At 34.3% G+C, this 72,089-nt stretch overlaps 2 protein-coding genes and 2 long non-coding RNA genes across 25 annotated transcripts in view; 2 read left to right on the top strand and 2 right to left on the bottom strand.

The window, feature by feature from the left end:
* LOC131182239 (uncharacterized) overlaps window positions 1-2,114 on the bottom strand; it is a 6,546-nt gene extending 4,432 nt beyond the window's left edge. For 5 of the 6 annotated variants that reach the window (XR_009150534.1, XR_009150535.1, XR_009150537.1 and 2 more), the window contains exons 1-3: window positions 1,823-2,114; window positions 1,345-1,548; window positions 1-531 (exon numbers count right to left, since the gene is read on the bottom strand). The exon at window positions 1-531 is cut by the window's left edge and continues 39 nt beyond it. This is a non-coding gene — a long non-coding RNA (uncharacterized LOC131182239). Of the gene's footprint in view, window positions 551-1,344; window positions 1,549-1,822 lie in introns of all 6 variants that reach the window. The other variant, XR_009150539.1, reaches the window with a different exon arrangement.
* A 417-nt stretch (window positions 2,115-2,531) lies between these two features.
* Window positions 2,532-4,848, top strand: LOC131182235 (protein ELF4-LIKE 4-like). 2 transcript variants are annotated; one of them, XM_058151106.1, is made up of 3 exons: window positions 2,532-3,571; window positions 3,688-3,832; window positions 4,235-4,848. In XM_058151106.1, exon 3 carries the CDS (start codon window positions 4,293-4,295, stop codon window positions 4,635-4,637), a length of 345 nt encoding a protein of 114 aa, XP_058007089.1. In that variant the 5' UTR covers window positions 2,532-3,571; window positions 3,688-3,832; window positions 4,235-4,292; the 3' UTR covers window positions 4,638-4,848. The 2 variants fall into 2 exon arrangements, with proteins under 2 accessions (XP_058007089.1, XP_058007083.1); XM_058151100.1 differs by having other exon boundaries at window positions 2,533-3,571; window positions 4,255-4,848.
* Window positions 4,849-24,802: 19,954 nt separating this feature from the next.
* LOC110669463 (uncharacterized) lies at window positions 24,803-33,151 on the bottom strand. 15 transcript variants are annotated; one of them, XR_009150525.1, is made up of 13 exons: window positions 32,637-33,151; window positions 31,988-32,549; window positions 31,817-31,879; window positions 31,510-31,713; window positions 30,102-30,672; window positions 29,580-29,982; window positions 29,271-29,478; window positions 28,639-29,123; window positions 28,114-28,508; window positions 26,526-26,879; window positions 26,281-26,417; window positions 25,835-26,040; window positions 24,803-25,363 (listed from the first exon to the last, which is right to left on the bottom strand). It is a non-coding gene; the product is annotated as an uncharacterized LOC110669463 (long non-coding RNA). The 15 variants fall into 15 exon arrangements; XR_009150530.1 differs by having other exon boundaries at window positions 28,161-28,508; XR_009150524.1 differs by having other exon boundaries at window positions 25,835-25,909; window positions 25,989-26,040; window positions 26,526-28,508; window positions 32,637-33,149.
* A 38-nt stretch (window positions 33,152-33,189) lies between these two features.
* LOC110669462 (protein ELF4-LIKE 4) lies at window positions 33,190-34,986 on the top strand. 2 transcript variants are annotated; one of them, XM_058151067.1, is made up of 3 exons: window positions 33,190-33,707; window positions 33,824-33,968; window positions 34,393-34,986. In XM_058151067.1, exon 3 carries the CDS (start codon window positions 34,431-34,433, stop codon window positions 34,773-34,775), a length of 345 nt encoding a protein of 114 aa, XP_058007050.1. In that variant the 5' UTR covers window positions 33,190-33,707; window positions 33,824-33,968; window positions 34,393-34,430; the 3' UTR covers window positions 34,776-34,986. The 2 variants fall into 2 exon arrangements, with proteins under 2 accessions (XP_058007050.1, XP_021686834.2); XM_021831142.2 differs by having other exon boundaries at window positions 34,373-34,986.
* Window positions 34,987-72,089: the final 37,103 nt, after the last annotated feature.

The following is a 72,089-nucleotide window of genomic DNA, read 5'->3' as shown; positions in this document are numbered from 1 at the left end:
ATCAGTAGTTAAGGCAGATATGAATCAGGTAGCTTCAACAAAGCTGTTTATGATGAAGCAGAATTGATCTCCATTTTTGTATTCACTAAATTAAGTTTTGCATTAGAAGCAATATCCATTGGCTCATAGAGAAACTCTGGCACCTTGTCATGACAGAAGAGCTCATGGTCAGAAGGACCATCCTCAGGGAAGCCTTGACATAGTTCAGCATTTATCTCCCCGCTATTTGTTTTCCGGTGGTAGCAAAATCAACTTCAGAAGTTGAAGGACTGCACTCTAGAAAGGCCTCAGTTGATCTGTCTGGAACATCAAGATTGCCCACATTCAAAGTAGAAATGTTTATTCCACCAAGATCATTTTTCGAATTATCTAGAAATGCATTTGACTCCTTGGGATTAGAATCAGAAATCCAAACTCAAAAAGCTACAGTTTTGTATGGTTTTCTGCCTACACATGCATCCGAAACCTAGAGAACAAATTGTACAGCCGAGAAATTTTTCTTTACCTATCAATTCCAAGCCTCCCACATACCTGTTCATATCAACATAATCTGTAACAAAAATTTAACAGCCAGAAAAGATATTTGCATAGTTACCGTTAAACAAAAGTATAACAGATCCCTATACCATACCATACAACTAAAGCATAAAAACGGCACTCAAAACTCGCAGTAGCAACAAGTACCAGATAAAATGATAAAAATAATAGGATAAATTTTACCCGCAGTCACTCAACTGTGCTAATTGTTTCATTCCAGTCATTGTACTTTAATTTGTTTCAATAAAATCACTCATCTTTTATTTTTTATTTACTAGAAGTCACTCGGACTAGAATTTGATAGAATTTCCGGTAAAACTCCTATATGATGTGTCTGGGGTTCTAAAAATAAGAATTAGTGAATGTAACAAGCAACATGAAAATAAAAATTTATTTGTTTCTTTGGTTTTTAAATTGATCTAGCAAGGAAAAATTTTGTACAATTTAAAGCCTTGTAAGACATGCCATATAAGAGTTTCACCAGAAAATTTACTAGATTATGGTCTGAGTAACACTGAAATGAAACAATTAACAAAGTTGAGTGACTGCTGGGGAAATTTATTCAAAAATAATGTTGTCAGTGCATAGGAAGACACAGCCATGACTTCATACATGCAAACTAAGTATAGCACTTCAAAGCTAAGGGCTAAATTCAATGTGGTGAAAAGGAAAATGAAAATATTTTCAGTAACAAGGACGAGAAAAACCATTCATTTAAAGTAATGTAGATATTTTTTGAGAAAAATGTATTTTATATGAAACAACAAGAAGATAATTGACAATGCAGTGACAAGAAACAGTGCCCACCTCAATAACGGTAGCCCCGTCTGTTCTTTTGGCTTCAATCATATCATAAATTTGATGGTCAACAGGAAGATCTACAAACTGCTCAGTTTGTTGAAACCTTCTTCCAAACTTCGCTATTTTTCTCTCTCAAAACATGTCCACCCAAAAGGTTTGTTCTCAAAATTCTTTGGAGTAAACTTCTTCAATAAGCGTAAGCAGTTGAACCTGTGAAAAGCAGATGCTTAAGAATTGATGAAGCAAACTAATAGACTCCCTGTACAGGACCATGTAGAAGCATTCTTTTCAGAGAGGAATTTTTCTAAACCACCTTCTCATTCACTTTAGCATGAAACTCCTCAACAATGTCAGCATCTATCAAACTAGTACATATCTAAAAATACAAAGTGCAATTAACATTACAATGAAAACAATAAGAGATAACCGACAGATACAACAAAGTTCAAACATGCTTTATGGTCAAACGCTATTACAAACTTACACTTTTCCAAGCTCTGTGCCGTGAAGTTCCGGTACAGCAAAGAACCTATTTGATATCCGGGACAAAAAAGGACCTTCGGTAATCAAATAATCAGCATAATCCCAAAAGTTAACCTGTCATTGGCTTTTTCAAGTTTATCAGAAACAACCTTCATCTCGGGTTAAGAATCCTTAATAAGTACATCACCTTTAAAAGGCTCTAACTCAAAAAAATCATCTCCACTTACAACAGTTTCCTCTACATTCCCAGGATAAGCCACAACAACCCCGCGACCACCCCCCCACCCCCCCCCCCCCCACCAAAAAAAAAAAATATATTGCGTTCTTCTTTGTTAATCTCAAATCTTTGTTGAACACCTAAATGCTTCTTATAACGGGGTAGATATATCAAATTGGTATTTACAATCAAACTGTTCTTAGTCTTCCTTTCACAGTCAGCTTCTTTCGTCTTCGCAATGACCGGTCGTCTAACAATCAATTTTTGACATTCAAGGTTCCCCACTCTATAAAAGAAGTTGTTCCCTTCAATGCCGAATTCCACGGCAAGTTGATTTGTGTTATTCCATTTGTTCTGCAGCCATTAATAAACATCATGCTTCCCTCCTCTATTCTTCAACGATAAACCTTATATAGAAACATAGGAACAAGGAAAGCTCACCTCACAATGGCCAGGCGCTCAAGAGTGCGATGCTGAAGAGGACCAATGCCGGAGGAAGGAGTGTCACATATGCCAACACAGGAATCCCTAAGATGATCTTCAAATTGAGCTTCTCAACTTCTTCAAAACACTCCATTTTTGGGTCTGTGAGTCTAAATGGGGTTGGACCAGAGAGAGGCTTAGCGGGAGACAGAAGGCGTGGTAGTTAGGGTAGACTAGAGGGATGAAAGTGAGGGGCCAATTGTGCCGCGGGAACAGATTTCCTCGATAGCTGAGGAGATGAGGTTTCATGGGGGCAGGTGGAGCAGCGGGAGTGTTTGGCCGGCAGGAAAATCCACTCTCTCGAGAGCTTTCTGGGGAATATTTTTTTAATGGCTGCAGACAACAGTAATTGTGATACACGTGTGCAAAGAAGAGTTTAATGTGACGTCGTTTGGAGAAGATTAAAATTAATGCACGCTTTAATTGACATGACAATCCACACGAAAGAAAGGCCGCGGTGCGTCACATACTAAACAAAATGGCAGCCGAAGTAAACTATGAGAGGTCTTAGGCAGAGAGAGAGATAGAGAGAAACAATGCACAACTGCACAAACGTTGTATCTTGTGTTGTCTACTGAGTCTCCTCTCCCTATCAGTCAAATCTTATATAACTCTCTCTATTACCCTTTACTGATTTCAGGGCCTCTCTTCAAATTCACACGAAGGCTCCATTCCACCTGTTCCCTCCACCTCTCCAACTCCTTTACTGGACAAAATTTTCCTGTTTTCTCCAGAAATTTTGATTTTTTTTCTCTCTTGTCTGTCCTTTTCCTGCGAAAAATATTGGTTTGTTTTTTTTTTTCCAAGTTAAGGCAATGAGAACTGCTATAAAGGTGACTGGATGAGAGATTTTCCTCTTTTTTTTTGACTTTTATCGCTTGTTCCGTCTTGTTTGACTTCATGTTCAAGACTTAGTTTTGCCCTTCTCTCTGTCTCTCCTTTTTTTGGCCAAGTTTCTTGCCTTTCTCGAGTATGGAGTGTTTTGAGTTCGTGGGTTGTGTTCTAATTTCCATAGTGGAATTATAATTTCGTGCTTCTCTCAAACATGAGGTAATGTGAAAGATAAGGAAATTTGTTGATTTTTTTTTTGTCATATTTTTTTGCCAATTTGATTCATTTTCTTCTGTCTTCAGAATTTATTTTAACCCTTAGTGATGTTTTTGTAGTGTTCTGGTGGGAAGACTTTTCTTCTCGGTTCTGTGATTGACCGACTGGTTTTTGGGATATTTCAGACTGGGTGCTATTCTCCACTAAAATCTTTAACTTGGATTGAATTTTTTTGGAAAAAGGTTCCTTCCTATGTGAAAAGGGGTATGCTTTTCTCTTTCTTTCTTTATTTTTTTTTAAATGTCATAAAGCAATCTGGATGCTTTCGTTCTGTCTCTGATTAATAAATTGTCTTCGACCCTCTGTTTGTTTGTTAAGAAAATGGATGGAAAACACCCACCCAACCAAGTCTGGCTGTTGGATTAGACTCTCTAAACAGATGGTTTTGAATACTATCTTCATGTTTTATGTTTGAAATGTTAATTTTTCTTTCTCTACTTTCTTTCTTGCCAAACATTGGCTAAGTGATTCCTTAGCTTTTTTGAGCCACATTTTTCTAATGTAAATCACAGAGAGATAAGATAAAATAATGGGACGCATGAAAGTTCAAATTAAGTAAAGCTTCTACTGTTTTTATTCTCCATTTTCTTTTTATTTGGTCTATAGACCAATTGTTTTTGGTGCAGGAAAAGGATTGGGTTTAATTGATTGAAGTGAAGCTGAAATGGAAGGTGATTTATTTTCTGGCATAAGCAATGGAACCCAAGTAGATAGCAAGGTTTTGCAAACAGTTCAAAAGAGTTTTATGCAAGTCCAGGACATTCTAGATCAAAACAGGTTGCTGATCAATGAAATAAACCAAAATCATGAATCCCAGATTCCTGATAACTTGACTCGAAATGTGGGGTTGATTAGAGAATTAAACAATAACATCAGACGGGTTGTTGATCTTTATGCCGATCTTTCCAGCAATTTCACCAGGTCAATAGAAGCTTCATCAGAAGGGGAATCGAGTGAGATTTTGAGGTCCAGTGGAAAGGGAAATCAAAAGAGGATTAGATCCGGGTAATTGATCCAACCAAGTTTTCATACAAATTCTGTAATTTCTTCATGGTACAATAAGAAGAGTATTAAATATTGAAGAAAAAGAACTTGATGAGCGATGTGGTTTGAAGCTTTAAGCTTCATTATAATTTTCACCATATCCACTGGGATGACAATTTAACAAATTTGTATAACTCTGTTGTCTTTTTGAATCAAATATTACCCTTTTTTTTCTATATTGAGGTCTGATTGCATTGATTTTTTCTTCCATTTCTTTTTCTGGTATTGGATTTTATTTATTAATTTTTACGTCTGATATTTCTTTCCTGATATGCTTTACTTGTTAATGGATGTGTTGTAGTTAGGTTTTTTAATCTTTATTTTGTGTGATCTTTATAAATTGTTCAGACTCGCTGAAGCTTTATCAGTTACCATCATTATAGAGAAAATCTGAAACATTTAAAGACCACTCATCTTTTAGGTTGTTAGGAATGGCCAGATATTATTTGTCCTTTAATTGATGATTATCACCATTTTCTGATGATTTCTCATGATCTGCTTTTGATGGGGACTTTCAACAACCCACTTTATTCTTTTCCTATGTTTGTCAAAAGATTCCTCAAGATGTCTGCATCCTAGATGAAGATTACTGTGAAGGTTCGATTTTTTCAAACCCCTGGATATCCAGACTTAAGTGTTTTTGAAGCTTTTGTGTAGTTAATTCTCTCTGGCTTTTTTCGACTGTGTGAGTAAGTGGGAACATGCACTTCTATTATAACTTTGAGAATTATTGACCCTTTGAGTTGAAGATGCTTTAGGGCAATTGTTGAAAGCAGCTTTGTTGTATATATGTATTCGGAAATCTCTGGATTGTTTTAATTGTCATCAGGAATTCAAGATTAATTAAAGATAAAGAAAGATGCTATCTAGGTAGTAGTTTAATGTCTTAAACTTTAAGTGAAAGATAGTCATGGAACGGAACAAGGGCCTAATGACTCTTTTAGGGGTAGAGCCAATAGAACTTTTGTATAGGTCCTTTCTTTACTCTCACTGATATTCTTATTTCTAATTTTGAATTTTAAATTCTGCAAATAGCCTTTCAAATTTTATTTTAATGTTGTCATTATAGTTCACTTTCCACGAATAATGATAGAGGCAGACAATTAAATTGAAAAATATTTTCTTGTGGAGCCAGTAACTTTTGCATTTTCTTGAGTTATTCATTAGCCACTCATTACTTTACTTGATCTGGGAGAGCATGTGGGTGATTGCTGTAAATAGTTGGTCATGGTGTTGATTTTTGGCATTAATGATATATTTCATTTCTCCTATTATTGATTGTTCCGTGTGGAAGAATATTATAATGCTTAAAATGGAAAAGTGAAAGCATTACATTAGGATTGTTGTTTTGAGTTACATCTTGCTGCCTACTTAAGCTTTTCTGTATATTAAGCTTTTTGTGGAGTAATAAAAACCTATAATTATCCTAATAATGAGCATATTGATTTCTTGCACACATGAACTGTCGCTCGTAAATATGAGCCCTTCAGGAAAGGGAATAATGCAGACCCAATGATTGATAATTCATGGGGAGAATAAGTTTGAAATATGTATGTGTGAGGTATATTTTTCTGTTTTAATTGGATTCGAATTAGTAATTTCATAGCCTTAAAAGACGATTTTATTATTAATTAATTAAACTTCTTTGGTGAGAGATGCAACTTTCATGATGCCATCACTTCATCACCAATTTATTGGCCAAAAGATAAAAAGGGGAAAGATTAAGAAGAGAATAATCTCTGTTTTCTCCTTTTGAATTTTGAAAAGAAAGAAGCAGTGACCCAAATGTGGGGGAATCTCAAGAGGGGGTGTTTTGAAAAGGATGGAGCAGAAGATTTTGGTTTTTAAAAATAAAAAAACATGCGATGCTCCTGCACATTAAGTGAGTGGGAGAATCAGACAATGAAGATTATCAGATTTGAGTGTCCCTACTCTAATGTCTGTTTTCTATGTTTCTGTCCTGAGATGATGATGATGATATGATATCTTTTGATCATTGTTGTTTAAAAAGATGATGATGATGATGATATGATACAATACCTCTTGGGTATTGTATCACACACCAAAAGAAAAAAAATCCTCTCTGCAGAACACAGCAAATTTCTGGGGACAATATCTGACCCACATTGTGCCTGAATCATGCAGGGCATTTTCTCTATTCTTCATAACTGCTCATTATTCAACTCTCAACAATTGGTCCTCATTTTTTTTTTCTCTGTTTTCCGCCTATTTCTTTATTTTTTTTTTAATTCACACAAAAATTTATTTGATGCTTGAGAAATTATAGTTTATGAAAAGAAAATCAAGGTCTGGGATTTATGTTCACTGGGAAAAGAAAGAAAAAAAAAATTAATTGCTGGAATTTGTCAACAACAATAAGAAGCCATTTTACTTTATTTTACTTTATTGTAATATATGCAATTTCTATCTAAAAACAAATAAATATTTGTATAATTTATTTCATTAGCATAACCAATCACTGAAAGAATCATTGATTTCAACGAAAAAACGGTACGCATTGCGTGCCTTTCCGAGGAAGCATCTTGGATGGTGGAAACAACTGCTCTGCTTTCTCCATCAACTTAGCTAAACACTCTTTTCCAACTTGAAATCTTCTCTTCTCCATTGACAACCTATGAAAAAAAGTAGGCAATACCGGTTACTAGCTGCAAAAAAAAAAAAAATAATAACTATATAAAAGAAAACAGAGGACAATGAGGTATTATTCTGTATTTTTCATTGACATTAAACCATTCCATTGTCTTCTGAATTTCTTTGTCCATTTCATGTTCTATTATTTTCCCCATTTACACATCATATTAATAATCATGACTTCTTCACAATGCCTTTTAGCTTTATTTTGTTCATAAATAATATACTCGTGCCCCAAATACAATTGAAAACCAAATGGCTATATTATTCTATCATTGACCCTACCTAAGAATATCCATTGAGTTGTCAGTGGACATTTCACAAATATGAGTAGTTGTTTCTTTCTATGCCAAAACCACCAACTCCACTCCTTTCAACTTACATGAAACAAGAACAAAGCTAAAAAGGCATAACAGGCATGAGTAATTCTAAAAATAGAGGGGTTTTGTTATTATTATGATGATGATTGTGATGTTTCACCAACCTCATAGATGAATCCTGATTTTGAGACAATATCAAGAGCTTCCACACAAATGAAGGCAGCATCCTCTTTGCTAAGACTTCCCTTTGCTGTGCAACCTTGCCATGAGCATTGAATTGTTAGTACCATAGTCCAAATCGACTACAAAGAGAGATTTATTTATATAAACTTGATGTGCTCATCAATCCATCAATAAACTTAGGCTAAAAATTAGAAGAACTTAAGAACCAAGCCTCTATGGTTTAAGTCTGAAGTCATATAGAAGGCTATTTAGATAACATGAAACAACAAATTACCTCTATGGTGGTTGAAGCCTGAAAATTTAATCACCACAAAAGTAGGGTTTAGGTTAATTAAAATACACCTTGAGTACTTTGAGAGACAACTTAAGATAACTTAAGATTAATTTCAATCAGAGTAACAATCCTCGATCCAATGAATGAACAAGATTAAAATCCACAATAAGATTACAGTGTGAAATCTTAACTCTGGAACTATTTTTAGTAGATAGCTTTATTCAAGATTTATTTTCAGCGTCTAAAATAGGTTTAATATACTCTCATTTTATTCGACAGCCTAAACAGTCAAAATTACTGTATAGTTTGATATTTACTAATTAAATTCCTCGTGGGACGATACTCTACTCACTACTTTATTACTTGTTAGCGATCCGTGCACTTGCAGGGTTGTAAAACCAACAAACAATAACTCCTAAACTGTCACCACGTCCCATGATGGTGTGGGCAGCGAATCGATGCATGTAACTTAGGGCGAGGTTCGCCAACCCATTAGATTTAGATTTACTAGAGTTATAAATTTATGTGTGGCGCGATGGATCGCCAGAACTCAATACTATTGTAGAACAGTCTGTTTTGTGAAATTTCTTGGTGTTCAGAACTATCAAAGCCAAAAATGGCATTAAACTTGTCCATGTTTAGAACACGATCAATCCCCAAGAGGCGAAATGTGATCCTCCCCCTATCACCTCTCTCAGTGGCCCAAAGGGTGGCCAGAAAACTTCCTAAAAACTCCAAAATGGTGTCATTATAGGCGAGGTAGCATAGTTGGGCAAAACGGGTCCACCCAATGCTGTCAAGAAGGATGTCCACCTTCGCTTTCAACCCTAATTTCTCTAGTAGAGCAGTGTCCATGTATTTAGTGGATGAAATCTTGCGGTGATCAAGCCTGCACATAAATCTTGGTGGTCAGTATTGCGAAAGGGCAGGCGATGGAGAATTCAGGTTCTGGTAGTTGTTGGGGTTGCTGGTGTCATGGAGGTTGTGGTTGTGGTTCTTGTGGTAGGGCTTGGCAAGTTCTTGGGCATTGGGGTGGAGGTTGAGAGAGTGGGGATGGTGAATTGCAGCCTCCTCGAGATGATGAGCCAACTCTACCTGTAGCTCTCTTTGTTGGTGCCATGGAAGAGGAAAGCATGAAGAATTTTTTTAGGATTTGGAGAGGGGAATCAAGATGAAGAAGAAAACTTGTGAGGAAATCTTTGGAAATAGGGGGATTTATAGGAGTTTAAAGGGTGGGTAATGGTTAAAGGGCATTTAAAGGGGTGAAGATGGCATTTGGAACTGTCTTCCTGCCTCTTCTATGCGCTCTCTACAATGTTTTACACAAGCCCGAGTATCTCTACACGGCCCAACCCGTGTAACTTTCTGTTTCTCTTGTTCTGTTCTCAGGCAGGAACACAGGTCATGCACTATTACACGGGGTACCCCGTGTAACTTTCTGCCTATGTATTCCTATGTTTTCCACTTTACATGGGGACATGTGATAAGGAAAAGAGGTCCTTGTAAGTTTCTATCCCAGGTTGTCCCAACCCTATTTTTCGAGTTTTTTTATTACACGGGCTGTGTGTCTTCACACGGGGTGACCCATGTAACTTTCTAGAGTGCCTATATCAATGGGCTTTCAAAGTCTAGAATGTTACATGGAGTGTGTACCATTACACGGCCTGACCAATATAGCTTTTTAGGCAAAATTTTCTGTGCTTTCAAAAGGTATTTTCTTATTCTAACTCTCTAGAAGTTTTTTGCTAAATTGTTTTTATGTGAAAGAACTAAATGCAAGTAGGAGTTAGTAACAAAATACTCCCCTATTTTGCGGTTTCCTCTCTTGCATGGATTAGGCTTAGTGATCTCCTCTCCCTTTTTTCGTTCCTCTTATCCGATGTGCAATGTGAAGAGTGGGATGCCCACAAAATGAGCAAAAAAAAAAAAAAAGGAAATTAAATCATAATGAAAATGTAAAAATCTTAGGTTGCCTCCCAAGTAGCGCTTGTTTATAGTCATTAGCTCGATTGTCTTTTAGCTTTATGACCAGATTGGAGGATTGCTGAAAGATTGTGTGAATCCTTTCTCAATTGTGTCTCCTGAGAAGTATGGCTTCAATCTCTGCCCATTAACCTTGAAGGTACTGGAGGTTTCACTCCATACTTCTACTGCTCCATGCAAAAAGATTTGAGTGACCTTGAAGGGTCTGAACCATCTTGACTGCAGCTTTCCTAGGAAGAGCTTTAGCCTTGAGTTGAACAACAAGACTGTAACACCCATAATTTTTAAATTTATTATTTTTGGGGAAATATTGATGTTTCATTTTATTTGAATTTTAGGAAATTATTTGAAATTTTTTCGGATTTTAGAAATGGGGTTCGATTTTCGAAAATAAAAAATTTGATGATTTTTAAAAATTAATTTAAAGACCACGTGGCAAAACAAAAAATATATTTGGAATATACGAATTTTTCTGAGTTTTCTAGAAATTTTTCGAAATTTTTGGGCCTCGTTTTTTGTTCCAAGACAGAGTAAAAATTCAAAATTTTGTATCTTGAATCGAACTAGTCGAATCGAACTGGACCGGATTGGACCGGCCGAATCGGGCCGGCTCCTTCTCCTTCTTCTTTTTCTTCCCGCATCGCATTGCCTCTCTCTCTTTCTCTCCCGTTTTCTCTCTCCTCTCACCTCCCCTCGCAGGCCAGCTGCCACCCAGCCATCCCCACCTCGCTAGCGAGCCACCCCAGCCTCCCCATCGCCGTGGCTGCACGGAATGCCGGAAACCGCTGTGAAGTCGCAGCAAGCGCTGTGCCAATAATCTTCTTCAGTCTCCAATCCGCCAATCCGGCCACCGATTGGGTCGAGTCTTGTGTCTAACCCATCTACACCTCGAGAGCTTTCCATAGATACCAAGAATACTAAAATCCATCGAGCGGTTTGTCCAATTTTTGTCAGGGAAGTTTTAGCCCATTTTGACTTTTGGGCTAGATTTCTCGCAAACCGTGAACCCCACGAGAAAACCGAGAGTACTAGAGCGCTCCACTAGTCGAGAGCTTCACGGCAACATAAATTTCAAAATTTTTCGACACCGTTTTTTGGTGGGTCCCACGGAACTTCGTATTATTTTTTCGAGCATTAAATGAGCTTAGAAAATTTCGTAAAAATTTTATACTAACCCCCGTGTTGTGGGCTTCGTGTAGATATCTTCAATTCGAGGAAATTCGACAGTTGTCCGCGTCAATGAATTTCCAGCCAGACAGACCGACTGCCGAAAAAGTCTCCGAATTGGATCGAGATTTTGGCTACCCCACCATTGTCAGACATCCCGAGCGCGTCCCCAGAGTCGGAATTGGCATAGGTAAACCCGAACTTTACTTTTTCGTAATTTTCTTGTGCTTAAATGAGATTAAAAATCCATAAAATATTCGTGGTAGCTCAAAAAATTATGATTTTTTTTGTAATAGCCTAGTAATATTGCTAAAGATCGCGAGGCAAAGTTTTAGAATTTTTAGAGCTTATTTGGGCAGTTTTTGCAAAAATGATCAATTATAAGGACTAGACTGTAAATTTACATATTGTGATTGAGGACTGTTTGGATGGGCCCAGGAGGGGCTATGTGATGTGATTGAGTTTTGAGTGTATGATTTGTGAATATAGAAGTGCGTTTTGAGCCCTTTTGCAGGTTGGGTAGGTCGTAGGTATAGGGGAGACTCTGCCGGATTTTCGGCACGACTTAGGATGTATTTGGTCTTTTCTTGGTTTGTATTGAGTCAATTGTATTAAATAATTGTAATGTAATTGTCAGGTGAGCCGGATGACCTTCTTCCTCCGCCACCGCCACAAAGGATCTTGCCAAGTCTGTGAGTAAAATATTAATTTTAATTGTAATTTCGATATTATTATATGTTCAAGCATGCTCATGCATCACTTATATGCATATATATATGTAGTTAAACTCTAGGCACGTTTTATGTTGCATTCACAACTGTTAAAGTGCCATGTATGTTGTTGTGGTAATTTAGAGCAGTGTGCGTGCGTTGGCGTGCGTGTGATGTGGTGTTGGCTATGGATAGGACGGGTAGACACGGCTTGAGATCTTCGCTGGAAACCGGTCCTTTGGGGTAGTCACGGCTTGAGTTCTTCCCTAGGACCCCGATTTGATTTATTAAGCGAAAGTCCGGCTTGAGTTCTTCGCTGGCACAGGTTGGATTTAAGAGAGCTGTATAGGGGATCAGCTCCCATATATTTATGATTTGGCATTACTGGATGTGTGAGTGCTCTAAATTACCTTTTTGCTGTTATGATGTGAAAATATTGATGATGTTGCATTTCACTCTACAGGGTGCATTAGTTTTAGATAGTTATAGAGATTATGGTTAAAATTGATATTTTACTCTCTGAGTCAAACGCTCACTCCTATTCAATATTTTTCCAGGCCACAGGAGGATATTTTTGAGGTTAACCTGCTTTTCTCCCTCGCAGGTCGTTTATTAATGTTTGTATAAACTTGTTAACTCTTAGAATTTCTGCATGTGTTAGAAATATTATTTGATTTAGGTCTGTAATATAATTATCATGTTGGACCTGTAAAATTATTATTATATGCATGTTTGATGGACTGGATGAGAGAACTGAGCTCCCATTTATTTTTATGTTGATATGAGTATGTGGAGGGTGAGCTGAGCTCCCCAATTGATTATATATTGTGTTTACAGGTCGGGTGAGTCAAAAACTCCCCATTGAAAGGTCCACTTTATGGCCGAACTCTGTTCGGTTGAATTCTTGAAATTGGGCCCAATGGGCCTTAGAGTTGGGTTAAGGAATAGTTAGGCTTACTACGGGCCTCGGGGGCTTTAGACTGGCCCAGGTCCTAGTGCCAGTTCGGCCCATAGGTTGGGTCGTGACAAATGTGGTATCAGAGCTTAGGCTCCAGATTCTTAGGGAATGTTTGTCTAAAGTGTTGGGAAGAGTCTACTAGGAGTCACATGCAAAAAATAGGGTCCACATTCATCTTGCATTGTCATCTTTGCTTCTAGTTTCTGCTTCATATAATTGTGTATAATATGAGTCTATAGAGCTGTGTAACATGCTGTTTTGAATATTGTGGGCTAATGCTGCTGAATTTCAGGAAAATGCGTAGAAGCAGGAGAGCTGCCGCTGCACCAGAACCAGATGTGCCTGACAAGGTGCCGGCACAGGATGAGGCGCCTGCCCTGAGGAGGCGGGGTAGGAGGCCTAAAGCTGCTCAAGTAGAAGAGCAGCTACCACCAGTTCAGGATCAGTCTTTTATGGCACAGGGTCCTATGGACCCAATGGCAGCTACTCTAGCTAGTTTGCAGAGAACCATTTTCAAACACGCCGGACGCGTTTCAAGTGTCAGAATTGGCATAGGTAAACCCGAACTCCAAGTTTTCAATTTTATAGTGTTGGGTTTATAACAAATTTTCATAAAAATATTCGTGGGTAGCTGTAAAATTATGATTACTTTTGCAATAGCCTTATAATATTGTTAAGGATCGTGGAGCAAGTTCATAGAACTTTTAAAGTTAGTTTGGATAGTTTTTTAAAAATATTAGTTTTAAAGTCTTGTAATTGAGTTGTCTGATATTATGATTATTGTTTGGTTTGGAGGGGCCATATAATGATGATAAGATATGGATTGAGTTTATAAGTGTTATTTGAATCATTTTACAGATTGAGTAAGTCTTAGGTATGAGGGAAATTCTGTCAGATTTTCCGGCATGAATTAGGCTGTTTGTTATCTCTTTAGAGTTTTATTTTGAATTAGTACTAATAAATTTATAATATAATTATTTAGGTAATCGAGGTTAACTATTTTTCTCCACTCAGCGACCACAATAGTCCTCAGTATATAGTGAGTATATATTTATTTTATTTATAATTTTAATATTATTATATTTCTGGCATGCTTATGCATCACTTATACTTATATTTATGTAGTTAAATATTAGACATATCCAGTTTTGCATTTAATCTTGATGATATTACTTTAGTTGCTGTGTTTTGATAATTTGGAGTTGTGTGTCTGAGTTGGTATGTATGTGGAGTATATGAATATGGGTAGGACGGGTAGACGCGGTTGGAGCTTGACTTGCTGGAATCCGATCCTTATTATGGATAAGTAGGGGTAGGCACGGCTCGAGTTGATCTCGCTGGCCCCGCATATGGATTGTTAAGCGAAAGTCCAGCTCGAGTGGATCTTACTGGCAGGCCTTTGATTAAGAGAGTTAGGTAGGGGGATCAGCTTCCCATATATGTATGTGTGAGTATGAATGTGACACATGAGTATGTGAGTGCTCTATATTATCTTTGATGTAACTTAATATGATTTGTTTGATTTGTATGAAAATGATACATTTTCATTTTCAATGATGCATTAAAATTAGATAGTTATAGAAATTGTATGTAAAATAAATATTTATTTCCTAAGTCAAACACTCACTTCTGTTCACTATTTTTCCAGGATATAAGAGAATTTTTTTTTCTTGCATTTAATCTGCTTTCATTCTTCGCAGGCCTACTTGCTATTGATTTTATGTTTTGTACTATTAAATATAAATTCTAGTCCTCCGCATGTGTAGAAACATGTCATTTAGTTTGGGATTGTAATATTTATTAATATTTAAGATTGTAACTTATTGAACTTTATGTATGTGAAATTTAATGGTTGGATGCCTATGATAGATGAGGGAATTGAGCTCCCATTGATTTTATTTTGGGATTATGAATTATTGAAGGGAAGGCTAAGCTTCCCAAATATATTTTCATTGAGATTATAGGTTGGGTGAGTTAATAACTCCCCATTAGATAGTCTATTTTATGGTCAGACTCTGTCCAGGTGATTTCTTGAAATTGGAGTCAAAATGGGCTTAATAATGGGTTAGAGTTTAGTTAGTCTTACTATGAGTTTTGGGGGCCTTATGCTAACCCAAGTCATAGTATCGGTCTGGCCCATGGAATTAAATCGTGACATTAGTATATAAAAAGTATAATGATAAAATGATATATATTAATAGTGTCCTTGTTTACTTAAATGTAATAAACAATTGAATTTTTAAACAAATAAAGAACTTAAAAGACGAAAAGAAAAAGAGTTACACTTAAACACTATGACAATAGAAGTATGCTCAAATTAATTGTTAACAAATTGTAAGTATATCCATATTCATATATATTACAAGCAATGATGTTACCCAAAAAAAAAAAAAATACTAATATTTGTTTTTATCCATTAAGGAGATCTTGCATGGTGAGGGAATGGGCAGTCTCTACAACTATGACTATTCAAAAACATATTTATTATTATTTTTTATTTTATTTTCTTAAATTTCTATATTTTATAAATAATATTATTCTTACATGCGCCAAATTGCAAAAAAATAAATTTTATTTGAAGTTACCATCTTTCATCTTCTACATTGTCATACTCATTGTATACAACATTTATTGATAAGCTTTATTTATTTATATATATGCAACAACAAAAAAAATATTATAAAAAATTTATATTTGTTGATTTATAAAAATATTTGCAAGGATGGATTTATAGATTATATATATTATTAAAATATGAAGTGATTGTATTTGTATACATTTGTGGTCTCAATTTAAGATTGATAGTACATAAATAGCCCATTTATAGATTTATTAGTTAATTAGTATGAAAATTTTTTTAAAATTGCATATAAAAAAAATTAAATCACAAATATGAAAAATGAGTATAATGTGCAACGCATAAAAAAAACAAATACATATAAAACAAGAATGTATTATAATATCGCCACGTGGCTAATGTGTTATATTTTTTTAATAATATTATCAGATTCTTATTATATGTAAGTTATAAATTATTTAATAATTTTTTAAAAAATTTAAAAGTTAAAGTAATAAAAATAAAATTTAAAATAATTAATAAAAAAATATAAAACATTACATATTTTTAAATTAAAATTAATAATTGTGCATTAACATGAGTAATTCTCTAATAAATTTATATAATGAGTGAAAATAGTAAATTGCATTTACCATTCAAAAAGCACAATATAGTGGTAGAAAATTATTTTTAACTGCTTATATTTTACCTTTTTATTTCCTTTGTTTTTTTTGGCAAAATGTTAAATTTATCTCTTATACTCAATAAAAAAGTTTAATTTATCTCATTTTTAATTTTTTTCTAAATTAACTGAAAATTTTTAATTTAAACTCAATTTAATTCAAAAATTAAATTTATGGGCTAAATTTCTTGATTTAAATTAAAAACCAATAAATTTAATTTCTTAATTTTGAGACTAAATTTATTGATTTTTTGATTTCAACTCAAAAACTAAAAAACTTAATTTCTTAATTTCATTGATTTTTTAACTAAATTAAGATTAAATTAAAATTTTTAGATTAAATTAAATAAAAAGTTGAAAATAGTTAAATTAAACTTTCCTAATAAATATAGAGTGTAGTTGAGTTTTAAGACAAAAATTTTCAAATATAATTTTACTGTTATTTATATTTTATTTTAATAATAAGTTATTAACTATCGTGTAAGTTATTCTATTTAAATTTAAAATATTGAAACAACATAAATTTTTTTTAATACTATTTGATATAGATTTCTTTAAATTGATTGATTGTGATTAGGTTGACTACAATATTTTTTCCCCTCTTTTTGGTTAATTGACAATTCATATTGGTAATGAAATTTACGGCAATGGGATATTGTTCTGTCTCTCCCAAGTAAGTAAAATCTAGAATTTTAAAGTTAGATATTATCACATGACATTGATAATGCAGTAATTGGTACATGTTTTTGTAATAGTGGCGTAAATATTCATGCTGCATAGTTTTATTTCTTTTTCTTTTAATAAAAACCCACATACACAACAACGGTTTTTCACTCTATTAATTTAAAATAGAAAATTTTTACTTGAACCTTCTTTATCATGGCCTATTGGAGAGTTTAAGGTCTTCCAAGAAGTTCAAGAATTGCACTTCTAGGAGACCCCGAGTCTCCACCTACTCGGTGATGGTTGTAAAGAATCTTCTCTCCCTCAATTGCAGCTCTTTGTTCGTCTCTCCTCGTCCTCCAATATTCATCTAGCTCTTCTCAGAACAAGAGCTCTTTCCCTAGTCACAACACATCCATTTACCAGTCCCAAACAACCAAATTATACCAGCAAGCAAAGAGACCCCCTCTTTTAAATCTTTGTTACTCCATCCATCCATCATCATCATCATCATCCCTTACCAATAAGCCAAAAATGCAATAAAATAAATAAATAAATAGAGAATGGTTAAAAATCAAGCAAAGGCTTACAGGAAAGTGCAGGAGATGCATTATGTCCTTTTCATTGCAAACTAGCTAGAAACACTCACAATCCCAACTGCTAAATGCAATTTAAATAGCAAAAATCATTATAAAAGAGTCAAGTAGCTGCAATAACAAACTCTCAAAAGCAAGAGGATTGGGAGGATTTGGAGATGTGCTAAGAAAGCGCACCTGAAGCATCTTATTGGATGATTTAAGGAGGTTGTAGTTGATATTTTAGAAACAAAATGTAATTCAATTTCTTTCTCCCTAATGAGACAAGTTCCTGTTCTGCATTTGCCTGGTGAGGATGGCTGCTTTGAAAGAGCGTATCCCCTCCTTCTTGTGGTTTCTTGTGGTTGCTGCAAGCCTTTGAAGCGAGGTTCAATCTTACTTTCCTTTCTGCAAAGTTTTTGGTTATGATCTGTGTTATGGGTGAAATTGTGTTCCTAGAACCTATGTTGGTTTCAAAAGCTTGTGCATTATCATGGAATTATGAAAGGTTTATAGTGTATGATTATATGCTTAAACATAGCCTGATCACTCATTTACGTGACCAACTCGCATCAGATTGTATGCTGGATTGCACTCGGAGAATGACCATAGCTATTGGATCAGCCGAAGAACAGGCGTACTTGCACCACAAGGCCAATCCTCATTTAATATACAGAGACATAAGGGGCAGAGATGTACTCTTAGATGAAGAACTTCAAGCATGCACTGTCACTTCTGGGTTGATAGCTGCCTTCCATAGGGGCTTTTGGCTTCCTGAGATTCTCTGCTTATCTGGACAGCATGGAACTTTCAAAACATGTTCTCAATGGTGTTTTGTCTTGTTGAAGGAATTCAATATGGCGGCAGACTTTCGATTAAATGGGATCTAAAACCTGTTGCATGCTTCTAGCTTTGTTCACTGATTCTGTGTCCAGACTGTAATTTCTATTTGACTGATTGTTTTTGTTCCGGGTGTCGGGTTTCGGGTTTAGCCAGTTGGGCATGGGCTTTGGTTTCTAGCTTTCTTCCTCTTTCTGATTTTATCAATTGTTTTTTCTTAGAAAAAAAAAGGAAAAAAAAACTCCCAAAAGCAGCAGAAGCAGCCAAAACATTGAGAAATCCCACAAGAACTACAAGAAGAAATTTCAAAGCATTCCTTCAACGTTATTAAAAATTAGTACTCTGAAAAAGATAATAATAAAAATCACAAACAAATGGAAAAAAAAAAAACATTCCGATCAAATTTAGGGATTAGAAAGATTCTGGGTTTCTTTAGAAGAAAGAGGTTAAATCATACGTTAAATTTTATCTGCGGTAGCATGTCAAGTTAACAACAGCACTATCTTGAGTTCTTAACTTCCTGTAGATTGACAACCACAGAAAAGAAGAAAAACACTTCAATAGATTGGAGAAATGGGTAACATTAGATATTAATATTCTCATGAAAATATTTTCTCTCATGCTCATAAATGGTTTGTCAATGTCTCTTCAGTATGCCGTTCATGGCATCTCGGCTGTTGGGATGTCTTGTTCTGGAGAAAAAACGATCTTTTTGTTCAGATTTTAAAAGGAATTCTAAGAACTGCTCTAAACCGAAAAACTTTGTAATGCTCAACAGCTCTCCTTTTTTGACGTCAGAGCTTAACAATTGATACAGAGCTTAACAATTCACTGTTTGCTACATACCATACCATAATGAAACAAACAAAATAAAATAAAATAAAACAAGAAGAAATTCATACATGAAAAGTCAGGCAAACTACAAAAATCAATACTATCAATGGAAAGCTGCAATACGTACTTACAAAAAGAACAATCAACAGTCCTCCCATAGTCTGTTAATTAATTCCTTCGGCTCTGATGCCTAACAAAAATGGCCAATACATTAATATTTATCAAAAATATTACTTACAAAATAAGAATACTAAAAACATTTGATTTAAGAACGCTAAATTACTAATAACACTCACAACAAAATTATATGCAATACAATATTTAATTATTACTTATTCTGAACAATATTCAAGTCTGCATTTTTAAATGGTTTTCTGCAATAAGATATTTACGTAGAGCAACTACAATGCTTTATAATCCCAGGACAATAGAAGAAAGTCTATAAGTTGCCAAAAGCACTCTATGGCTTAAAACAAGCACCAAGATCCTGGTACGGCAGAATAGATATTATCTCTTGCAGCAAGATTGTGGAAAAATGTCTAAGTGAAGCTACATTATATGTCAAGGAAGCTGGAAAGGAAGTTTTAATAATCTCACTTTATTTTGATGATTTACTTGTGACAGGTAGCAATTCAGATATGATCGAAAAGTTTAAACTCCAAATGAAGGAGTTTAAGATGATAGACCTAGGATTGATCTCATATTTCCTAGGAAAGGAGATAAGGCAAGAGAAAAATGGAATCATCATTTGTCAAAAGAAATTTGCATAAGAAATTCTCAAGAAATTGTCAAAGGATGATAGGACTGCTCAAGTAGAAGACAAAATCTGCAGAAGCCTTGTTGGGAGTTTATTATACTTGACTGCCATACAAACAGATTTATCGTGCTAATCCTTTTCAAGATAAGATTTGCACTCTGTATGATTGAACAGTGTGTCATCAGTACTGAGTATTACTTGAAATAGAAAAGTAGAATTAGAAAAAAAAAATTGAGGTGCAAAATACAATTAAAATGACAAAAAATTATATTGTGATTTCATATAATCTGTGTTAGCAATAAGAAATAAACAATTAATTTAGATCATAATTTCTAATCAATAGAAAGCGATTGTTCAACTATGTGTATGTGATTTGGATTTTCTAATCATTATGGCATAATTTAAAATCTACAAACTACCTTTTCATTTTTCTTATTAATAGCATAATTAACCCCCGTTTTGCACCAATTAGCGTGTAGATCATCACTATTGAGATCCAGCCGATGAGCAAGACTAACTATTAGAGGCAGCCCGGGCAAAGGATCGAACTCAAAACCCCAAAGAGGGGTTGCAATAAAATTATGAGAGAAAAACTAACAAATTCACAAAAGACTTTAAATTGTGAGATAACACTAATAAATCCATAAAAAGACTAGTGAATTACATCGCTTTCTTCATACTAGCGATTGTAGTTGGCTAACAATTTCACATGGTCCTCGTTTTACAGGTCATAAAATAAACTCTGTGATTCGTAATCCTTAGGGTTATTGTTTTTCTCCTTTTGATACTCATCGCTGGAAGCCATGTTGCAGCCGGTATCGTCTTTGTTGTACTTATCTTCTAAATGTTCAGCAACAGAGCTAACCACAATCTTTGTTTTGCTACCCGGTCCTTCGCCAACGGTGATTCATGAGCCGGACGATCATCAGTAGACGCCATGTTGCAGAGAATGGGTGTAAAAGGGCGGTGATATATATATATATATATATATATATATATATATATATATATATAGTGCGCGAACGTTAAATGAAACCGGCATTCTTATCGGATGGCGTTTTCTATCATATTATTATTTTTTATTTAATAATAATTATTATTTTTATTTTTATGATTTAAATAATTATTCTTTTAAAATTTTTTAATTAAATTATTATTCACAAATTATTATATTATTTTTTAATAAAGATAAAAAATAATTTTTTTATTTAATATTTATATAATATTTTTTATTTATAATATATAATTTATTTGGTTTTATTAATTTTTTCTATTTATTATTAATTTACCGATTATATATAGAAATAATAAATTATTAAATAAATACTAATTTAAATTATAGTAAGTATCTATTATTATAAGTACGTTGTCATATATATATATATATATATATATCTTTATTTTTTTTAATATATTAAAAAAAATAAAATATTTTTAATATTTAAAATAATAAAAATAATCATATGATTATGCTAATTTCAAATAATTTTATATTTTAATTAATATTTTTATTATATTATTATATTTTATTATTTTTTTTATGAAATCTTCATTAAAAATTTGTAAAGATAAAAAAATTTAGATTATATAAAAAAAATTATAAAATAATTAATAAAAAAATTTAAAATTTTATTTATATATTAAAATTAAAAAATATATAAATTAAAATTACTTGAATATTAAAATTATTGGTAACGGACAATTATCTAAGTATGTATACAAAAAATCCTAGAAATAACGGATAAAACAATTGGATAAAAATAAGTCTTCCCTATTGTTTTATGGTTACAATAAGTCTTCGATATTTTGTTAAGTCTGGGTATAATTTGATTCAGATTAAGAATTAAATTAATTTAATTTAAAATTAGAATTAGATTAAAATTAGTTTAAATTAATTTGATTGAAATTAGTTTTAAGTTAGAAATAAAATTAATCAATTTAATTTTGATTAAAAATATTTTTTAAATTGATAAATTAAAATTAAATCAAAATTAAAACTAAATAAATTTTCACTTCAACCTCAATCTTTTCAAATCATTAAATCAAAATTACTCGTTTTAATCCAGATTTAATTTTGATCGAAAATGCTTATCTTTAATCCACTTTTGCTATGGTAGACTTGGTGTCCAATCCATCAATAATAATAATAATAATAATAATAATAATAATAATAATAAATCTGTAATATAATCACTTTTTAAAATTATGAGATTTTAAATTTAAATTTTAGTTAATTTTTCTTATTAATTCAGGTAAAATCAATTCTATTAAAAAAATCAAATATTTATCAATATTTTAAAAATAATAAAATAAAAATTCAAATTGTATTTACAGGATGCCATGTTGTTCATATTTTATTTATTGAGTTTCTAAATTTTTATTCAATTACATTAAATTTTTAAATTTCTATTAAATGTTTGATGGTAATATATATATATATATATGAAAAAAATAAAATAAACAAAAAAAATTGAAATTCACGGCCGTCTACATTAATTAGTTAAAAAATAATATAGAAATTTATTATTATTTAAAAAATCATTAATTTTATTAGTTGGATTAGTTTTTTATTTAAATTTTATTTAATTAAGAAATATAATTTTAAATATTAAAGGAAATTAGTTAATTAGATAAATATTTGAATTTACAAAGTAAAAATTATAAAAATATAATTACTTTTTAAAGTGAAAAAAAGGCTAATTTATTAAATATTCACGGGGAGATTAGTTGCCTAAAAGTGATTATTTAGCTTATGGGGATTTTTTTTTTCATACTTTTAAACTAAACTTTAAACGGATTGACGCATGCTCGCACAGTTCGTGACAAGAGGGAGCTTTAGATGCACAAGTTTGCAATGTCCTTGTAGTTGAAGCTTGATAGCGATTTGTTTTGAACTTAAAATTAAAATAATTTAATTTAAAATTAATCTGAATTGATTTTTTTTTTGAATTAAATTAAAATTAATGGTTTAACATAATTTAATTTTAAATTTAAAACAATTTATTAAAGAAAGAAATAAATAATTATTAAATTGGATTAAAATAGGCGGAATTGAAATCAGGGTTCAAAAGTAACTTATAGTTTGATTCTAAGTCCTTGGTTCTGGGAACCGAGGGCTCTACCCGACTAATGTCTATTTGATTATTATCAGAAAAGTGTAAAATGAGTTTTCAAGTCTAATCCGTTGCCTTTAACAATGAAATCTGAATGTCAATTGAATATATAGATATTGCATTGATTTTGGGTTCTAATCCCCAAAAAAAAGACTCTGCCTATAAAAATGACTGCATGCGTTAAGTCCATGACCAAGACCACATTACGCCCATTCTTTTCCCATACGAATATTTGTTATTAATTTAGAAAATAATTCATTGTATAAATTTTAAAATGAGGTATTTATTTAAGTTATAAATGCTTAGAAATTCAAGAAAGAACTAAAAAATAAAAAGAAAAAAGAAAAAATAAAAAATTATAGTAAAAGTGTAAGTTCTTTTATAAGACTTAAAAAGGAAAGAAAAAAAAAAAAAGTAGGGGTGTAATTCATCTTGAAATATTTTGTTATGACGGAGAATAGTTGAAGGAGGTGAACTGTGAAGCTAAGATGAATTTAAGGGAAGTTGAATAATTAGTTTTAACACAGAATGAGGGGAAAATTGTATGAAAAGATTATGAATAAAAGATACATTGTATTGTTACATTCATGGAATGAATACAACAGAATTATTTCTTCTTCTTATCTCTATTTTTTCCTTTGTTCTTCTACTTTTCCTCTCTCCTTTCCTCTGTTGCATCTATTCTTCTACTTAAGGCCAGTTTGACATTATTGTTAAAATTACTATTAAAAAAATTAATTTTTAAATATATTAGTTAGAAAATATTAAAAAATAATTAATAAATTTTAATCATAAAAGCACTAAAATAACAAAACAGATTTTTTAAATTATTTTTTTTAAATAATATCTAAAATGATATTTTTATTTAGAAAAGTAATTTCGATCCTCCAAACATAATGCTAATCAGACACTTAGTTAATGTCAGCATAACAAATCTAAATGAACAAACCAAGATACAATTAATATCAGCATAACCAACACGGTGTCCGTCTTAATGTAGCAATAACAAAAGAGGCTGAATGGGCAAAGCGATTTTTGGTGGGTTGGGTTCAACTCAGCAGAGTTTGCAGCCAAATCCATAGAATCAGCAAATGAATGACGTGACGTCAGCATCTTAGCTCATTGACCAGGGCATCTGCGGCGTTGTGAATTGCACTACTCTCTCGAGTCTTGATTTGCATTTATAAAAATTCAACTGCAAATAAAAATAAATTTCTTGTTTGTTTTTTTCTCATGTCTCAACAATGTTTAAATTTGTTTCTGTTGGTTATTGCTAAAATCTAATTAAATTTTTCTATTTACTTTTATGGGCTTTGTTAGCGGTTCACATGATTACATATGCTATTTTGTTTAACCGGTTTAATTTTATTTCTTAAGTTATCGGAAACATGGGTTTGATGCGAATGGTGAGACAGGGCACTGAAGCTGTCGCGGTTACCCCACTCCAATGGTCAAGTCAAGCTTTTCCAGAGGTACTTGTGAAGAGAGGAAAGTTGTATTAAGCTGGTTAAAAAGGTAGCTCAGAGATAGAAGTGGATCCATATATTCATTAAAACTGTTAGTAAATTACCTAGCTTTCCATGAACTGATGTCTATACACAATTAGATCATTCGAAATGTCAATCGTCAATGACCGTCTCCCAGTTGCTCGAGTACCCATCAGCTGTTTGTATTCTTCAATAGGAAGATCAGATAGAAACAAAGCCCTGTTGCTTTTTGCAATCATATCATCAAATTTGTTACTAGTCCCACCACCTTCAAAAATAGCTCAATTGGGACAGCCTCCGTAGCTGCTTCAGTTGTAAGAAGCTCACATTGGCCAGTTAATAAAAACATCATCCCATCCAGGAAAACTATTAAGGTAACCTCATAAAAAATTATGCAGCAGTTTATGCTCTACTTTTCTGAGGAATAAATCATCTTACAGATTTTTTTTTTTCCAAAAAAAAAAGGAGCTTTTTCAGAAAAGAAAATACAGAAAGAAAAATGAGTTAATTTCTTGGTAAGCCTTCAATAAAGTGAATGAAAAAGAGCACCTGTAACCTTTCATGTACCCTCTGTTCCCTCAAGGCATCATCAGTAGTTAAGGCAGATTTGAATAAGATGATCCAGAATCAGGTAGCTTCAACAAAGCAGTTTCTGATGAAGAAGAATTTATGACCATTTTTGTGCTCAAAATCATGGAGAAACTCGGGCACCTTGTCATTACAGGAGCTCATGGTCAGGAGGACCGTCCTCAGGGGAGCCTTGACATAGTTTAGCATTTACCACCCACTATTTTGTTTTCCAGTGGCAGCAAAAAATCAACTTCAGAAGTTGAAAGATTGTACTCTAACAAGACTCAGTTGATCAGTCTGGAACATCATGACTCCCCACATTCAAAGTAGAAATGTCAATTCCACCAAGATCAGTTTTCTATTTACCTAGAAATGCATTTGACTCCTTGGGATTAGAATCAGAAATCCAAACTCAAAAAGCTACAACTTTTTATGGTTTTCTGCCTGCACATGCATCCAAAACCTAGAGAACAAATTGTTCACCGAGAATTGTTTCTTTACTTGTCAATTTTCAATTCCAAGCCTCTCACACAAGTTTTCGTATCAACATTATCGGCAACAAAAATTTAACAGTCAGAAAAGATATTTGCATAGATACCATCAAACAAAGCCATAACATATCCCTATACCATAAAAGTATGCACAAAACCGCACTTAAAACTCAAAGTAGTAACAAGTACCAGACAAGATGATAAAAATAATGTTGTCTACGCAACAAGAAGACATAGCTATGACTTCTTGCATGCAAACAAAGTATGGTACTTCAGAGCTAAGGGCTAAATTCAATGTGAAAAGCATAAAAGAGAGTCAAACATATAATCTGAAACAACAAATTACCTCTATTTGTCATCTGGTTGGATTACTTTTTTTAGCCTGAAAAGCTGCACTTCAACGTTAGAAGGGGTACATGGGCTGCGAAAGACCCTAGTTTGATGAGTTTTGACTTCATCCATAAAAGTGTCTAGAGCTTCAAAGGTTATGTAAAACAAACCAGGTGGATGCATATTTGTGTTGACAATTCTCTGGAGGCTAAGATTTGCACCCTACATGATTGAAAAGTACGTCAACAATAAGAAAAAAAAAATTTTTAAAAATTAAGAGGCAAAATACAATTAAAAAGATGAAAATTTATATTGCGATTTCATATAATCTGTGATAGCAATAAGAAATAACAATTAATTTATACCATAATTTCTAATGAATTGCAACCAATTGTTCAATAAAATGCATGTGATTTGGATTTTCCAATCACTGTGGCATGAAATTTAAAATCTATAAATTACCTTTTCATTCTCATTTTCAATAACATATTTAAGGGCCTCTTTGCACCCGTTAGAGAAGAGAGTATCAAGATCCAGATTGACGGGATAAGCAAGACCAGTTAATCTGGGCCGCCTAAGCAAAGGGTAGAAATCAAAACCTGCGGACGGATTGCCATAAATTTATGAGAGAAAAACTAATAAATCCATAAAAGACTTAAAATTGTAAGAGAAACACTAATAAATCCATAAAAAGACTATTAAGTTACATCGCTTTCTTCAGTAAGACGATCGTATTTGTCTAATAATTTCACATGGTCCTTGTTTTTCATGAGACCGCCGCTGTGATTCTTAACCATTGGGGTCATTATCTTCCTCCTTTTGATACTGATCGTAGAAAGCCATGTTGCAGTCGATTTCTTCTTTGTTGTCCTTATATTCAACTTATATTCAACCTGTTCAGCAACGGAGCTACCCACAATCTTTGGTTGGCTAACTGGCCCTTCACCATGGATGCTATCCTTAATCTTTGATTTCTTCAACGGTGATTCGTAAGCAGGATAATTGTCATTGGAAGCCATGTTGCAGAGAATGGGTGTAAAAAGAGACGGGAATCATAAGCCCTGGGAAAACAATTGGGGAAAAAACAAAGAGCAGAAATTTAATATAGCATGGAATAAGCGGGGAAAACCGAATTGTGCTTTAAAAGCAACCCAATCAAACAGAACCGATTTATTCTGGTTCAGTTTGATTGATTCATCAGTTCTTCCAGCGCCTATCCCATGATTTCAGCCCCCAGTCTGTGCCGCGCCCCCCCACCCACTCACCCACACACGCACACAGAACTCATGGAATTTCAACAATAAAACACTAAAACAGTACAACCCAGTAATCAATCGGACACAAATACAATTCCAACAATTCCAATGCAACCCAGTAATCAAGTGATTTGAACAATCAAATCAAACGATATAGAACCAATTGTTCATTAAAATTTTCTAACAAATTTGAACAAATCTGAATGAACAGGAAAAAAAAAAAAAAGAAACAATAACTTCCATCCACCAAAACAAGTCTGAATGAAAAAACCAAGACTAAAAGCCAGAAGGCGTTGGAGACCCACAAAGACCCAGAATAAGCTCACCTACTGAAATTGTAACCTAAGACCCAAAACAACTCACAAATCACAACTCACCCAAAACAATGGATGGAAGCCATGTTGCAGAGAATGGGTGTAAAAAGAGACGGGAATCACGAGTCCTGGGAAAACAATTGGGGAAAAAACAAAGAGCGGAAATTTAATATAGCATGGAATATGCGGGGAAAACCGAATTGTGCTTTAAAAGCAACCCAATGAATTGTGCTTTAAAAGCAACCCAATCAAACAGAACCGATTTATTCTGGTTCAGTTCGATTGATTCATCAGTTCTTCCAGCGCCTATCCCATGATTTCAGGCCCCAGTCCGTGCCGCGCCCCCCCCACCCACTCGCCCACACACGCACACAGAACTCATGGAATTTCAACAGTAAAACACTAAAACAGTACAACCCAGTAATCAATCAGACGCAAATAAAATTCCAACAATTCCAATGCAACCCAGTAATCAAGTGATTTGAACAATCAAATCAAACAATATAGAACCAATTGTTCATTAAAATTTTCTAACAAATTTGAACAAATCTGAATGAACAGGAAAAAAAAAAAAGAAACAATAACTTCCATCCACCAAAACAAGTCTGAATGAAAAAACCAAGACTAAAAGCCAGAAGGCGTTGGAGACCCACAAAGACCCAGAAGAAGCTCACCTACTGAAATTGTAACCTAAGACCCAAAACAACTCACAAATCACAACTCACCCAAAACAATGGAATGCCCAATTCATGAAGACCAAAAAGAAGTTCACCTACTGGAATCGTACGTGGGAAGCGTAATCAGAGAGGGGCGTGGCATGATTGCAGGAACATTCAGCTGTGACGAAGGCTGCTAAATGTGATTGAGGATGAAGCTTAAAATATTTTCTAAACGTTAATGGAATTTCAATATCACTTCTTGAAGTGGGTTCTAGGCAGTGGCGTCGGTGGAGGCGGTGCCAGTGCTGATAGCGCGAAGATAGAGTGATGCCTATGAGGCAATGGACCAATAGCAGGCTACCAGCAGCTAACAAGAATGGAGATAAAGATGGGCTTTGGTTTAGGGACAAATTCCGCTAGCCCTTGTGTCGTTGCGCGTCTCGTTTAAGCCGATTAACCATCTGCAATGTCAGCATAATTAATACTGTGTCGTCTTCATGTAGCAATGAAAGCAGCTAAAAAGGCTGAAAGGGTCAGCAGAGTTTGTGGCAAAATCCATAGAATTAGCTAATGAGAGGCGTGAGAAACTACCAATATTGGCCATTTTGACAGCCGGCAGCTGCAGCCCAGTGAAACTTCGTTCGCTTTGTTGTGAATTGGATTGCTCTCTCGGGTCTTGATTGGTATTTATTAAAATTCAACTGCATATTAAATAAATTTCTTGTTTGTTTGCTTCCCAATTCAAACAATGAGTAAATTTGTTTCCGTTGGTTATTGTTACAATCTAATTTAAATTTTTAAATTAGTTGTATGGGTTTTAGAAGTGAGACTTTTAGTACTGGCTTAGTTCAAGCGACGTTAAAAGGCTTTGCAATCTAATATTAGCTTAGTGGGCTTACATGCTTATATATGCTATTTCGTTAACTGGTTTAATTTAAATTCAAAATTATTGAAAACATGCTCATTGGATACGTTATTGTGATGTGAATGGTGCGGGAGGGTATTGAAGCTGTCGCGGTGAGCCCACTCCAATGGTTAAGTTAGGGTTTTCCAGAGGCATTCGTGAAGAAAGGCACCTGAGATAGAAGTGGCTACATGTATAATTCATAAAAAGATATAATTGAGAGAAATTAAACCATGAAAACTGAAAGTAAATTTCCTAGCTTTCCATGAACTGATGTTTGTACTCAATTAGATCATTCAAATGTGACCAAGAATTATACCTTCAATTGTTGCAAAATGTCAATTATCAATGGCAGTCTCCATCAGCTGTTTGTGTTCTTCAACAGGAAGATCGGACGTACACAAACTCATCTTGCTCTTTGCAATCATATCATCAAATTTTTTACTAGTCCACACCACCTTTAAAAATAGCTCAATTGGAATAGCATCCATAGCTGCTTCAATTGTAAGAAAGCTCATGTGGGCCAGCTAATAAAAACATCATCCCATCGAGGAAAACTATTCAGATAACCTCATAAAAAAATTATGCAGCAGTTTTGCATGAACCATTTTTGCCAATGAACCCTTACCAATGGCTTCTGCTTTAACAGCTGTCCATCTGAACCCCCCATGAATCTGAGTTTTTATGACACCATTCAGTATAGCAATTGATTCCCTGATCTTCAACTTGGATGAAGCCTGAATGTGAATTTTGCGTGAGAGGAAATCGGCCTATCATGAATTTCACCAGGTAGTTCAGGAGGAAAACTTTGAATGCACGGATGCAGAACAAGTACAATAGGATCCCGCTGGTACAGTTTCTGACAGCAGGAAGCTTTAATGCACACATCTGCAATGTCGTCGTTGAAGCTTGTTTAGTATCCAGAAAGTAGTCTTCCTGTCCGTTGCTGTGTGCTTGTCCTTTGATGCCCAAGACTCACAAGAGACATTTATGCTCTATTGTTATAAGGAATTTATGATCCTACAGATTCCCTTCCCCCACCACCCACCCCAAAAAAAAAAAAAAAACAGCTTTTTTAGAAAAGAAAATACAGAAAAAAAAAGAGTTGATTTCTTGGCAAGCCTTCAATAAAGTGAATGAAAGCGAGCACCTGCAACATCTCAAGTATCCTCTGCTCCCTCAAGGCATTATCAGTAGTTAAGGCAGATATGAATCAGGTAGCTTCAACAAAGCTGTTTATGATGAAGCAGAATTGATCTCCATTTTTGTATTCACTAAATTAAGTTTTGCATTAGAAGCAATATCCATTGGCTCATAGAGAAACTCTGGCACCTTGTCATGACAGAAGAGCTCATGGTCAAAAGGACCATCCTCAGGGAAGCCTTGACATAGTTCAGCATTTATCTCCCCGCTATTTTGTTTTCCGGTGGTAGCAAAATCAACTTCAGAAGTTGAAGGACTGCACTCTAGAAAGGCCACAGTTGATCTGTCTGGAACATCAAGATTGCCCACATTCAAAGTAGAAATGTTTATTCCACCAAGATCATTTTTCAAATTATCTAGAAATGCATTTGACTCCTTGGGATTAGAATCAGAAATCCAAACTCAAAAAGCTACAGTTTTGTATGGTTTTCTGCCTACACATGCATCCGAAACCTAGAGAACAAATTGTACAGCCGAGAATTGTTTCTTTACCTATCAATTCCAAGCCTCCAACATACCTGTTCATATCAACATTATCTGTAACAAAAATTTAACAGCCAGAAAAGATATTTGCATAGTTACCGTTAAACAAAAGTATAACAGATCCCTATACCATACCATACAACTAACGCGTAAAAACGGCACTCAAAACTTGCAATAGCAACAAGTACCAGATAAAATGATAAAAATAATAGGATAAATTTTACCCGCGGTCACTCAACTGTGCTAATTGTTTCATTCCAGTCATTGTACTTTAATTTGTTTCAATAAAATCGCTCATCTTTTATTTTTTATTTACTAGCAGTCACTCGGACTAGAATTTGATAGAATTTCCGGTAAAACTCCTATATGATGTGTCTTGGGTTCTAAAAATAAGGATTAGTGAATGTAACAAGCAACATGAAAATAAAAATTTATTTGTTTCTTTGGTTTTTAAATTGATCTAGCAAGGAAAAATTTTGTATAATTTAAAGCCTTGTAAGACATGCCATATAAGAGTTTCACCAGAAAATTTACTAGATTATGGTCTGAGTAACTGCTAGTAAAAATGAAAGATAAGGACTGAAATGAAACAATTAACAAAGTTGAGTGTCTGCTGGGGAAATTTATTCAAAAATAATGTTGTCAGTGCATAGGAAGACATAGCCATGACTTCATACATGCAAACTAAGTATAGCACTTCAAAGCTAAGGGCTAAATTCAATGTGGTGAAAAGGAAAATGAAAATATTTTCAGTAACAAGGACGAGAAAAACCATTCATTTAAAGTAATGTAGATATTTTTTGAGAAAAATGTATTTTATATGAAACAACAAGAAGATAATTGACAATGCAGTGACAAGAAACAGTGCCCACCTCAATAACGGTAGCCCCGTCTGTTCTTTTGGCTTCAATCATATCATAAATTTGATGGTCAACAGGAAGATCTACAAACTGCTCAGTTTGTTGAAACCTTCTTCCAAACTTCGCTATTTTTCTCTCTCAAAACATGTCCACCCAAGAGGCTTGTTCTCAAAATTCTTTGGAGTAAACTTCTTCAATAAGCGTAAGCAGTTGAACCTGTGAAAAGCAGATGCTTAAGAATTGATGAAGCAAACTGATAGACTCCCTGTACAGGACCATGTAGAAGCATTCTTTTCAGAGAGGAATTTTTCTAAACCACCTTCTCATTCACTTTAGCATGAAACTCCTCAACAATGCCAGCATCTATCAAACTAGTACATATCTAAAAATACAAAGTGCAATTAACATTACAATGAAAACAATAAGAGATAACCGACAGATACAACAAAGTTCAAACATGCTTTATGGTCAAACGCTATTACAAACTTACACTTTTCCAAGCTCTGTGCCGTGAAGTTCCGGTACAGCAAAGAACCTATTTGATATCCGGGACAAAAAAGGACCTTCGGTAATCAAATAATCAGCATAATCCCAAAAGTTAACCTGTCATTGGCTTTTTCAAGTTTATCAGAAACAACCTTCATCTAGGGTTAAGAATCCTTAATAAGTACATCACCTTTAAAAGGCTCTAACTCAAAAAAATAATCTCCACTTACAACAGTTTCCTCTACATTCCCAGGATAAGCCACAAGCCCCTCCCCACCCCCCGCCCCAAAAAAAAAAAAAAAAAAAAAAAAATTGCGTTCTTCTTTGTTAATCTCAAATCTTTGTTGAACACCTAAATGCTTCTTATAACGGGGTAGATATATCAAATTGGTATTTACAATCAAACTGTTCTTAGTCTTCCTTTCACAGTCAGCTTCTTTCGTCTTCGCAATGACCGGTCGTCTCACAATCAATTGTTGACATTCAAGGTTCCTCACTCTATAAAAGAAGTTGTTCCCTTCTATGCCGAATTCCACGGCAAGTTGATTTGTGTTATTCCATTTGTTCTGCAGCCATTAATAAACATCATGTTTCCTTCCTCTATTCTTCAACGATAAACCTTATATAGAAACATAGGAACAAGGAAAGCTCACCTCACGATGGCCAGGCGCTCAAGAGTGCGATGCTGAAGAGGACCAATGCCGGAGGAAGGAGTGTCACATATGCCAACAAAGGAATCCCTAAGATGATCAAAACGCTCCATTTTTGGGTCTGTGGGTCTAAATGGGTTTGGACCAGAGAGAGGCTTAGCGGGAGACAGAAGGCGTGGTAGTTAGGGTAGACTAGAGGGATGAAAGTGAGGGGCCAATTGTGCCGCGGGAACAGATTTCCTCAATAGCTGAGGAAATGAGTGTCCATGGGGGCAGGTGGAGCAGCGGGAGTGTTTGGCCGGCAGGAAAATCCACTCTCTCGAGAGCTTTCTGGGGAATATTTTTTTAATGGCTGCAGCAACAGTAATTGTGATACACGTGTGCAAAGAAGAGTTTAATGTGACGTCGTTTGGAGAAGATTAAAATTAATGCACGCTTTAATTGACATGACAATCCACACGAAAGAAAGGCCGCGGTGCGTCACATACTAAACAAAACGGCAGCCGAAGTAAACTATGAGAGGTCTTAGGTAGAGAGAGAGATAGAGAGAAACAATGCACAACTACACAAACGCTGTATCTTGTGTTGTCTACTGAGTCTCCTCTCCCTATCAGTCAAATCTTATATAACTCTCTCTATTAACCTTTAATGATTTCAGGGCCTCTCTTCAAATTCACACGAAGGCTCCATTCCATCTGTTCCCTCCACCTCTCCAACTCCTTTACTGGATAAAATTTTCCTGTTTTCTCCAGAAATTTTGATTTTTTTTTTCTCTCTTGTCTGTCCTTTTCCTGCTAAAAATATTGGTTTGTTTTTTTTTCCAAGGTAAGGCAATGAGAACTGCTATAAAGGTGACTGGATGAGAGATTTTCCTTTTTTTTTTTTTTTTTGACTTTTATGGCTTGTTCCGTCTTGTTTGACTTCATGTTCAAGACTTAGTTTTGCCCTTCTCTCTGTCTCTCCTTTTTTTGGCCAAGTTTCTTGCCTTTCTCGAGTATGGAGTGTTTTGAGTTCGTGGGTTGTGTTCTAATTTCCATAGTGGAATTATAATTTCGTGCTTCTCTCAAACATGAGGTAATGTGAAAGATAAGGAAATTTGTTGATTTTTTTTTTGTCATATTTTTTTGCCAATTTGATTCATTTTCTTCTGTCTTCAGAATTTATTTTAACCCTTAGTGATGTTTTTGTAGTGTTCTGGTGGGAAGACTTTCCGTCTCGGTTCTGTGATTGACCGACTGGTTTTTGGGATATTTCAGACTGGGTGCTATTCTCCACTAAAATCTTTAACTTGGATTGAATTTTTTTGGAAAAAGGTTCCTTCCTATGTGAAAAGGGGTATGCTTTTCTCTTTCTTTCTTTATTTTTTTTTTTAAATGTCATAAAGCAATCTGGATGCTTTCGTTCTGTCTCTGATTAATAAATTGTCTTCGACCCTCTGTTTGTTTGTTAAGAAAATGGATGGAAAACACCCACCCAACCAAGTCTGGCTGTTGGATTAGACTCTCTAAACAGATGGTTTTGAATACTATCTTTATGTTTTATGTTTGAAATGTTAATTTTTCTTTCTCTACTTTCTTTCTTGCCAAACATTGGCTAAGTGATTCCTTAGCTTTTTTGAGCCACATTTTTCTAATGTAAATCGCAGAGAGATAAGATAAAATAATGGGACGCATGAAAGTTCAAATTAAGTAAAGCTTCTACTGTTTTTATTCTCCATTTTCTTTTTATTTGGTCTATAGACCAATTGTTTTTGGTGCAGGAAAAGGATTGGGTTTAATTGATTGAAGTGAAGCTGAAATGGAAGGTGATTTATTTTCTGGCATAAGCAATGGAACCCAAGTAGATAGCAAGGTTTTGCAAACAGTTCAAAAGAGTTTTATGCAAGTCCAGGACATTCTAGATCAAAACAGGTTGCTGATCAATGAAATAAACCAAAATCATGAATCCAAGATTCCTGATAACTTGACTCGAAATGTGGGGTTGATTAGAGAATTAAACAATAACATCAGAAGGGTTGTTGATCTTTATGCCGATCTTTCCAGCAATTTCACCAGGTCAATAGAAGCTTCATCAGAAGAGGAATCGAGTGAGATTTTGAGGTCCAGTGGAAAGGGAAATCAAAAGAGGATTAGATACGGGTAATTGATCCAACCAAGTTTTCATACAAATTCTGTAATTTCTTCGTGGTACAATAAGAAGAGTATTAAATATTGAAGAAAAAGAACTTGATGAGCGATGTGGTTTGAAGCTTTAAGCTTCAGTATAATTTTCACCATATCCACTGGGATGACAATTTAACAAATTTGTACAACTCTGTTGTCTTTTTGAATCAAATATTACCCTTTTTTTTCTATATTTAGGTCTGATTGCATTGATTTTTTCTTCCATTTCTTTTTCTGTTATTGGATTTTATTTATTAATTTTTACGTCTGATATTTCTTTCCTGATATCCTTTACTTGTTAATGGATGTGTTGTAATTAGGTTTTGTCATCTTTATTTTGTGTGATCTTTATAAATTGTTCGACTCGCTGAAGCTTTATCAGTTACCATCATTATAGAGAAAATCTGAAACATTTAAAGACCACTCATCTTTTAGGTTGTTAGGAATGGCCAAATATTATTTGTCCTTTAATCGATGATTATCACCATTTTCTGATGATTTCTCATGATCTGCTTTTGATGGGGACTTTCAACAACCCACTTTATTCTTTTCCTATGTTTGTCAAAAGATTCCTCAAGATGTCTGCATCCGAGATGAAGATTACTGTGAAGGTTCGATTTTTTCAAAGCCCTGGATATCCAGACTTAAGTGTTTTTGAAGCTTTTGTGTAGTTAATTCTCTCTGGCTTTTTTCGACTGTGTGAGTAAGTGGGAACATGCACTTCTATTGTAACTTTGAGAATTATTGACCCTTTGAGTTGAAGATGCTTTAGGGCAATTGTTGAAAGCAGCTTTGTTGTATATATGTATTCGGAAATCTCTGGATTGTTTTAATTGTCATCAGGAATTCAAGATTAATTAAAGATAAAGAAAGATGCTATCTAGGTAGTAGTTTAATGTCTTAAACTTTAAGTGAAAGATAGTCATGGAACGGAACAAGGGCCTAATGACTCTTTTAGGGGTAGAGCCAATAGAACTTTTGTATAGGTCCTTTCTTTACTCTCACTGATATTCTTATTTCTAATTTTGAATTTTAAATTCTGCAAATAGCCTTTCAAATTTTATTTTAATGTTGTCATTATAGTTCACTTTCCACGAATAATGATAGAGGCAGACAATTAAATTGAAAAATATTTTCTTGTGGAGCCAGTAACTTTTGCATTTTCTTGAGTTATTCATTAGCCACTCATTACTTTACTTGATCTGGGAGAGCATGTGGGTGATTGCTGTAAATAGTTGGTCATGGTGTTGATTTTTGGCATTAATGATATATTTCATTTCTCCTATTATTGATTGTTCCGTGTGGAAGAATATTATAATGCTTAAAATGGAAAAGTGAAAGCATTACATTAGGATTGTTGTTTTGAGTTACATCTTGCTGCCTACTTAAGCTTTTCTGTATATTAAGCTTTTTGTGGAGTAATAAAAACCTATAATTATCCTAATAATGAGCATATTGATTTCTTGCACACATGAACTGTCGCTCGTAAATATGAGCCCTTCAGGAAAGGGAATAATGCAGACCCAATGATTGATAATTCATGGGGAGAATAAGTTTGAAATATGTATGTGTGAGGTATATTTTTCTGTTTTAATTGGATTCGAATTAGTAATTTCATAGCCTTAAAAGACGATTTTATTATTAATTAATTAAACTTCTTTGGTGAGAGATGCAACTTTCATGATGCCATCACTTCATCACCAATTTATTGGCCAAAAGATAAAAAGGGGAAAGATTAAGAAGAGAATAATCTCTGTTTTCTCCTTTTGAATTTTGAAAGGAAAGAAGCAGTGACCCAAATGTGGGGGAATCTCAAGAGGGGGTGTTTTGAAAAGGATGGAGCAGAAGATTTTGGTTTTTAAAAATAAAAAAACATGCGATGCTCCTGCACATTAAGTGAGTGGGAGAATCAGACAATGAAGATTATCAGATTTGAGTGTCCCTACTCTAATGTCTGTTTTCTATGTTTCTGTCCTGAGATGATGATGATGATATGATATCTTTTGATCATTGTTGTTTAAAAAGATGATGATGATGATGATATGATACAATACCTCTTGGGTATTGTATCACACACCAAAAGAAAAAAATCCTCTCTGCAGAACACAGCAAATTTCTGGGGACAATATCTGACCCACATTGTGCCTGAATCATGCAGGGCATTTTCTCTATTCTTCATAACTGCTCATTATTCAACTCTCAACAATTGGTCCTCATTTTTTTTTTCTCTGTTTTCCGCCTATTTCTTTATTTTTTTTTTAATTCACACAAAAATTTATTTGATGCTTGAGAAATTATAGTTTATGAAAAGAAAATCAAGGTCTGGGATTTATGTTCACTGGGAAAAGAAAGAAAAAAAAATTAATTGCTGGAATTTGTCAACAACAATAAGAAGCCATTTTACTTTATTTTACTTTATTGTAATATATGCAATTTCTATCTAAAAACAAATAAATATTTGTATAATTTATTTCATTAGCATAACCAATCACTGAAACAATCATTGATTTCAACGAAAAAACGGTACGCATTGCGTGCCTTTCCGAGGAAGCATCTTGGATGGTGGAAACTACTGCTCTGCTTTCTCCATCAACTTAGCTAAACACTCTTTTCCAACTTGAAATATTCTCTTCTCCATTGACAACCTATGAAAAAAAGTAGGCAATACCGGTTACTAGCTGCAAAAATAATAATAATAATAACTATATAAAAGAAAACAGAGGACAATGAGGTATTATTCTGTATTTTTCATTGACATTAAACCATTCCATTGTCTTCAGAATTTCTTTGTCCATTTTGTAGACACCATATTTTGACTGACTTTCGAAATCAATAAACTTTTAAAATTGAAACTTTATTATTCGCTCTCAACCAATATCCCCAATCACAAATAGCTTTTCCGGACTCACGGATTGCTCGTCCCTGGAGCAAACCGATATCACGCTTAAGTTAGAATGCTTTCCGATCTCTTAGTCTTTATAAAATGAGTTCGAGACAATATCGGGTCTTCGGACCATCCAATCTTGCCTACCAATTTTTTTCGATCTCTCTGTGCACAAATATCGCAGAACTACATTTGACTAATTTTGTGATCGAGCGTCTCGCTTGAACGCCCCACATATTCTCTAAAATAAAGTTAAGGTTTTTATCCGATTCCGACCTTAACAAGGTTAAGCCAGTGTCGAATCTGTGCAATTCTAATATTCTAAGGTTCCATCCGGTATTTGGTCATGACTCAGTCCGATCTCATGTTCGCGTGTAGTGTTTTTCCGATCTCTTATTTTTTGGTTAATAGTCGATCTCAGGTTTAATGTTAAACTACATTCAATTAATTAAGTACTCAGATAATTTGGTTTGGATCTCATCAAGAAATTGAACAAAAAAAAAAACTTCAATTCATTTCAAAATAAAAATGTACAAGTCATTCGGCAGGAGGGCCTCCCCCAGCCTGCTCCCCGGGTACATTATCATTTCTCTCCTCCTCTCTCTCTCTCTTTCTGGCTCCTCCTCGCTCTCCTCCTCACCCCTCGGGACAAGATCTACCATTCAGGAGAAGTCTTACTCAAGATAGCGCCTTACAAGTTCGGCCAGAAGATCGCCATGTGCATTCACATAAGCGCTAGCTTCCCTTGTCACGACCTCCTCTTCTTTCATTCTGATCTGCTCTTCTTTCACTTTGATCTCCTTAGTAAGGCGAGTGACATCGGTAGTTCGGCAGGCCCGAGCTTCTTCGAGTTCCCGCTCCAGTTCGGCTATCTTATCCTCATAAAATTTCGTCCGACCCTCAATCTTGGCAATGTAGTCATGGGCAGATGAAAGCTGGGATCTAGCGGAAGTCGCATCCTGGATCGCCTTCAGAATTTTTTGCCTTAAGACATGAGCCTTTTATCTGATTATATGTTGATTCACAAGGCTCTCTACGCTTAAGCTCATTCTCTGAGCCAGGAAATCGTCAATGCTATCCGGGGTCAGCCTGTTCCGGTCGTCCTGGAAGCAGATGGTGGCACCCAAAACTTTGGCCAAGCCAGGATTCCCCCGAACTGAGCGGTTTTTCTCTAGGGTGTGGATGAGGACCTGGGCACCACAAGAGAGGGTCCTCACAGCAGGTTGAGAAGATCCCCCCTCCGCACTTGAGGAAATAGGTGGAGGTGGCGATTCTTCCTGTTGAGGAGGGGAAGGAGCGATCTCCACCTCTGGGATCGGCTGTCCCGAAGGTCGGGATGAAGAGCCCGACACTTCTGCTGAGTCCCGCCCTGGCATCTGGGATATCGTAGCAATCTTCATTTCCCATACTTTCTGGGTGACCTTTCTCTTTCGTTTGCAGCTCTCCTTCGCGCCTTCGCCTCCAGCCATACTTGCACGAAAAATAAGTTAGTGAGATCACCTAAGTCAGGAGGCTAAAGATTTAGGTTATACCAATCCCGGGATCGAGGTCAGAGAGCTGCAGTTCATAATCTTTATTGGCGATCATTCGCATAAGCCACCACTTTAGTTCGACTATTACGGCATCTAGACATGAATACTTGTGGGTGGCTGCCTGCTTCTTCAATTCCTTTACCATGGGATCCTCGTCTCTATTTAGAGCGATCTTCTTTGGAACTGAGGGGACCAGGTACTGCGAACTCCATGGAATACCTTTGAAGCTGTTCGGAATCTTTCTTCTCAATATAAAGAACCGGTTCTTCCAATTCTTCAATGAAGAAGGGAGGTCAGTAAAAAGCCCACAGTGCGGCTTGGCTTGAAAGAACCAGTACTCGTCATCCTTTCGACGAGTGAGCCTATGCAACTCAGCAAAAACCTTTGCTGTAGGCTCGAGCTTTTTGGCTCGGTATAAGCCTCTTAAAGCCACCAGAATCCGCCACGAGTTCGGGTGCACTTGGGCTACGCATACATGGTAGAACTTCAGAACAGCCTTAAAGAAGTCGTCTAGGGGAAACCGAAGCCCGACCTTCAATTGTTCTTCATACACCATCATTATGTCATTTTCTTCAAAGAAATGATCAGCTCGGAGATCGCCATGTAGGGGTGTGCAAACGGTCGGTTCGGTTTCGAACCGAACCGAACCAATAAAATTGAAAATCGAAAATCGAAAATAAAAAATTTTAAAAATCGAACCAAACCAATTAATAAGAGAAAATCGAACTGATAAATATCGGTTCGGTTTTAAATCGATCAAACCGAAATTTATAAAATTTCATATTTTTAACATTAAATCTAAATAATAAAACATAAAAAAATAGAAATCAGAACTAAAAAATCTTAAGGTTCGGTTTTCTTTGATTTCGGTTCGATTCAATTCGATTCGATTCGGTTTGGTTCGATTTTCTTTGATTTCCTATATATATTAATAATTTCGGTTCGGTTTGGTTTTTTTTTTTTTTTTATGAAATTAACCGAACCGAACCGATTAACTAAAATTATCAAAATTATAAATCGAACCGAACTGATTGAATTTTAAAACAGAATCGATTGAACCGAATTGAATCGGTTCGATTCGGTTTAAATCGAAAACTGCTCTCCCCTATCACCATGACATCTGATAAGCTCAAAGGAGTCAGTCCGAAGGTTGTACTCTTGACTGATGGACTGCAGATCGATTTCTTAGAGGACCGACGACAACTCATCCACGGGGAGATTTTCTTTCCCTGAAGAAGATGCCTGTTTTGATTGGGCTGTTCGACTGTGGGCTGAGGCAGAGGTTGTAGTAGGTTCAGGTCGCCCACTCGGCCTGACCACCTCAACTTCGTCCGACATCCACGAGATATGGACGGAAGGCAGGTTTGCAGCTCTTTGACCGTCGGTACCCCTCATTTTTAGAAAACAATAAGAAATCAATCGAGAAAAGATTGAAACCCTTACCAGAGTATAAATCGGTGCCTGAAAACTCTAAAAAGCGAGAAGAAGTGCTGAAATTGCTAGGGGGAAGCTCTGAAATGACATAAGGAAACAAATGACTCACCTACCCCCTATTTATACCCATCTGAGTATTAAATGCTCATGAAGTCCTAAGCGGTGCATCAGTTAGCGGAACCGGGCCGTCTCCTTGACACGTCGCAATAAGGTTCTAGAAATATAATAAATATCAGATAAATGAGATCGGTTAACTAAGGTTAACTAAATTGAATAAATTTCCAAACCTACTGATTGCCGAATGGCAATTCGTCTCGGGATCAGATCGGATACACTCATCAGAGATCGGAAAAATAACCAATGTAATAACAAAACAAAAACATTCAAATAAAAGTTTCATTTTATTTCCAAAAGATCGGATTACATCATTTGGGTGATCTCAAAAGATCATATTACATTATTTGGGCGATCTCAAAAGTTCATATTACATCATTTGGGCGATCTTTTAAAATTAGTACTAAGACTACTCCGAGGCCCAGAATGCAGGCCTATATGTCAAAGCCTAGTCTTGTGGCTGAATCAAAAGATGTGTTTGATCAGAAAGCCAGCCACAAATATTGGATAGATGTGCAGTTCAGATGGGGTGACCATGACTCTCATGATATTGAGCGGAGTCATTGTCGATGTCATAGACCAGAACCAAGCTACAGTCAAGACTCCTGATATGGTTGGGAGCCAAATGAACTTCAAGAGGCGGTTATCGACATTAAGATTGAAATTAGCAGTCCTTTCATCCGAGATTGATCTACCGATTATATCGATAGACCGATTCGAGATCGGCACGGCCGTCGCTTTCGGTCTTGATCAGTAAATTAGTCCGGTTCCCTCACTGTCATTAAGTGACGTTCTCATAGCTCTCCGATCGCCGGGATCATAAATTTTTAGGCGAGGGACGAAGGAAACAGTCGAAAAAAGATCAGAAAGGGCCATCTTAATCAGAATTATTACCGAAAAAGCTAGAATTGGAGAAATGGTGCATCAAAAATAAACTGAAAAAGGAAAAGTGAAGTGTGAAGGTGATTTCTTATTGCTGCATATATATAGGGCCTTGGCATTTATTGCATACAGAACCCAAAGCGGATGCCTCGGTAACTGAAGAATTTATTGGGTTGACCAATGATAGTCAGATAAAGAGGAAAGATCAGAATAAGAGAGATCGGGAAATAAAAGGACCCGATGCAAGAGATAGAGATCAGAAAAGGGGACAGTCATGATAATACATAAGGCGACCTATAAAGATTGGAAAGCGCAGAAGGGTTAAGTAACTTCCGGTCTGAACTTTCCACTAACTCTCTCCATCGTCAGATTCGAGTTAGTTAAAATATTACAGGCATGATCAGATCCTCACCACACATCTCATTGCAAGGACGCCCACCTAGCCGCCAGACGTCAGAACAGTTAAAGTAGTTCTATACATTTCAATCTCCACCGTTGATCATAATTGTAAGGATGGATTCGGAGTCATCGAATCAAAAAGTAGACAACAGGTTCGGCGCTTTTTATTCCCAGCCTTTAGATCCATTTTGTAAGGCAAGACCCCGAGCTGTTGGATTAAGAAGAGAAAGGACGGATATTCTGAACGGGATCCTGGCCCTCCATTTTGATTCTCTTTAATTCTCAGACATTAGATTATGTCCTTTTGAATCTAAACCCTCCGTCTCCCCTGGGCAAGATACTGACACTTCATTTTGGGCACCCGTTCCCTATAAATACCTGCATGCAATACTGTAGAAAGGGACGGACGAAAAATAAGAAGTTGGTGATTATAGTGGAAAGACTCTGAAATTTGATTCAGTCTTGCTACTTGCCATTCTGCTTTCGAAGTGTTGAGAAACTTTAGAAACCAGTTTTCTTAAGTATTTCATTAAAAGGAGCTCTAAGTCCTGAAACTTCCATTTTCAGTTTCTTTGCAACCATCTTCATATCACCTCATTCCCACCGTTCTAGTATCTGGCATTACCTTCAGAGTTCAACTTCGTTTCGACCTATTTCCATTGCTTCTGGTAAGTTCGAGTCCTTCGGTCGTCAGCTTTCATCCCTACAAGATTTGTAGATTCCGGAGTCAGCTCATCTGTCTCCCCAACTTCCCATAGGTAAGCACCTAAACTGTTATTTTGTCGAACATCCTTTTTGTTTTCTCCAGTTTTCTTTTGAAATTTCTTTTATATCCAGTCACATTAAATCTCAAAATAGATTATCTAGGCCAATAGTTGTAACAACCCTATTTGCATAACCTGGTATATTTCACTATTCCGGTGACCAGTGTCGGTCCAGATAATTAAGGGAATTAGAACCAAATTTAAGATAACTAGATAAGCCCTAAACACAAATAATTAGTAATTGTCAATTAGTTAAGTATAAATAAGAAAAACAGAACATAAAAAGTTAAACGAGCTGAGAGTCAGAGCGATGAGTGACCTTCTCGAGAAGGATTGCGAAGTTGATTTAAACTCAAATTTCAAACTGTAAAATGTGACGCTGCGGTCCTTAGGACTATTGCGAACACAGTGAAAAAGAGAAAATCACAAAAAAGAAATGTTAAGCCGGTCAAATAATTAGATCAGGGATCCGGAAGAAATATTGAATTATTTATAAATTAGGTCGAACCGGCGATGGGCAATTTGGTCAATTGAGCCCTAGAGCTGACTCCTGACCTAACTGTCAAATAAAATCAGAGAAAAGAAAATTTTGAAATTGAGAATTAAATTAAAGAACTAATGAAAAAGTAAATAGAAAAAAAAGGGAAAGTGAAAAAGTGAAAAGTGATGACATCACGCATAACATCATGCATGATGCAATAAACATTATAATTAAAAAAAATTAAATTTGGATAATTATTGGTCTTTCATAAGGATTAATTCATAAAAGAAAAAAAAAAGATAAAAAGTGTTATCTTCTTCAAAGTGCTGAGTTCTCTCTCTCTCACCCTCTCCCTCACCACACCACCATTAAAGCCCATCTTTGAGCTTGCAAATTTTAATTTTCCACCATAGAAAATTGTCTTGCCATGGTTAAAACTTGTTTTGGCAACTAGAAGAGGAGATTGAAGAAGAAAGAAAGAAGAAAGGAAGAGGTTTGAAGGAAAAGAAAATTCTGCATAAGGTTAGTAATTCAAACTTCAAACTTTTAGTTTAATTAATGTATTTATAGCATAAAGAACTTAAAAATATACTTAAAATGAAATGAAAACATCTTTGAAGGTCTAGGTGGAAATTCGGCTAGCTAGGGTTTGTGATGGATATGCATGTGTTTTGATTGAATTAAATATGTTAGGAAGCTTAATTGAGTTGAGGAATGATGTTGGTGTGCTTGGAATCAATTAAATGTAACAAATTGGTGAATTAGGGTTTGGACCTAGGGTTTTAGAAGATAAAAATTGGAGAAATGGTCAAATGGTGTGTTTGATCTTGTTTAAGCTGAAAAATGGTCATTTGTGACCAATTGGGATATGTTGGAAGTGTTGGAATTGAATGGAAATTCAGATTGCTTAGGGCCATTATGCAGGCAACAGGACCAAGGTCCCTTTCAGGGACCAAAACTGAAAATTTACCTACCCAATTAGTGTGAAGCCAATTGGGAATGAAACTAGACACAAAATGGCACATTTTTTATTTAGGAATCATGCCCAAAAAGTGACCATAGCATAGTGAACAAATTGGCCAAATCCAGATGTGAGTGTTCTGCCCTGTACAAAAATGACAAAATGAATCTGTTCATTTGGCCATAACTTGGGCTAGGTAGGTCTAAATGACCTAAAATTTTATCAGTAGAAAGCTGAGATATAGACCTAAAACTTTCATGAAGAACACAAACCCAAATTATGCCCTTAACCAAGTCATTTAGCCACCCAAAATTAGTGACCTAAAACTGCCAGAACCAGTTTTGGTGCCCAAAAAATCTGGGTTAGACCAATCCGGCAGCCATGATTCAAATGGCTATAAATTGAGCTACAAAACTCCAATTGGAGTGATTCAAAAAGGAGAATAAAGTTAAGACAATAAGGAACAATTTCTATGAAGAAAACTTAGCCAAATTCTAACAGCAACATAACTAATGGAACAATGCAACATATGACACTAAAACTGAAAATTTGCAAATTTGCCTAAAAGACTTAAAATTTGAGTAAACAACTAAAACCAACAAATTTAGTAACCAAAATGTGGTATGTAAGTGAAATTGAAATTCCTATACCTATTAAGCCTTAGAAAGTCAACAAATTGATTTGAATAGTGTAGTGAATAGTAACCCCGAAATATAAATTTTAAAGAACGTCAATTGTAGCATATTAAAGCTAGGTAAAAGTAAATTTAAATTTATTTTTGGATTTATGATAAGTTATGATACTGAAACACTGTGAAACTGTGTATTTCAATGGAAAAGAATACCGGGAAAGAACCCGAGGGATCGAGTCAAGGTCAAGAGGCGACTCGTATAAGGTTTGTGCACAACATAGAATTTTTGTAAATTTTCTTCTGCACATCATTTTGAATGAATTGAAATATTGAATTGTGATCTCATTGTCTTGCAATGTTTATTATGCTTTCAAATTAAATTCTTGAAAGTTTAATTGTATATATTTGAAATGGCATCAAATATTTAGTAAATTGTTAAGATAGTTTTGAAACCACAGTGTCATGACCATATATTTGAATACCGTACTAGCATGACTAGTGGGGAAAATCAGTTTCGAATTTTGATTCCTTCTCTGGCTGAAGTGTTGAGGTGTGTGCCAGTAGAAGAAGAAAAAGAATGGGTTCCCATATATTTGAGCTAGCTAGCCTTGTGATGTGACTTCTCCTTAGCCTCTGGCTATTCAGATAATATTTGTTTCGAATAGCATGATATACCTGTGTGTTTTATGAAATTTGTTTTGAGGCTTTCGAAATGAAATTGTTTGGATTAAATGCATATAAATCATGTTTTGTATTTATTTCTCATATTTAGTTTAATTTTTGAATAATTATGATTTAAATTTTGCATGAAGGTTATTTTAGTATGTTGTGCACCATTGAGTCCTAGTACTCAGTGATGATATCATTAGCCGCAGATATATAGAGACTAGAGGAGCAGCAGAGTGAGCTGCTGAGGATTGAGGAGCTACCTACTCTGAAGTTTATCGGGTATATTTTATACCCTGATTGTAAAAATTATTTTGATGTATATAATATATGTAAATGTAGAAAATGGTCATGAGCAGTTGTATAGAGTTGTATAAAACTTGTAATTAATTTTGATTTGGATTTTTTCTAATGTAAATTTTTGGAATGATGTATATAAATTGTTTTATCTTTAATGAAATATGAATGGAAATATTTTGTTTTAATTTGAATGAAATTAATTGGTAGCATTTTGATGATTGTTGAATTTTAGAAATTGAGAAATGATATTGAAATTGGTTGGGATGGTTGTGAAATTGATGAAGTTGTTGAGATAAATCTTTAGAAGTGCTTTTTACAGGTATTTGAAGAACTGTTTTCTCAAAATACAGATGGCACTCTGCCGAAATTTTTATAAAATTTGCAAAAAAATAAAATGGAACAAAAATCTTAACTAGTTTTCAAACTCTAATTAAATGTTTTAATACCTATTAGAAAATCCTCACCACTTATAAAAGTAAGAAAATTGTTTTAAAATCCCTTGTAGGGTACTTAATGAGTTATCGGTAGGTGAAGTTCGGTAGTTCATTAGGTATTCTATGGAGCATGTTATGCCTTACAGAGGGGTAAGGCGTGACAATAGTTATTTCCTGTGTCTTTTTTTTTTATTTCATTTGCAAATTCCATTTATCGTCATTTAGTTTTCATTTCCTTCGAGAGTAGACGTTCAAGTCACAAGCAACTTGTAAATACTTAAAAGAACATAGGCGGGGGTATTTCGACGTGAGAGTTTTCGGTCTAAAAAAAAATGACAAAGGAAGATAGGTGTAGCATAGGGCGGATAGGTTGGAAACAAGAATAGGTCAAACAAGTAAGTTATGAGGTCAGGCCATAGAACGAGCCCAGGTGATAATATAATAGATCAGGTATTTAGATAAGATCGAATCTCGGACTAGCGACTAAAAAGATATCGGATATTGCTAATCAAAGAGTTCTAATAAAGCGATCATGCGGAAGATCGGCAAAGAGTTCAGTCTTTCTTCCACTATCTAGTTATAAGGTCTCGTAGGTTAGGAAAGGCTGTACATGGGTCTCTTGTGTACTCGGTACTTCATTCCCACAAAAAGGCGTCAAGGAGGACCTTTTTACCAAAATCCTTAGTCCCAAGTTCTTACTAAATGCCATTCTAATAAATACATTAAGAGTTCGAGGGAGAGTTCTTACCCGAGCTCAGTTTAAACGCAACACATTATGAGTTCGGGGGAGAGTTCTTACCCAAGCTCAGTTTAAACGCAATAAATTAAAGAGACCAGGGGAGAGTTCTTACTCGAATTCTCGACCAAAGACCTTAACAAAATATGTGGAGATCGGAGAAGAGTTCTTATCCGAAATCTCCCTCTTAAACTTTAAACAGAATACTATAAGAGATCCGGGGAGAGTTCTTACCCAAATTCTCGACCAAAGACCTTAATAAAATATATAGAGATCGAAGGAGAGTTCTTATCCGAAATCTCCTTCTTAAATTTTAAACTGAACACACTAAGAGATTGGGGAAGAGTTCTTACCCGAATTCTCGACCAAAACTTTAATAAAATATGTGGAGATCGAAGGAGAGTTCTTATCCAAAATCTCCCGCTTAAATTTTAAACAGAATTGTAACACCCCTCACCCGACTACAGTGTAGCCGAACAAAGCGTGCTACATTCTGTGCCGGAGTACCCTAACTTATCTTACTTTATTTCTTTAAAAATTTTGTTCTCGTTATATTTAATATCGATTATTTTTCGACGGAGAAACTAACGGAGTTTCTCCTATTTTATTTTCGTTTAACGTGTTTTACTATTCATCTGTTTGAAAATTCACTAATATTTTCTAAGTATAATCTCATCCATACTCATATCATCATTTGAGAAATCATTATGTAATTCAAATCTATACTCATTTGTAAAAATTCATTCATGCTCTATTCTTATAGCAAAATTCTCAAATTTGCATTAATTTACATCATTTGCAATAATTAAATAAATCCTTAATTTACATGATATACAAATTAATTATAATTTGCTAATTTATATTACAATATAAGAAATAAATAACATACACAAAATATATGATATGCTTAATTTGAGCCCTATCTACATGCATTGCTGAGGAGGTGACAACCTTGAACGCTCTGCAGATCGATCAGAACTCTAAAATCTCTGTTTAGTATTCGTTGGGCTTTAACTTCAGTACCTGCGCGAGGAAACAATTCTATCGCGTTAAGCATTGCTGCTTAGTGGTGCAATAATATAACAAGAAAATAATATACAAATAAAGATAGAAATAAAACATAATTCAAATAATTAAGATTTATTTATACTTCACATGCGGTTTCTAAAATTTAATATGTTTTATCCTAATTTAGTCTTCTTTGAAAGTGTTTATTTTACTAATGTACAGTAATAATGTACAAAGAAAAATGATCTAAAAATGATAAATTTATGCTTATATTATCATGTAAGTCACATTTGCAATATTTATGTATGTTATAATTTTCTTTGCTAATCTTTTAGCATTTTCTCAATACTTTCTAGGTTGTCTCAAATTATTTCATAATAAGTAAATTTTGATATCGGTCCAGTTCATTTCGATTCTTTCTAATAAATAACTATTCTAATTTATTTTAGGTCATCTTACTCATTTATTTTATTTAATTTCTAATATTTTAAATTGCTAATATTCTTAACTTATCTCAATAAATTTCACTGCCCAAGTAACCTATGACAAGCTGACTAAACTGGATAACGGGTCGTTGGCACTGGACACTGCGGTGCCTCGGGCCGTCATACCATGGGACGCAGAACGTCAACCACGTATGCAGTCAGTATGGCTAAAGAGCCATGATAACACATAATCAGGCATAAAAGCCATGAATGTTGGCATAATGCCATGAATGCAGGCATAAAGCCATGAATACGGGCACAAAGCCATTAATACAGGCATAAAGCCTTTTGCAGTACTGCTAAAACGATACCCTATTGGCATGCCAAACTATCCAATCTGACACACATGTCTAGGCAATACAAGGGCACATAATATTATTAAATATTAATATATTGTGTTTTATGACTTCATTATTTCATGATAAATTTCATAATTTATACATTCATTATAATATTCATACATTCCTTACATCATTCCTATTGATCACAATTCACAACAATGGTGTTCATATACCATTGTACTCAAAACATTTTTCCTTTCTCATATAAAGAAAACTAATGTTCCATTCATATTTTCATGAGATTCATTTATTCATTACAATATTTATATGAATTCATAACTCATACAATGTGTTATTATCTTATTTGTAATAGAACATATATCCTAATGTAAATTTCATCCCATTTATACTCAACAATCCATCTAGGTTAATGTTATTTCATATTCAAGTGGTATTACTTATGTTTTATTAGACCTACTAGTAATGGAAATAAATCTTAACTATATATTCACATAACTTAAATGTTCATTTAGCCATTTAGGTGATTTACTATTTCTATTCCAAATAATCCATGAATGTTTCATGGATTCCAAATTTCATACCTTAATTTCCTCTACCAATTTAGTTATTATACTTTGTGTCTTTGTATTACTATTCACATTACTTTTCACTCAAATTGTTGACTTTTTAATACATAATAAATTTATTAAACTTAAGTTCTCCAAGATACCACATTTTGCATTCAAAATTTATTGGTATTGGTTGCCAATACCATTTCCAAGCTTAATATTAATTGGGCAGAATTTTCAGTTTTCATGCCTTGTGTTTACTGTTCCATTGGTCAATTTTGTAGTAGGAATTTAGCAAAATGATCAACATGAAAGTTGTTCCTTATTTTGTCTAGTTGAATTTCCTTTTTTGAATCACTCCATTTGGAGTTTTTTAGCTCAAGTTATGATCCAAAAACCACAACTGGCCGGATTGAAATATTTCTGGACTGACCATATCTACAGTGCAGTAAACAGTAACTTCAACTCACTTGTTGGATAGGTTATGGTCATAATTTGGGTTAGGTTTCTTCATGAAAGTTGTTGGTCTATATCTCAGCTTGTTGTGGGTAAAATTTCGGGTCAATTGGACCATTTTACACTGAGTTATGGCTAAATGACCAAATACTGTTCATTTGGTCATTCTGCAGAAATAGACTGCAGGTCACCGGGATTGGGGCAAGCTTTTGGTCCACTTGGTTTGGTCTTATGGGCATGTTTTCTTCACCAAAGTTGTGCCATTATGTGTATAGTTTCATGTCCAATTGGCCAAACACCAATTGAACCTCTACAATTCAAGTTATGGCTGTCAAAACCTGCTGGACTCATGTCCAATTCTGTAGGTCACTTAGGGCAGCCACACTAAGCCTAAATCCCATCACTAAACACACTTCATTTCTTGTTTACCAATAACCAAATGGTCACTAATTGACCATTAAAACTCACTTTCATCATTACATGATTAAAGTCTCAATTTCATGGTCAAACCCTAACTCCAATTTCCAATTCATGGCATACACACACCAAACCCATACCAAATCACTTTATCCATCATCTATACTCATCAATAACATAATTAAGCCACTTAATTTCATTAAAAACCAACATTCCTTAAACTTTCTCATGGCTGCCAAATTTAGAGATTTCATTTACTCAAGTTTTTCTTTTAATTTCACACAATTTCTACTTGATTTAGCATGCTTACAAGATTAAAGAAAGAAAAGAAATTGTTTAGGGCACTAACCTCTTGTAGCTCAAATCCAAGCCAACCAAGACTTTAATTTTTCTTTACTTTCTTACTCTTTCTTGGCTGCCAAATACTTCTCCTTGGTGTGGGTATAATTTTTAGTGAAGGGAGGATAAAGTTTTAAGGTGAATTGAAGTGGGAAATGAAGCTTAAGGGAGCTTTAATGGTGGAACCTCTTCTCTCTCTCTCTCTCTCAACGTTTTTGGCTGCCCAAAGGTTGAATATGCAGATTGGTTTTTCAATTTTTTGGTCTCTTTTATCTCTTTTAATGAGTTTAACAAATTGTGATTGGTGGAGGAAATTTAAATGACATCATATGATGTCATAATTAGCATTTTCTTTCATTTTCTTTTCTTCTCTTCTCTACTCATTTTCAATTTAATTTTTAGCAATATTTATTCATATTTTGAATCATAATAATTATTTACTTAACTGGGCAAGTCGGCCAAAAATCATCTTTGAAGACGAAATGACCAAAATGCCCTCCGTTTGGCTTATTGAGCCAAAATTGTCTGTACCGATTGAAAAATTTTCCTAAGTATTTTATTGGCATTCTAATTCCATAGAAACCTCAATGACCCTTCTCTGGAGTCCCAAAAATTATTTTATGAATTTTCCCCTAGGTCTAGGGCTCCTAGTTGCGAGAACCGCAACTTCCTACTAGGTTACCATCGCTTGGGCACTGGCTCATTTAACTTGGTTGTATTTTATTTCTAAAATTTTTCATAAATTTTTCTTATTAATATTTGAGTTATTTATGACTCCTCACTCTAGTCTAATTATTTTTCCAGACGTTCTAGCTGTCCGGACCAACACCAGTCACCGGAACAGTAGAATGTACGGAATTGCTACAGTGAGGGTGTTACAAGAATACACTAAAAGATCGGGGGAGAGTTCTTACTTGAATTCTCGGCCAAAGACCTTAATAAAATATGTGGAGATCGGAGGAGAGTTCTTATCCGAAATCTCTCACTTAATACATTAAGAGATCGGGAGAGAGTTTTTACCCGAATTCTCTTAACTTAAATCCAAATTAAAACATCACAACTTCAATATGTGAATTAACCCCCAACAAAAAAAATCTATTACACAACAACTATTCACTAAAGGGTCATCTCATGTACTCGTGTTCTTGGGAAACCCTAAATAGTGAAATATCAAATACTCATTTTATTTGTATAAAGGATTAACATCGTCATTACACCCCCTAATTATCAATTTTAATTTATAAAGAGCATAACATTAAATCTGCTTACCCTCGTTGAGGGACGAGGTGGGGTGCCTAACACCTTCCCCATCAATCCATCAATAAACTTAGGCTAAAAATTAGAAGAACTTAAGAACCAAGCCTCTATGGTTTAAGTCTGAAGTCATATAGAAGGCTATTAAGATAACATGAAACAACAAATTACCTCTCTGGTGGTTGAAGCCTGAAAATTTAATCACCACGAAAAGTAGGATTTAGGTTAATTAAAATACACATTGAGTGCCTTGAGAGAGGACTTAAGATAACTTAGGATTAATTTCAATCAGAGTAACAATCCTCGATCCAATGAATGAACAAGATTAAAATCCACAAAAAAATTACAGTGTGAAATCTTAATTCTGGAATTATTTTCAATAGATAGCTTTATTCAAGATTTTTTTTTCAGCATCTAAAATAGGTTTAATATACTCTCATTTTATTCGACAGCCTAAACAGTCAAAATTACTGTATAGTTTGGTATTTACTAATTAAATTCCTTGTGGGACAATACTCTACTCACTACTTTATTACTTGTTAGTGATCCATGCACTTGCAGGGTTGTAAAACCAGCAAACAACAACTCCTAAACTGTCACCACGTCCCATGATGATGTGGGCAGCGAATCGGTGCATGTAACTTAGGGCGAGGTTCGCCAACCCACTAGATTTAGATTTGCTGGAGTTATAAATTTATGAGTTTGGCGTGATGGATCGCCAGAACTCAACACTGTTGTAGAACAGTCTGTTCTGCAAAATTTCTTGGTGTCCAGAACTATCAAAGCCAAAAATGGCATCAAACTCGTCCATGTTCAGGACACGATCAATCCCCAAGAGGCGAAATGTGATCCTCCCCCTATCACCTCTCTCAGTGGCCCAAAGGGTGGCCTGAAAACTCCCTAAAAACTCCAAAGTGTTGTCATTATAGGCGAGGTAGCATAGTTGGGCAAAACGGGTCCACCCAATGCTGTCAAGAAGGATGTCCACCTTCGCTTTCAACCCTAATTTCTCCAGTAGAGCAGTGTCCATGTATTTAGTGGATGAAATCTTGTGGTGATCAAGCCTGACACATAAATCTTGGTGTTCGGTATTGTGAAAGGGCAGGCGATGGAGAATTCAGGTTCTGGTAGTTGTTGGGGTTGTTGGTGTTATGGAGGTTGTGGTTGTGGTTCTTGTGGTAGGGCTTGGCAAGTTCTTAGGCATTGGGGTGGAGGTTGAGAGGGTGGGGATGGTGAATCGCAGCCTCCTCGAGATGATGAGCCAACTCTACCTGTAGCTTTCTTTATTGGTGCCATGGAAGAGGAAAGCATGAAGAATTTTTTTAGGATTTAGAGAGGGGAATCAAGATGAAAAAGAAAACTTGTGAGGAAATCTTTGGAAATAGGGGGATTTATAGGAGTTTAAAGGGTGGTAATGGTTAAAGGGCATTTAAAGGGGCGAAGATGGCATTTGGAAGTGTTTTCTTGCCTCTTCTATGCGCTCTCTGTAATGTTTTACATGAGCCCGAGTATCACTACAAGGCCCAACCCGTGTAACTTTCTGTTTCTCTTATTCTGTTCTCAGGCAGGTACACAGGTCATGCACTGTTACACGGGTTACCCCGTGTAACTTTCTACCTATGTATTCCTATGTTTTCCACTTTACACGGGGGCATGTGATAAGGAAAAGAGGTCCGTGTAAGTTTCTATCCTAGGTTGTCCCAACCCTATTTTTCAAGTTTTCTAATTACACGGGCTGTGTGTCTTCACACGGGGTGACCCATGTAACTTTCTAGAGTGCCTATATCTATGAGCTTTCAAAGTCCAGAATGTTACATGGAGTGTGTACCATTACACGACCTGACCCGTGTAACTTTTTAGGCAAAATTTTCTGTGCTCTCAAAAGGTATTTTATTATTCTAACTCTCCATAAGTTTTTGCTAACTTGTTTTTATGTGAAAGAACTAAATGCAAATAGGAGTTAGTAACAAAATACTCCCCTATTTTGCGGTTTCCTCTCTTGCATGGATTAAGCTTAGTGATCTCCTCTCCCTTTTTTCGTTCCTCTTATCCGATGTGCAATGTGAAGAGTGGGATGCCCACAAAATGAGCAAAAAAAAAAAAAAAGAAAAGGAAATTAAATCGTAATGAAAATGTAAAAATCTTGGGTTGCCTCCCAAGTAGCGCTTCTTTATAGTCATTAGCTCGATTGTCTTTCAGCTTCATGACCAGATTGGAGGATTGCTATAGGATTGTGTGAATCCTTTCTCAATTGTGTCTCCTGAGAAGTACGGCTTCAATCTCTACCCATTAACCTTGAAGGTACTGGAGGTTTCACTCCATACTTCTACTGCTCCATGCAGAAAGATTTGAGTGACCTTGAAGGGTCCAAACCATCTTGACTGCAGCTTTCCTAGGAAGAGCTTTAGCCTTGAGTTGAACAATAAGACCAGGTCTCCTTCCTTGATTTCTTTCCTAGTTATGAGCCTGTCGTGCCATCTTTTGGTCCTATCCTTGAAGATCTTGGCATTCTCATAGGCATCTTGCCTAATTTCATCCAATTCATTGAGTTGTATAAGTCTCTTTTCTCCAATGGCTTTCAAGTTAAAGTTTAAGGTTTAAATCGCCCAATAAGCCTTATGTTCAAGCTCGATTGGAAGGTGGCATGATTTCCCATAAACCAAACGAAAGGGGGTTGTTCCAATAGGAGTTTTGTATACAGTGCGGTAGGCCCATAATGCATCATTTAATTTTAAAGACCAATCCTTTCTTAAGCGATTGACCATTTTCTCAAGGATTTGCTTTAGTTCTCTGTTTGAAACTTCCACTTGACCACTGATTTAGGGGTGGTAATGTGTTGCCACTTTGTAAGTCACCCCATATTTCTTTAATAATGTCTCAAATTGCTGATTGTAGAAGTGACTTCCTTCATCAATGATGATTGCCCTTGGGGTGCCACATCTTGTGAAGATGTACTTCTTGAGGAATGTGGTTACCACTCTGGCATCATTTGTTGGTGTGGCTATTGCTTCCACCCATTTTGATACATATTCGACACCAACCAAAATATAATTATTTCCAAATGAAGATGGGAATGGACCCATGAAGTATATTCCCCATATATCAAACAACTCTATTTCAAGTATACTATACAATGGTATTTCATTTCTCCTTGAGATATTTCCTGTTCTTTGGCATTGATCACATGTCAGCATCAAGGATCGCACATCTTTGAATAGATTTGGCCAGCAAAACCTTGCTTGTAAAATTTTAGCTGCTATTTTTATTGTGCTAAGATGTCCTCCATAAGGTGATGAGTGGCAGTGTTGCAGGATACTCTTTACCTCCTCCTCTTGTATGCATCTTCTTACTAGGCCATCATAACATCTCTTGTACAACAGAGGTTCCTCCCATGTGTAGTATCTTATATCATGCAGGAATTTCTTCCTTTGCTGGTAGGACATGTTGGGTGGCAAAACCCTACACATAAGGTAGCTAACAATATCGGCATACCGAGGGGCTTGGGAGATTACAAATAAGTTCTCATCTGGAAAGGAATCATCAATTGGTAGGTCATCAAAGCTATCCCCATGTTTTTTCCGCCTGAGCCTGGATAGATGGTCGGCTACCACATTTTCGATCCCCTTTCTATCTTTGACTTCAAGGTTGAATTTTTGCAGAAGTAAAATCCACCGGATCAACCTTGGTTTTGCTTTTTTCTTGTTCAGGAGGTACCTAATGGCAGCATAATCTATGTAGATGAAAACTTGGGAGCTAACCAAATAAGATATGAACTTCTCAACTGCAAACACAATAGCTATGAATTCTTTTTCTGTGGTTGCGTAGTTGACTTGTGCATCATCAAGTGTTTTGTTGGCATATTAGATGGCATGAACTTTCTTGTCCTTTCTTTGTCCAAGCACTGCCCCTATTGCGTAATCACTTGCATTGTACATTATCTCGAATGGCAGCTCCCAATCTAGTGGTTGTATTATTGGTGCTGAGATAAGGGCTTCTTTTATCTTGTAAAAGGCAACAAGGAAACTTTTATCAAAGTCAAAGGGAACATTTTGATTTAGCAAATTAGTTAATGGCTTAGCTATTTTGGATAAGTCATTGATGACTGTAGAAGCCCGCATTCCCTAAAAAGCTTTGCACTTCCTTGACTGATGAAGGCGGTGGCATTTTTTCAATGATCTTTATTTTTGTCTTGTCCACTTTTATTCCTCTTTTTGAAACTAGGTGCCCAAGGACTATGCCCTCTCTTACCATGAAATGGCATTTTTCCCAATTAAGAACCATATTTGATTCTTCACATCTTTGAAGCACTTTAGATAGATTAGTTCAGCATTCATCAAAGCTGGTTCCATAGACCGAAAATTCATCCATAAAAACTTCCATTATATTTTTAATATAATAAAAAAAAATGGCCATCATGCGTCTTTGAAAAGTTGCGGGGCCATTACAAAGACCAAAAGACATTCTTCTATATGCAAATATTCTATAAGGGCACGTAAATGTGGTCTTTTCTTAGTCCTCAGGGTGAATGGGAATTTGAAAGAATCCAGAATACTTATCTAGCTAATAGAAATATGAATTTTTAGCCAGCCTCTCTAACATTTGATCTATACATGAAAGAGGAAAATGGTCTTTCCTGGTGGCACTATTTAATTTTCTATAATCAATGCACATTCGCCAACCAATGACTACCTTAGTAGGAATGAATTCATTATTGTCATTTTTTACCACAGTTGTCCGACCCTTCTTAGGCACTACATGAACTGGACTGACTCATTTACTATCATATATTGAGTATATAATACCTGCATCTTATAGTTTCAAAATCTCTTTTTTCACTACCTCTTTCATGTTAGGGTTTAGTCTCCTTTAATGTTCAATAATGGGTTTACTATTCTCTTCCATAAGTATTCTATGCATACAAATAGAAGGGTTGATTCCCTTAAGGTCTTCTATGGTGTACCCTATAGACTTGCTATGGGTCCTAAGTTTCCCTAAGAGTTTTTCCTTTTTTGCAGAATTCAAACTAGTATTTAAATGATAGGATGTTTAGAATTAGCGTCTAAGAATGCATACCTTAGTGTAGAAGGAAGAGTTTTTAATTCTACCTATTTTATTTCTTCTTGAAGGTTATTCTTGGGTTGCTCTTTCTGTAGATTTTCTACTAGAAGTGCTTGGGCCAAAGGTAGAGGTGGATTTACCTTAAGAAATTCTGCAGATACTGCAATTTCCTTGTTCTCATTCTTCACTGTGTGGTCATGCACTATACAAGCTTCAAGATGGTCTTCAGGATATCTCTTTTAGAATTCTTCCTCTACTAGCTTGTCTATGATGTCAACCCTTAAATATTCATCAGGTTCAGACTTTTTCTTCATTGCTTGGAACAGGTTGAATTCTACCTTTGCATCCCCCACTTTGAGAGTTAGACGCCCATTTTTGATGTCTATGATTGCTTCAGTAATTGCCAAGAAAGGTCTTCCTAATATTATGGGAATTTGGACATCTTTTTCCATCTCTAGGACAATAAAATCTACTGGAACGAAAAATTTTCTCACCTTGATGAGGATATTTTCTAGGATGCCAATTGGGTGCTTGACAGATTTGTCTGCTAATTATAAGAAGATGGTAGTTGGTATCAATTCTCTCACATTTAGCTTTTGACATATGGACAAGGGCATTAGACTCATGCTGGCTCTAAGGTCACAGAGGGCTTTATCAATTTTCATATTGCCAATCAAGCATGGTATGGAGAAACTTCCAGGATCTTTTAATTTTGGAGGTAGCTTGTTCTGTAGGATGGAACTACATTCTTTTGTTAGAGTAACTATCGCATAATCCTCCAGTCTCCTTTTCTTGAAAAGGATTTCCTTTAGAAATATTGTATAAGAAGGCATCTGAGATAACGCTTATATTGTAACACCCTAGGCAAATCTCACATCGGTAAAACACGGGAGAGATGCTGGGTTTATAAGTTGGTGGTTCGTAACCCCTAGTGACGCATTTTAAAACCGTGAGGGCTTCGGCCCAGAGCGAACAATATCACTAGTGGGCCGGACCATTACATTTGTGGTATCAGAGCCGCCTGCGTGCAACCTTGAGCGATGGTGGGGCAAACCTTAGCGAGGACGCTGAATCTTATAAGGGGGGGTGGATTGTAACACCCTAGGCAAATCCCACATCGGCAAGACACGGGAGAGATGCTGGGTTTATAAGTTGGTGGTTCGTAACCCCTAGTGACGCATTTTAAAACCGTGAGGGCTTCAGCCCAGAGCGGACAATATCACTAGTGGGCCTTTCTTTTTCTTCTTTTCCCCCTCTTCTTTGCTTTCCTCAACTTGCTTCCCTTTTTCCTCTTCTTGAATGTCAGGATTTCCAGGAATTTCTTCCTTCTATTTTTGCTTTTTTTTTTTGTTCTTGTAATGTTCTCCCACTCCTCAATGTGACAGCTTTGCAATGTAATTTGGGATTCATCTCAGGTTGACTAGATAATTTTCCATCTTGTTTGCTTAAAGAAATGAACTGCTGAGCGATCTGATTTTCAAGTATTTTATTGTGGGTGGCTAGTTGATCTACTCTGGAAGCTAGTTACTTGATCATCTCATTTTACTGTTGCTGTGCTGCTAAAAAGCTCTTCATCATGAACTCCATAATCAACTTTGATTCTGCCTGTTGAGGTTAAGGGAGTGGTTATTGTTACTGTATCAAATTTTATCCTCTGTTCTGGAAACTTTGTAGTGGTGGCCTATATCCTTGCTATTTGTTTATAAGTTGGTTCTAAGAATTCTGCGAGTTAGACCATGAGAAATTTGGATGGTTCCTCCATCCAGGATTATATGTGTTGGAATATGGGTTATTGACCTGCCTATAGTTGAAGTTCCCTCTATTATTCACATAGTTCAGCTGCTCTATGGAAGGCTTGTTGTAAAGGCTACATTATGAAGTTGTATGATCTCCTCCACAGCTATCGCAGAATTGGTTACTTGTTCCTACTATATTGGCCTGTATTTTGTCAAGTCTTTTGGTGAGTTGGTTAAACTGAGTATTAATCGTGCTAAAGGCATCCAATTCTAGGACCCTGCCTTTCTTCTTGCATCTCTACTTTCATTTGACCACTCAAAGTTATGGCACATAACTCTTTCTAGTAATTCCAAAGCTTTAGCCACTATTTTCTCCATAAGGTCTCCTCCAACTGCTGAATCAACTGAACTCCTTATGGATGGTAGCAAATCATTGTAGGAAATCTAGACAATGAGCCAACCTTCTATGCCATGGTAGGGACATTCCCTTTAAAGGTCTTGGTATCTCTTCCATACGTCTTAGATTGACTACAATAGTTATAGATGTGTTATTTTCTAGTACGAATATTGGGTGAATTATATGATACATGTGTTAGATGTGCATTTCATGGTAAGATTGCAATAGTTATAGATAGTTATAGAAATTGTAATTATAATCAAGATTTAAACTCACTAGGTTAAACGCTCACTCTTGTTTAATATACTTTTTTCTCACGTTACAGGAAGGGCATTCTTTCTTACAAAGTCTAACTTACATCTCTTTTCGCAGGTTATGGTGTTGTTAGTAGTTTTATTATATTTAATTATTTATTTAATTTTGTATTCATTTTATTCTACTCTTAGAACTCCTTTGTAACACTAATAAATAACGTATTATTTGAATCTAATAAATGGTATTTAATTAATTAAATGTGTTGGATTTTAGGATTGAGCTAGGATCCCTATATTGTTGTTCTATGTTTAGGTTGAGTTGGACTCTTCAAATATGAGATATAATATTTTATATTAATTTTGTTCTGCATGTTGGGCCATGATATTGGGCATGGAAATGGGTTTGAAAATTGTTAGGCTTACTACAAGTCTTAGAGTTTTTATGTTGGCCCAAGTCCTAATGCATTCATTAAGAGTGCATTCGTTAGCATTATTGTTTTTCAATTCTATTTTTTATGAAAATTAAAAACCATTTTTATTAAGTAACAATTATTATTAAATTTTCAAAAAATAGTTTTTTTTTTCTCTATCCAAAGTCACAGTCGCAAATCAAGTAACATTTTGGCCTCAAAATCGATCAAAGAATTATAAGTTTTAACAAAATATAATGATTAGAGAACATAAAGGATTACATAGAGTGAAGAAGGAACCAGAAAGAAAAGAAAACAAATGTGAGAAACAAAAAGGGTGCAGACTTATTTTTAAGAAATCACTTTTTTTTTTCCTCACTTTTGCTCTCTCTTATCTTTTTCATCCTTACCTATAAATAACACATTTTCTGTTTTCCTCCACAACAAACAAAGCCCTCGGTTCTCCTCTAGTATCCACACCATTGGCCATTAATTTCTCGTCATTTGTAAACACCAGAAATCATATCAAGAGGAAATATATCACTATCTTGATAAACTACCAAGATCAATATACCATTAGTATACCATGGATCATCCTCATAAATGAAACTTAAGACAAATGGAAGTGGAAATTAAAATTTCAATAAGATTTTCTATTCCACATGAAAGAAAAATAGAGATTGGTGCTATTTAATGGCAAAATCAGGTATAGGTCTGTAGAAAAAAAAAAGATGAAATCGAATATAGAGATATGGCTTTTACAGTTGATTAACATTGTGAATAAATGGATTATTATTTACCTAAATGGGGTGAGAGAGATAGATGTTGAGCGATGATGATGAAGATGCTAAGTGATGCCAATAATAGGTGGAGAGAGATGGTGGGTGATGGCAATGGAGGGCAAAACAGGAGAGTTGAATTTTGGTGTTAGATGGATATATGAGAAACAAAAATACGAAACCATGTTTTGAGGTTTCTTATTTAGTTGTTCTTATTTTTGTAAATACTGATAAGAAAATAAAAAAACAAAAATAAAAAAATTACCCCGAACATATTTTTTATCTTCTTAAAGATGAAAAAATTAAAAATCAAAATCCACAACAATACCAAACGCACACTAAATAATAAGTTTTTGTCACCCATCCAAAAGTCCCATAAGACAAATAACCATATACATAGGCAATCAGTCTCCCGAAGAATCTGCATCTAATAATTTTATTTTAGTTTTCACCATATTTAATATTGGTATTCAACTTTAATTAAAGGTAAAGTTCAAGTTCGACTGTAATTCAACTTTAACTATACATAATCTTGTTATCCATATAATTTCTTTAAAAAATAAATTTTAGTTAAAAAGTGTCCTTAAAATATTTATCTTCTTCTCATTTCAATTTCAGAATAAAAATTCTAAAACTTTTTTGAATTTTATTATTAGTAATATAGATTAATTGAGACAATAAGCGAATTTCGAACTTACACTTCTAAGCATCTCTATCTTTACTCTCAATAGTCCTAATAATTGTTTTAATTGGCATGTATTAACCTATTTAATAAATTAGTTTTTTTTATTTTAAATAAATAAATGTGATTTTTTCTATTTTTTAAATTAAAAATACTTAGGATATTTAATTTCCTTCAATATTAAAAATGATTTTTCGATTATTTATTTGCTATCAAACCTTTGATACAAAATATAAAAATTTGATGTAACTAAATAAAAATTTAGAAACTCAATAAACAAAATATGAAAATATATATTTTGAAAACAAAAATATCACTAACGGTTAAAAAAGTAAAAAAAAAAAAAAATGAATCAAATTGGTGTAACCAGCGCAAAACTGCAGAAAAAGGTCAAAAAGAGAAAAACACAAGCAAATATTTTGTCTAAGCAGACGCAGCATTCTATGACAAAAAACGCAAAGCAATTTATTTATATTTATATGGTTAAAATTAAAAATACTGAGAATATTTATATGATTAACTAATTTCCTTCAATATAAAAAATAATTTTTTTCTATCAAACCTTTAATACAAATTTAAAAATTTAATGTGATTGAATAAAAATTTAGACAATTATCTCTAATTGAAATAGTTAAAATAATTAATTGAAATTTGGATTCAAAAAGTTATTATTATTATTATTAATTATTGAGTGGCTGATAAATTAGGCATCAAGTCTAAAATAATAAAAGTGGATTAAAGTAAATATTTTCAATCAAAATTAATTTTAAATTGAAATGAGTGAATTTTTTTTAATAATTTAAAAATATTGAGATAAAAGAGTAAGTTTAGTTAGTTTAGATTTTGATTTAATTTTAATTTTAATTTATTTAATTTAAAAAACTCAGTTCTATTCAAATTAAATTAATTATTTGGATTCTTACTTAAAATTAATTTCAATTAAATAAATTTGAATCTAATTTTAATTTTAATTTAATTTAATTTAATTATTAATCCCAATCAGGTTGTACCAGTCTTAACCGATTGTGGAAGACGCATTTTAAATGTAAAACAATACGGAATCCACGCGCTTGTATAAATTTCCTTTTGCTAGGGTTTCTGTATATACGTGTATTTGTGAATCACTTTTTCTTTTTGCACCCGATCTCTGCAGCAACATGGCTTCCCATGACGATTATACGGCTTCTGAATCACCATTGAAGAAATCGAAGACTGATAGTTTCCATGGCGAAGGGCCGGGTAGAGGTTGAAGATAAAGACAAGAAAGAAGAAACCGACTGCAACATGGCTTCCCACGATGAGGATCAAAGTGAGGAAGATAATGACCGCGAGGGTAGCGAATCAGGAAGTTGGTCTTATGACTCGGAAAACGAGGAGCATGTGAGATTGTTAGACGAATACAATAAGCAGATTAAAGCAAGCGATGTAATTCACTAGCCTTTTTATGAATTTATTAGTGTTTCTCTCACTATTTTTAAGTATTTTTATGGATTTACTAGTTTTTCTCTCACAATCTTCCGACAATCTTTTTCAGTGGTTTGATTTTGAACCTTTGCCTGGGCGGCCCAGCATACTTGGTCTTGCTTATCCCGTCAATTGCTTATCCCGATCGTGATGATATGTTCTCTAACGGGTGCAAAGAGGCCCTTAAATATGCAATTGAGAAGGAGAATGAAAAGGTGATTTGTAAATTTTAAATTTCATGCCATAATGATTGAAAAATCCAAATCACATACATATAATTGAATATTTGGTTGTTTAATTGTATTTTCCCCTCAACAAAATTTTTTAAATTCTATTTCTCTATTTCAAGCAATACTTTGTGTTGATGACAATCTTTTCAATCACACAGGGTGCAAATCTTATCTTGGAGGGTATTGAACACGCAAATATGCATCCACCTAATATGTTTTACATAAGGCTCCAAACGCGACTAGTGTCTTTCGCAGTGCGTTTAACCCTTCTGAAATTGAAGTTCAGCTTTTCAGGCTAAAAGAAGAAAGCAAAAGAGATGATAAATAGAGGTAATTTGTTGTTTCACCCTCCTGCAATCTTTGGTGTATTGAAACTTGCCTTTATATGTTTGGTTCTTCCATGACTAATTGGATTTCTTTGCAATAGCAATTGCTGATTTGCTGTCACAATTAATGTGAGTTGACTCTGGTTGTTCTTGTTCCAAGTCTTTAATTTTCTCAACCAAATAACTTGATTAACTGTGGTGGCGTGCAATGTATTCAGCTTCTGTACTGGATTTTGCAACAGTTTCTTGTTTCTTTGAAATTCCATGAAAAAATTCCTGAACTTAATCTTGCAATTCTTGGAATCATTAGTTGATCCAGCCCATTTTCTGTTGCCTTATCTCCATTCCTCGGATATAGGAGATCAATCCTAGGTCTATCATCTCAAACGCCTCCATCTGGAGTTTGAACTTTTTGATTATATTTAAATTGCTACTTGTCACAAGCAAATCATCAAAAGATAGTGAAACTATTAAAACTTCCTCTCCAGCTACCTTGACATATAATGTGGGGACTTTTTCTAAAATCTTGCTGCAAGAGATAGTCTATTCTGCTGCACCAAGATCTTGGTGCTCGTTTTAAGCTACAGAGTGCTTTTCGCAACTTGTAGACTTTCTCCTCTTGTCCTGGGATTATAGAGTTGTGGTTGCTCTGAGTGAACATCTAGCAGAAAACCATTTAAAAATGCAGTCTTGATTATTGTGTTCGTAGTGAGATAATTAAATATTGTATTGTATATAATTTTGTTGTGAGTGTTGTTAGTAATTTAATATTCTTGAATCAAGTGTTGTCAGTATTCTTATTTTGTAAGTAATAATGTATTTGATAAAATATTAATGTGTTGGCCACTTATTAAGTTAGGCATCAGAGCTGCAGGAATTAGTTAACGGGCTATGGGAGGACTGCTGATTATTCTTTTTGTAAGCATGTATTGTCAAGAAATCTTGCAGCTTTCCATTGATAGAATTGAATTTTGTAGTTAGCCTGACTTTCATATATGGATTTATTCTTGTTATATTTTATTTTATTTTGTTATGGTATGGTATGTAGCAAATATTTGTGGATTGTTAAGCTCTGTACCAGTGTTAAGCTCTGACATAAAAAAAAAGGAGAGCTGTTGAGTATAACAAACATTTCAGTTTAGAACAGTTTTTAGAATTCCTTCTAAAATCTGAATAAAGAGAGATTCACCCCAAGCATTTGCAAGTCTTAGAAGCTGAATATGTTTCCTATGACATGTTAATTCTGCAAAACCTCTGATAGATTCCATGATAATACACAAGCTTTGGCAACCAACATAGGGAACCCAATGATTCACCCATAACACAGATCATAACAAAAAAATACTTTGCTTAAATGTAAGTAAGGCTGAATCTCGATCCAAAAACTTGCAGTAACCACAGGAAGAGGGGATATGCTCTTTCAAAGTAACCATCTTCACTAAACAAACGGAGGACCCAAACTTGTCTGATTAAAGAGAAAGTAATTGAATTACATTTTGTTTCTAAAATAGCTTACAACCACCTTAAATCATCCAATACGATGTTTTATTGTGCAGTTAATTTCTTAGAACCGCCTTCCAATCCTCTTGCTTTTAAGAGTTTGTTGTTGTTGCTTTTTGACTTTATTTTATTTTATTTATTTATTTATTTTGATGATTTTAGCTATTTAAATTGCATTGAGCGAGTAGTTGGGGTTGTAAGAGTAATTTGCAATGCAAAGGGCATAATATAAGTTTCTGCATGTTGGTGTAGAGTGATTATTAGAAAGCAGAAACACTCGAAACACAAGAATTTTACATTCTTAATAATTACAAAAAATAAACCTCATTTTTATCTTTGTAATTTATTCAATTTTAATTTTTTTTATCTAAATTAGTATAAAAATTTCAATTTAAATTTAATTATCTCAAAATAAGAAAATAAAAAAATTTATCAAACTAGGATCTTTTGCTGTCCATATGACCCTTCTAACATTGAAGTTGAGCTTTTCATGTGAAAAGAAGAAAGCAAACCGGATGATAAGTAGAGGTGATTTGTTGTTTCACTCCCCTGCAATCTTTGATGTGTTGAAACTTGACTTTTATATGTTTGGTTCTTCCATGACTAATTGGATTTCTTTGCAACGGCAATTGCTGATTTGCTGTCACAATTAATTTGAGTTGACTCTGGTTGTTCTTGTTCCAAGTCTTTAATTTTCTCAACCAAATACCTTGATTAACTGTGGTGTCAGCTGCAATGCATTCAGCTTCTGCACTGGATTTTGCAACAGTTTCTTGTTTCTTTGAAATTCCATGAAAAAATTCCTGAACTTAATCTTACAATTCTTGGAATCATTAATTGATCCAGCCCATTTTCTCTTCCCTTATCTCCATTCCTAGGATTTAGGAGATCAGTCCTAGGTCTATAATCTAAAACGCCTCCATCAGGAGTTTGAACTTTTGGATCATATTTGAATTGCTACTTGTCACAAGTAAATCATCAAAATATAGTGAAATTATTAAAACTTCCTCTCGAGCTACCTTGACATATATTGTGGCTTCACTTGGACTTTTTCTAAAATCTTGCTGCAAGAGATAATCTATTCTGCTGCACCAGGATCTTGGTGCTTGTTTTAAGCTAGAGAGTGCTTTTCACAACTTGTAGACTTTCTCCTCTTGTCCTGGGATTATAAAGAGTTGTGGTTACTCTGCATAAACATCTCGCAGAAAACCATTTAAAAATGCAGACTTGAATATTGTGTTCGTGATAAGATAATTAAATATTGTATTATATATAATTTTGTTGAGTGTTGTTAGTAATTTAGTATTCTTGAATCAAGTGTTGTTAGTATTCTTATTTTGTAAGTAATAATGTATTTGATAAAATATTAATGTGTTGGCCATTTATTGTTTGGCATCAGAGCTGCAGGAATTAGTTAACAGGCTATGGGAGGACTGCTGATTATTCTTTTTGTAAGCATGTATTGTCAAGAAATCTTGCAGCTTTCCATTGATAAAATTGAATTTTGTAGTTGGCCTGACTTTCATATATGGATTTATTCTTGTTTTATTTTATTTTATTTTGTTTTGTTATGGTATGGTATGTAGCAAAAATTTGTGGATTGTTAAGCTCTGACATAAAGAAAAGGAGAGCTTTTGAGTATAACAAACTTTTTCAGTTTTGAACAGCTTTTATAATTCCTTGTAAAATCTGAATAAAGAGAGATTCACTACAAACATTTGCAAGTCTTAGAAGCTGAATATGTTTCCTATGACATTTTAATTCTGTAAAACCTCTTCCCGTTATCTTGAATGGCTCAGTGAGATCTAAACACTAGTGTTCTGCAAGTGGCCAGTACAAAATATTGAAGATCAGTAAGTTATATTCAAAGGAAATTAAGGAATCAGAGAACAGAATCTATATTGAATGCCTTTCTGCAGTGTACTGAAGCTGTTCATCGGTAGTATCTACATCTCTGGGGAAGACAACAATCTTGATGGACGATCCAAGTGTTTTTCTTATTTGTGTGTGTTAGTCAGCGGGATGATAAGAACTCAAGGCACTACTGTTGTTAACTCGACATGCTATAGGACGAATAAAATTTAATGTATGATGTCACCTCTCTCTTCTGAAGAAACCCAGAATCTTCCTAATCTCTAAATTTGATCTGAACTCCTTTTTTCCTTTTTTTTGTGATTTTTATTGTTATCTTTTTCAGAATACTGATTTCTAATAACGTTGAAGGAATGCTTTGAAATTTCTGCTGCAGTTCTTGCGTTGTTTCTAATGCCCAGAACAAAACAATCAGTCCAAGAGAAAATTGCAAACTAGACACAGATACGGGGAACATGGTAGAAGCATGGAACAGTTCGATCCCATTTAACTGAAGGTCTGCTGCCATATTGACTTCCTTGAGCAAGACAAAACACAACTTAGAACCCAGGTGTGAGAGTGCATGCTTGAAATTCTTTATTTAAGATAAAATTACCGGCCTTTGTGTCTCTGTATGTTAAAAGAGGATAGGCCTTGTGGTGCAAGTATTCAGCTGATCCCATAGATATTCATTCTACGAGTCTAATCCAGCAAACAATCGGAAGCGGGTTGGCGACGTGAGTGATCAACCTATGATTAGGCATATGATCATAGACTATAAGCCTTTGATAGTTTCCATGGTGATATACAAGCTTTAGCAACCAACTTAGGGTCCAGGAACACAATGATTCAGTCATAACACAGATCATAACCAAAAATTACTTTGCTTAAAGGAAAGTAAAGACTGAATCTCGATCCAAAAACTTGCAGTAACCACAATAAGAGGGGATATGCTCTTTCAAAGCAACCATCTTCACTAGACAAATACAGAACCCAAACTTTCTGATTAAGGGGAAAGAAATTGAATTACATTTTGTTTCTAAAAAAGTAACTGCAGCCACCTTAAATCATCCAATATGATGTTTTATCATGCAGTTAATTTCTTAGCACCACCTTTAATTTCTTAGCACCACCTTCCAATCCTCTAGCTTTTAAGAGTTTGTTGTTATTGCTATTTGACTTTTTTTTTTTTGGGATGATTTTTGCTATTTAAATTGCATTGAGCAGTTGGAGTTGTGAGAGTTACTAATTTGCAATGCAAAGGGCATAAGTTAAGTTCTGCATGTTGGTGTAGAGTGATTGTTAGAAAGCTGAAACACTCAAAACACAAAAATTTTATATTTTTTATAATTACAAAAAAATAAATCTCATTTTTATCTAAATCTAATAACATCATATTGAAAGTGTCCCACAATTTATTGTTAGTGTAATCCTTATAGGCTTAAAGCTTAATTTCAACTCTACACTTATGGGGAAAGTTCAATTTAGTCAATTTTAATTTTTTTATTTAAATTAGTATAAAAATTTAAATTTAAATTTAATTTAGCTGAAAAATAAGAAAATTGAAAAAATAAAACTTCTTGATTTTTAGACTAAAAAACTTTTTTATTGTCTCAACTAAATTAAAAGATTTTTTTTATTGCATGCATTAAATTAAAAGATTTTTTAAATTTTTTTAAGTAAAAAAATTTTTAAATAGTCAATTTTTTTTTAATATTTCAAAATAGTCAAATTATGATGTAAGCATTGTGTACGCTAATGCCCTCCTTTAGATTTAAATGCTACATCCGTCACTATATGTTAGGAATGTTCTTGCTGGCTCTCTTAATTTGAACATTTTCAATTCAGCTTAATTTGACGTTCACTGTTACGTTCTTGCCTTTGGGTTTTTTTTTTTTTTTTTTTTTTTTTAAGCTATTTGATTTTTTAATTTGCCACTAGCTCTCTTAATTTGAACATTTTCAATTTAGCTTAATTTGACATTCACTATTACGTTCTTGTCTTTTGGGTTTTTTTTTAATTATTTAATTTTTTAATTTGTCAGTCAATTAGTTAGTTCTCAATTCAATATTTTAAGGTGGATGAGTGATATGTGCAATTTTATGAGGATTAATTTTTGTATTATACACTGGTAGAGTCTTCTTCTTTAAAAGAATCAAGGAAAAAAAAAAGCAAGTGAAAATCAATAACTCCTTATTGCCTAGGAAAAAGAAAAAAAAAAAATTCAAGTCTTTGTTTTGTTTCTATCAGTTGTCAATTTTTTTTATTACCTTCGTTCATGTACCTTGATCTCAATTTTACTGCATCTACACCGAGTGATTTGGAGTGCTTATGGTTGGGCTTAAGTTCGGTGCTAAAGATTAAGTCTTCATGATTCATTTCATAAAATTTTATTGCTTATAAAAAAAAAGTGAAAATCAGCAAATAAATCAATAAATCAAATTAAAAAATAACAGAGAACTATTAAAAAACATTTAAGAAAAAAAATCTTCAATATTCTTTTCATCAAGCTTTCATTTTCTTGAATTTATAGCAAACAAACACTTACTTTCGAAATCAACAACACAATGAAGGTCGGATCTAAAAAAATAAGTTAATGGAGTTGAAAAAAAAAATTATTTAGCTTAATTTAAAAAAAAAAATCAATATATAATAATAAATTATTCACTAATAAAAATAAATATATAAAAATGAATACAAATTTTTATTTTCTAGAATTGTTTTATTATTAATACGATTAAATACATCTTTCCCGATATATGTAATCACCAAATCATATATCCTGTTCAATTTTGCATTCGAGTTTTTGTAATATTCATTGTAGGAAATATACTTTTAACTTTTGTAGTTGTAACAAATAATATCAACGCCAATATTCATAAATAAGTAAATTAATAGATATATTGATTTTTTTCGTATCTTACATGTTAATTATCAAAATAATAAGTATAATAATTTTGAATCTATTAAATATAAAATAAGATATTGAAATAATAAAAGTTTAGGTTTTACTATTTGTTAATATTAAAATAATAGGTGTTTAAGGTGAAATGCTTAATAAATTATTAATATTTTTTAAAATAATAGATATTATTAATATTAAAATAATAGATATTATTAATATTAAAATAATAGATATTATTAATATTAAAATAATAGGTGTTTAAGGTGAAATGCTTAATAAATTAAAATTTATTAAATATAATAATATTTAAAAATTTTAGCAAAAGAAAATTTATTTTATAATTAGTGGGTTCTCATATGAATAATTTAATTATATATAATTTTTTTCTTCAATTAAGTGGGGTCAATTGATCCATTAAAATTAATGATCTTTGCCCTTGAGCACAACAGTCTCTCTAATTCCCTCTATATTTATTATATTATTTTTATTTGGGAATCCTTGATGGAATGAAGAATTCTTTTTATTATATTATATTTAATTTTTTTTATAGATTTAATGCAATTATTTTTGTTTGTTGACCACTTTTTTAAACTTATTTTAAATAGATACTTGTTAAGACACTGTTGTTGCTTTTTGGGTTATGACTTGGTATAATAAGCAAGTAGAGTAAAACATGCAAAGGCAAGAAAACGATCAAGAAAAAGTAATTATCATTGTCAAGTAATCTTGATAATGTAAGTCAAGTAATCTTGATAATGTAATGACATAAAAAACTTTAAGAAATAAATAAATAACAAGCTTCATCAGCTCCGACGACCACAATGGCAAGCACAAAACCTTTCGGCGACCTTCAGGAGCTAGGAGTCCAAGGCGTTGGCAATGGTTGCCATGATTTTTGTGAAGAGAGCGAAAAGTTGAGTCTCAAACTTTGCAATGTCATAATCAGGGATCTTGATGTCCGATTTGAGTGATTCTAGTGCCTACAAACTCACGGTGGGGAGCTCTTCCAAATAAGACTAACCATGCTAGGTTTGGTTACCGTTTTCAGCGCCGGCAATGAGAGAGAAAATAGATATGGTGGTGTCTTTCAGGCCATTTTTTCGGCGATTTGATTATTGAATCGATGATATAAGACCCCCATGAACTCAGCGCATCGAAACCTTTGAGATGGGACTAACTTTGCTCCGATCGGATGCTGTTCGAAAAAGGCGATTATCGGATGATCCAAATCGCTTAGTGAGATTTTCACGCTTTTTCAATTCCCATAAATTGAAAATAATTATATGATAATTATTAATAATTTATCGGATTTGTATAGGTGTGATCGGATCAATGATAGCTCGTCAGTGCATGAGATCAAGTTTTCAGCCCGGTTCGGACACCCAATAGGCCAAGCCAGAAAGTGATCATGTTTACAGTTGTTTCCAATATTTTAAGACGTTTTAGACACATTTCAAGTAGTAGAATTTGTAAAGGTAGTCCCAAACTTAAGTTGTGTAGTTTTGCCCTTGGTTAACCTAGTTGAATAATTTATAAAATATTCTAGGCTTAGTAAAATTAAGTACAGTGACTTTAATTAATGCAAGAACAATATAGAGTACCTCCGTGGATATTTTTATAATTTTTGAAGTGCTGAAAATAATTATTTAGACTCTAGAAGAGTTAGAGACCCGAGCTGGAGTTTAAATGATTAGACTTAGTTTAGGTTTGTTGTAGGCTCCAGATGGGCATTATAATTATTGTTGTAGGCCTAAGGCCCTGTGTTGTTGCTTTTGGTTGAGTTTTTTTTGTAGGGGATTAGGTCTTCTTATAAGGGAGACTCTATCAAAATTTCAATAAGACCTTAGGAATTATTCTTGTTTCTGTAGTCTAAACTAATTAATAATTGTAGTCAGTCTTTTGATAGAGGTCAATGTGCCTGTATAGGTGATCATGGCTGGCTATCTTCTTCCTTTCCGCTGGACCAGGTATAATCGGATTATCAACTTTGTGAGTTAGGTATTGATTATTTTTGTAATTTCAATATTAATTATATTTCTGGCATGCTCATACATTTTATAAGTATTTAATTATACATATAAATATTTAATATATTAGGGGCATTCTGGCTGCTACATACTTAATTATTATTATTTGTTTGTGATTACCGCTCTGAGGATAATTTGGAGCTAGGTGTTATATATATATATATATATATATATATATATATATATATATATATATATATATATGGACATGGATTGGACAGGTAGTCACGGCTTGAACTAGTTTCATCAGAACTCAATCCTTATGGATATGGAAAGTCAGGGTAAGGCACTGCTTTGAATTGATCTCATTGGCCCCCGCACTTAGATTTAAGCAAAAGTTTAGCTTAAGTTAAGCTTGCTGATAGGATTTGAATTGAGAGAGATATATAAGTGATTGGCTCCCATTTTTTTGTATTAATGTAATACACTGGGTACATGAGTAGCTCCAAATTATCTTCTTGTACAAATATTAGTGAATTATATGTTATATGTGTTAGATGTGCATTTCATGGTAGAATTGCACTAGTTATAGGCAGTTACAGAAATTGTAATTGTAATCAAGATCTAAACTCACTGAATCGAACACTTAGGCATTCTTTCCTACAGAGTCTAACCTACATTTCTCTTCACAGGTTGTGGTGTGGTTGT

The sequence above is a fragment of the Hevea brasiliensis genome, chromosome 1, assembly GCF_030052815.1.
Source record: "Hevea brasiliensis isolate MT/VB/25A 57/8 chromosome 1, ASM3005281v1, whole genome shotgun sequence".
In the NCBI taxonomy this organism is placed as follows: domain Eukaryota; kingdom Viridiplantae; phylum Streptophyta; class Magnoliopsida; order Malpighiales; family Euphorbiaceae; genus Hevea; species Hevea brasiliensis.
This window is presented reverse-complemented; position numbering and strand designations above follow the sequence as displayed.

Excerpts from the sequence above, each read along its gene's own strand:
- LOC131182235 (XM_058151106.1), top strand. The coding sequence starts at position 4,293 with ATGGAAGGTGATTTATTTTCTGGCATAAGCAATGGAACCCAAGTAGAT.
- LOC110669462 (XM_058151067.1), top strand. The coding sequence starts at position 34,431 with ATGGAAGGTGATTTATTTTCTGGCATAAGCAATGGAACCCAAGTAGAT.